The sequence below is a fragment of the Zea mays genome, chromosome 5, assembly GCF_902167145.1.
Source record: "Zea mays cultivar B73 chromosome 5, Zm-B73-REFERENCE-NAM-5.0, whole genome shotgun sequence".
In the NCBI taxonomy this organism is placed as follows: Eukaryota; Viridiplantae; Streptophyta; class Magnoliopsida; order Poales; family Poaceae; genus Zea; species Zea mays.
Window position 1 is genome coordinate 149,895,792 of NC_050100.1, and position 72,089 is coordinate 149,967,880.

General features: G+C 44.0%; 2 long non-coding RNA genes across 3 annotated transcripts; one reads left to right on the forward strand and one right to left on the reverse strand.

The window, feature by feature from the left end:
• The first annotated feature begins 680 nt into the window (after positions 1-680).
• LOC103627022 (uncharacterized) lies at positions 681-10,674 on the forward strand. Its single transcript, XR_004849584.1, has 7 exons — positions 681-752; positions 828-3,683; positions 3,765-3,986; positions 4,066-4,176; positions 9,614-9,683; positions 10,401-10,455; positions 10,583-10,674. It is a non-coding gene; the product is annotated as an uncharacterized lncRNA (long non-coding RNA).
• Positions 10,675-30,526: 19,852 nt separating this feature from the next.
• LOC103627024 (uncharacterized) lies at positions 30,527-32,830 on the reverse strand. Of its 2 annotated transcripts, none has more exons than XR_002262021.3 (3): positions 32,603-32,830; positions 31,643-31,734; positions 30,527-30,830 (listed from the first exon to the last, which is right to left on the reverse strand). It is a non-coding gene; the product is annotated as an uncharacterized lncRNA (long non-coding RNA). The 2 variants fall into 2 exon arrangements; XR_002262022.3 differs by having other exon boundaries at positions 30,527-30,937.
• Positions 32,831-72,089: the final 39,259 nt, after the last annotated feature.

A 72,089-nucleotide genomic window follows, 5' to 3' on the forward strand; every position in this document is an offset into this window, starting at 1 on the left:
AAGGATCTACATATACATTATATGGAGTGGCGTTCTGTGTAAGCTGGGGGGCGTATCTATTTCCGAATTTTGGACATAGGCTAGAATTGACCTTGGCAACTCGGACTATTGTGGACCCATTCCACTTGCCAATTCAGTCCCCGCCGTATCCAAAACATCTTATGCCATTTCATGAGGTCCTCCAACAACCTCATAAGAGGTTTATAGGTATGTGCCCGTCTTTCTATACAGAGTATAATTATACCGCACTAAACCATAAAAAATATACTCGAAATTTAATCCCTCACATATGAATGTCTCAGATGCAATAGGAATTGTTATTCATTTGGCGCCGTTAGAGCACATCGGTGGAAGGTCGTACAGAGAGGCCATACTAATGGATTCCAGGTCATTAATTTATAGCTACAATCTTTTTTAAACTGCAGACGTGTTATGTTTTATTCAAACAATACAAGCTTTATTTATAGGTGGGATATAATCGTCGTGGGTATATGGCCTGAACTGTTGCAAAGAAATGCTCTACGGTGGGTGTTAGCTAGAGAAAACAAGAGCATAATTATCGGAACTATGCTGCGTCGTAACAAGCTACACATTAAATTATATTATCCTTAAACATCTTTGTTGGAGTAAACTCAATGACCTTCTTTAGTAACTAAGTCTACTACTATATATAACAATAGGATGCTTGCAAACCTCGGACCATAGCACTGTTGAATTCGATCTAGATCATCACACCACACAACGGTTGCAGAGTGAGTGTTTCTTGCAATAATTTAGAAATTATAATTAAGTAATCATGTTATTACATATCATTTACTAAACTGCAGCAATTCGGCGCTCCATGATCCAAAATCCGAGGAGTGCTTTAATCAACAATTATCTAGAGAGGAGACAGGCTTATCTGGCAACAGTGGTTCCGGATGTGTAGTGTGATAGCTTGTTACATTATAGGATTTGAAGATATGTATCAACTAAAGATGGTCACAATTATTTGTATTTCGCCGTTTATGTATTAAAAACCGACTCTTTGCTCTGTTGAATTCGATACGTATAATGTTATCAAACCCTCGCAGTCAGAAATAAATTATGTTATCATTCCTTGTAAGATCTCAAAAACATCAATAAGAATGAGCATATTTTCAGTCTTCTAGGTAGCCACAGCTTCATCCTGAGCCATGACAATATCTGCTGGTCTGTCATGTAAAAGTTCAGACTATCACAACATACAATTTACTCATTTTTTCAATAGTATAGTAAAAATAACATAGAAATATACAATTTTGCCAGCCAAAATAATACTAAATGAACTTAAAAATAAATACCGTATTCACTCGTACAAATCTTTGACCTATGCAGCGAAATCTTATATTCCAGTTGAACACTACAGACCAGATTGGTCCTGTGCTATCTGAAATGAGATCTGAACTTTTTGTTTGATAACATTATACCCAGTGACTTACTCTAAACATATAAAGATCTGAACTTTCACTATACAGGCAAAGAGGATTTATGACAGTTCTCTGCATTTCCCCTTTTGATTTGTGATAGCAAGTTGCGAAAGTGTTTAAGGGGAAAATATTTGGGGGCAACTACTAATTGGATATTTCGTAACTCTTTTTGGAGATTGCATAACTTAATGTACAGTTTGATGAACCGAAAGATAGAAATCAGTACCATTATATGTTTTTTTCGTTGTGGTTCAAGAAATGGATGCCCTTTTTTGTTCCTTAAAAACTTCCTATCAGATGATGATCTAACTTCTCCGCTGCTATGAATACCATTACCGTGTGTCTGTGCCTATATATGTGCTTTGATTATTCAGTTTGGGTTCACTCTCAAGCCTCAAGGGATATTTTTATTTTAACAGAAATTCAAGTCAAAATGAAACTGTTCCATGATGCAATATTGAGACATAATTTTCCCTAAATCACCCAAGCCTGCCCAACATGCACGACAGGTCAAGCCATGCATTGCAGCCACCAAATGCTTTTGCCCTCGCCATGGACAATGACTGCATATGTCAGTTTCTATGTGGAACTATCCCTAAGGCTCTGCTCGATCGTGCATATGGCCTATTTTGCAATGCACTGTTCACAGAGTTGGAGCTTGAAATGGAAGATGAGTAAGGCTGCTAGAGATAGACTGCACTAATCCAATTAATCCTGTTATATTACATGAATAAATCACCATGAATATGATAACCCCAATAATGCCTTTTTTGTTTTTACTGGCAAGAATCTTCTGACAATGAAAGTCTTTTAAGCCATTGTCTGCTAATTTAAGCTAGGCACAGATTGTGCCAGTAAGCACAAAATCAACGACCTTCAGTTTATAGCTAGGACACCAATCATCAATGTGGGGGTGACTACTGTAGTTATTCAGTCACCCCAACAACCTTCATACTGTAGTATCGCAGTCAGAAAAAATGTATGCCACACAACACATGCAAATCTTTTTGGTCTACCATGTGTTGGGTGTTTCTAGCATGTCACTTGGCTGGTATGAGGCTAAAAAATAATTTGTTAGCTCCTATGAATCTGGGCACTGCTTATTATGTTTAGTGAACTCAATTTTCTATGTTCCAATCACTGCTCTTAGTTAATTTTGATACTTGCAGTCTGTAGATCTTGTTTTCTGTTGATTCACTTGTAATTAAACTGTTTGGGTCACTAGATTGGTAGGATAAAACTGAAAGCAATGAGAATGGCATGTCTTTGGGCCTGAATTTTGCACAAGATTCGACTGCTCATTTGGTTTGAATCTTTGCTTCTGAACTACATTTGTTGGTCAATGAGTTCTTTACTTTCTTTAGTACTCTCGTGGTCCTTTGACAGACTGCACTTCTGAACTACATTTTTGTCTGTCTGTGGACATGTTTGTTTGAATAGTCTGTGAACCTTGACGGACTTGAAAATTATTTAAAAAGTCCATTGCCCCTATCAGGTTTTCTTTATGGAGAACAGAGAACAAACACAAACAAATCAGATGGCAGTCAATGTGGGGTGACTATTGTAGTTATTCAGTCACCCCAACAACCTTCATACTGTAGTATCGCAGTCAGAAAAAATGTATGCCACACAACACATGCAAATATTTTGGTCTACCATGTGTTGGGTGTTTCTAGCATGTCACTTGGCTGGTATGAGGCTAAAAAATAATTTGTTAGCTCCTATGAATCTGGGCACTGCTTATTATGTTTAGTGAACTCAATTTTCTATGTTCCAATCACTGCTCTTAGTTAATTTTGATACTTGCAGTCTGTAGATCTTGTTTTCTGTTGATTCACTTGTAATTAAACTGTTTGGGTCACTAGATTGGTAGGATAAAACTGAAAGCAATGAGAATGGCATGTCTTTGGGCCTGAATTTTGCACAAGATTCAACTGCTCATTTGGTTTGAATCTTTGCTTCTAAACTACATTTGTTGGTCAATGAGTTCTTTACTTTCTTTAGTACTCTCGTGGTCCTTTGACAGACTGCACTTCTGAACTACATTTTTGTCTGTCTGTGGACATGTTTGTTTGAATAGTCTGTGAACCTTGACGGACTTGAAAATTATTTAAAAAGTCCATTGCCCCTATCAGGTTTTCTTTGTGGAGAACAGAGAACAAACACAAACAAATTAGATGGCACATAATGTTGCTCGCACACCATGTGCAGACATCTCAAACACCATTAATACAGGTAAAGCTTAGTACATGCGTGTATATTAATGAATGCAACATAGTATGTAATAGAACACTAATATACAAAGTTACATTGTAGGTGATCAAAATGGATCAAACTCGTTACGACCAATTGTTGATGCTAAGGAACGTAAGAGGCAAAGAGATAAGGAAAGATATGCCACGATGTTCGATGAACAGAAAAACGAGAAAAACAAAAAGCGTCGAGAAGCATGTCTACGGAATAAAGAGTTGAATAAGAAGCGTCCTGAAGCAATTCAACGAAACAATTGCCAAAATATGATGCCCAACACGCCAAGAGGTGATGAAATTCGTCAACTTTAGAGTAATGTTTCTGTGCATAAACCTACTACTGAAAGTAATGTGTTCATATTTTGTAGGTGGAGACGAAAAAGTAAATGTTGATCCAGATGATGAATCCGACTGGTTGCATATCAATTATACATTACAGTCAAATGACATTGATGCAATGACAGAAGTTCTAACACCAGGTACATGACTGTTCATAGGAGCTAACATGCAAAAAAATCAAGTTTCATACGGTTTAACGTAGTATGCCTTATTACAGGCAGTGTGCACGAAAATGTTGGCCACACACCTAAGCATACTAGGCAGAGGACCGCCTACTTTAGCGAGCGGTACAAAAACTTAACTCCCATCGAGAGGGAGTTTAGGCGTGAACGCCTTAGGTTGTATAATAGAACACCAAGGCGAAAAGAGGCAAAGGTAGACCACAACAGGAGACGTAGAGTTATGCAAGCCGACACTTTGAATCCCACATCCATCGCCATGGAGGACCCAACATATACCCCTGAGTTGGTACACCCTACAGCAGATGCAAAGGGATCTGATGGATCCATATTATCTGTCTGCAACTGGGTTATCCCTGAATTCGTCAACACACCTTTCTTGCCATCTCCAACCTAGACCGAGGATGTTGCTTTGCCCGATATGTCTACCAATACACTAAAGTGTAAACATCATGTTCCTCGTGGGGAAAGACAAGCTATATTAGCTCGTCGATACTAGTTATTTGAATCAGCCATATCAAGGAAGGTGGGTACTTCGATTGAGGATACTAGTGGTGACGCTGTTGAAGGGGACGATTGGACACAGCGCCATACGCCTATGAAGATCACCAACAATGGTAATTACTATCCAAGTTTATATGGATCTTGCAAGACATCGATAGTATGCAGTCTGACTAAACATGTGCTTACATCATCTTGGATCCATTTAGGTGATGACGATGAGGGTGTCATATTCGAAGACGATGATGATGAGAACGAGGGATACCTATTCGCTGCGCAATGTACTATTTTCGATTTTTATTATCCTAGCAAGGCTTATGTAAATATTCATGTCTTACTCATTGTTTTCAAAAAAAATATTAGATGAGGATACCGATGAGGATATCGATATTGATGGTACTCAAGAAGAATCTACTGCCACTCATGTTTCTGACCCGTACGACAAGGTGTACAACAACATCCCTGAAGAAACACATATGCTCAAGCTTGTTCCCAACTGCGGTTATTGCACCGCGAAGAAGTTTGAGTATGAGCCACCTGGGTTTTGTTGTCATGGTGGGAAGGTTGAGCTAGCTCCAGTGGAGACCCCTCCCCAACTCAAGAGGTTGTGGGATAGTGCAGACTCTGATGCTAGGCACTTTCGTGATAACATTAGGTTTTTCAATGGCCATTTCTCTTTCACTTCCCTATACTGTTGCCTCGATAGTATGACAACTAATGTAAGGGGTTCTGGTATATACACGTTTCGAGCACAGGGCATGATGTACCACAATATCAAATCATTTGGTAGGGAAGGTGGGGCAGAGCATAAACACCTTGAGCTTTACTTTTATGACGACGATCCCAGCCTCGAGCATCGGTACCGTAAGTGCCGTGAAGAGCATCAACAGAAAGACAAGGAGGTTATCAAACAGATAGTCGACATACTACGTGGAAACCCGTACTCCGAGCACCTTAGGACCATGGACCACGTTTGCAACCTTGATGACTATCGTATCGCGTTGAACCTTGACCAGACGTTGAACCAGAAGACATATAACACACCTCTCACTTTGGAGGTGGCCGCTGTCTAGATCGAAGGGAGCGAAGGGCGAGGCCAATTTAGCAAGGGTGTTATGCTCCATGGGAAGGACAGTTCAAGCCACTGCATCCGCTCATACCATGGATGGTACGATGCACTATCATATCCATTGTTCTTCCCTAGAGGCGAACTTGGATGGCATGCAAATATCCCAAAGGTTGGAGTATCCATGGACGAAGTGGATGCATACCGCGCGACACATAGGGCAAGTAATGCAAATGATGAAGATGCAGGTTAGTTGTTAATTTGATATTTGAGATATTTGCACATTATTAACTATGCTTTCGACATCACTCACTTTTCAATCCTTGCATATGTAGAATCTCCTAGCCATTTATGTGTGTCTGTACGTGACTACTACTGCTACAAATTCTAGATTCGTCCTGGGGTATTCAATCCAATACTTCATGGAAAGCGGCTTTTCCAGCAGTTCGCGGTCGACACGTACATAAAGATTGAGAGCTCTCGTTTAGATTTCATATGTAAGAACCAAGATCGGTTAAGGGCAGACCTATACTAGGGCTTGGTGGATAGCATTCTAGATGGAGATATTAGAGCAGAGAAGATTGGCAAGCGAACTATGCTGTCGACATCGTTTATTGGCGGTCCTCGTGACATGAGACATCGGTATATGGATGCTATGGCTCTGGTGTGCAAGTTTGGTAAACCAGACATCTTTCTTACCATGACATGTAACCCTAACTGGGATGAGATAAGGAGGGAGCTTCTCCCTGGGCAGACACCGCAAGATCGTCCAGATCTTGTAGTGTGTGTCTTTCATGCAAAGCTACAGGAGTTAAAGCATAGGCTGACTAAACAGGATATTCTTGGTAAGGTCCGAGCCTACGTCTATGTCGTGGAGTTTCAGAAGCGGGGTTTGCTGCATGCCCATTTTCTACTCATAATGCAGAGGAAGTACAAGCTCACATGCCCTGAGCAGTATGACCTTTTGATCTCAGCTAAGATCCCAAGCAACAAGTTCCCTGAACTACGAAAGATGGTTATCAAGCATATGATGCATGGCCCATGTGGGTCGCTAAACCCTAACTGCCCATGCACTAAGGGTCGTAAATCGTGCAAGAATCATTACCCTCGGCCTTTCAGTGACACAACCTTGCAAGGGAAGCATTTGTACCCTGTTTACAGACGTCGTGACGATGGTCGTACCGAAAAGGTTCGAGGGTGCGAATTGGACAATAGATGGGTTGTCCCTTACAACCCATACCTCCTTCGTCTCTTCAACTGTCACATCAATGTTGAGGCATGTGGGAGCATCAAGGCTATTAAATACCTATTCAAGTACATATACAAAGGCCATGATCGTGCTTCTGTTGTTATGAGAGATGCGAGCAAGGCAGATGATGATGTAATGAGATCAAGCAGTACAGAGATGCAAGGTGGGTGACTCCTCCAGAAGCCTTATGGAGGATATACGGCTTTAGTCAGATATCTCCACCTGTGATGCAGCTGCAACTCCATCTTCCAAACATGCACATGGTGTCGTTTCACGAGCGGCAAATGGTCGAGCGAGTCGTCAACCGTCCAGGTGTTGATAGGTCAATGCTCATAGCATATTTTGAGGCGAATAGTCTACACAAGGAGGCTCGTGGCATCCTGTATCGTGACTTCCCTGAATGGTACACTTGGCAGAGTGGTAAGGGAAAAGTATGGCAACAGAGGAAACGAGATACGGGTGGACAAGTCGGTAGAATAGTCTCTGCTCATCCGGCCGAGGGGGAGCGCTACTATCTTCGTGTTCTCCTAAACCATGTGACTGACGCCACTTCATATGTGGATCTAAGGACAGTAGATGGTGTCACGCTACCGACTTTTCGTGAGGCAGCAGAGAGAAGGGGACTGCTTGAGTCAGACAACACACTGGATGAGTGTCTCACTGAACGTGCTCTTTTCCAGATGCCATCATCGCTGCGACGGCTTTTTGCCACAATACTTGTGTACTGTGAGCCAAGCGATGTGGTTGTACTCTGGCAAACACCTAGATTCTATGTCCGAGGACTATCAACATAGGAATCCGTGCAAAACTCATGTTGAGCAGATGGTATTGATTGACATTAGGAACATGTTGCAGTCAATGGGGAAGGACATAAAGACATTCCCTCTTCCTCCTATCATGGACGCGTATGACGATGCTATTGGTATTGCTAGGGAGGTTTACGAGGAGGAAATTATCGAACCGGCAGCAAGAGATGTGGCTCTCAAAGACTGTCTTAACAAGGAACAGAGGGCCGCCTATGATAAGATTCTGTGTGCCGTTGACACTGATCAGGGCGGATTATTCTTTGTGGATGGACCTGGTGGCACCAGAAAGACTTACCTATATAGAGTGCTGCTCGCGACGCTACGCAGCCAGGGCAAGATTGCAGTGGCAACAGCTACATCTGGCGTTGCGGCTTCCATAATGCCTAAAGGAAGAACCGCCCATTCACTCTTCAAGATACCTCTCACTATTGACGATGGCGCTGTATGTAGCTTCACGAAGCAGAGTGGAACCGCAAAGTTTCTATGGAAAGCATCTCTCATTATCTGGGACAAGGCTTCTATGACTAAGAGACAAGCCGTGGAGGCACTGGACAATAGCATGCGCGATATAATGGGTCGACCCGGACTGCCATTCGGTGGTAAAACCATTGTCTTCGGTGGGGATTTCAGACAGGTCTTGCCTGTTGTTCGTAAAGGGTCAAGGGCTCAAGTGGTCGCTTCTTCGCTATGGATGTCTTACCTATGGGAGTCCATGTCCCACTTAAAGCTTGTTACCAATATGAGGGCAAAAAACGACCCTTGGTTTGTGGAGTATTTCCTGCGCGTAGGCGGTGGAACTGAGGACACAAATACTGACGGCGACATCCGTCTTCCTGACGAGGTATGTGTGCCTTATAGTGGGAGTGACAACGATCTTAACAACCTAATAGACTTCGTTTTCCCAAATCTCAACAAAAATATGTCCGATTCGACCTACATCACTTCAAGGGCGATACTGTCAACACGGAACGAATGGGTGGATATGATAAATGTTAAGATGATTGATCGTTTTCAAGGGGAGCATATGGTGTACCATTGTTTCGATAGCGCCATGGATGATCCCCATAACTACTACCCACCCGAGTTCCTAAACACACTGACGCCTAATGGGCTGCCACCACATGTTTTGAAGCTCAAGATTGGATGCCCTGTTATATTGCTTCGGAATATAGACCCTGCGAATGGACTTTGGAATGGCACCAGGTTGGTCGTTCGTGGTTTCCAAAGAAATAACATTGACGCAGAAATTGTACTGGGTCAACACGCTGGAAAACGCATTTTCCTGCCGCGTATACCTCTGTGTCCCTCCGATGAAGAGATGTTCCCTTTCCAGTTCAAAAGAAAGCAGTTTCCTGTACGGCTTAGCTTTGCAATGACGGTTAACAAAGCACAGGGTCAGACTATTCCCAATGTTGGTGTATACTTGCCCGAACCAGTGTTCTCTCATGGCCAACTATATGTTGCTCTATCTAGAGCGACAACCCGATCAAACATAAAGATACTTGCAATCCCACCCGTCGATGGGAAAAAACATCGAGGAAGGGTGTAAGAAAGAACCCCATAGTAGATTGTGGGACATATACTAAGAACATCGTCTACAAGGAGGTCCTAACAAACTAGACCTACGGTAAGTCTGTCAAAACTCAATTGTTTGTTTCAATAAAAAGACACCGACACAAGACTAACACTCAAATGTAATTGTTCTGTTTTGATGAGGAGATGTTAAGGAGCTTTATAAAATAATAGTGATTTATTTGTAACTGTTCTGTTTGATAGGTTGGGGTATTCATGCTTCACTTCTTGAGCTTGGTATATTGCTTCCAGATGCTACGATCTCCTGTGCTTGGTATGTGTGTTTTTATGCAGTTATTTAATAACACTACCGCAAGAGTAATCTAACCCATTTTAACTAAAATACTCTTGCGTGGACCTGAAGATGATAGCTAGCTGAACACTTTTTACGATAATTTTTAGATTCATCAGTAGAACTGCTCTATGATAAATCTAGATCTAGATTCAGTTTCTAAGCGGTGATAGGTTCATGTTTATGCTTGTGCATTCAAAGGATACGACAATAGAGTCTTTTCATCGACGCTAGCTGCACTGTGCCCATAGACTGATGAAACTATCCAAAGACTCAAACACCGGGGCATGTAAACACATGCAGTCTCCAATGCAACACCATGTGCTTACCGAGCACAGAGACATGGTTAGTAGCAGTTTTTTTTTGAGACAACAGAACCACAGGTGACGCGATTCTTTCGCCTACTGCGCTGTGTTCTGTCGCTCATAATGCCTAGAGAGCCCTTTTCCTGGACATACGGGCGACAGCGATTTGCCTTGCAGAGGGTCAGCTGAGAAACACCAATCATTGCACTTCGCTCACACGCTGTTACTCTGAAACTTCTGTCTGCCTTCCTGCCCATGCGCCCATCGGAACTGGGACCCTTCTATTGTTCCTGCCTTTTTATTACCTTTTTACTTGCCCTCTCTGCATGTTTATTCCTTTTACTACTGCTTCAGTCGTAGTTCAGTTCATCACTCTCCCGCTGTTCACTTTCAGACATGACACAAGCACGGATCGGAACACTTGTTGTATATGAACTCAAGAATGCCAAGTAAGCATACAAAGTCCCAACCAAGAAACTGTTATATGAACACCTTGTCATGCTTGAGTTCATATACACCTTCAGAGAGACATGTAAGTTATCGTGTATTTTAACATCCCAATCTGAACTGGAGCAGGAAACTGTCAAATGGTGTCGTCAGATCTTAAGAAACAGCCCCATGGCTATTCGCGTGCTGAAATCTGCACTCAACGCGACAGATGATGGCCATGCAAGCCTTCAGGTAAAGCCTGCCAAAATGCTAACCCTTCCATTGGAAGTTGGGACTGCTGCTGGTGAACTTCTGTCTGCATGTTGCATTACTGATGGCACTTCTGCTCTAGGAGCTTAGCGGGAATGCCACACTAATATTCTATGGCACGGAGGAGGCAAAGGAAGGGAAGAACGCGTACATGGAGAGACGACGCCCAGATTTCTCCAAGTTCCCACGCAAACCTTGAGTTTCAGCTATTTGCTGAACTGGCCAATTATTTTACTGATTTTCCCCAACTTGGATCATTATTGCTTACTCTACGTTGAGGAGACGGACGATAATCATTTTCACTCCAATCAGTTTTCATATATACACGAAAATGTATTTTGCATGAAAATTCAGATCAATGAAAAGTAAAGCTTGATGTATTTGATTCACCATTTGACCTACAAAAATATGTCCGATTGCAAAGTCCATTCGCAGGGACACAGATCTCGGTTTGCAAAGTCCACAAGTTCAGCCTTTTGCATGCGTCGGTCACTGGTTCAGCCTTATCAATTTCTTCCGCTTCTGTCAGGCTCTTTTGCATGCGTCGGTTGCTTTGGATAGGAAACTTGTGGTAGACTGGGTTCCTTCCTGTGATCTTGAAGATTCTGCAGTAGAAGTGGTCAGTTTTTTTATACCTTATCAATTGTTATTTTCCATATCTTAGAGAATTAACTGGTACTAATTGGGATACCGTAGCATTCTCAGAATCTTGATACCTACGAAAAAGCATGGGAATTGTTAAAGGTAAGCACAGAATGTCTCTGAACACTTTTGGACGGGGCAAATAAGGCATCTAGGCGGACTGAACATGGCAGGACCCCAAGTGTTCTCGTTCTGCTACCAACAAGAGATTCCAAAAATCAAAGACGCGCTATTCATGCGCTGCTGTCAGGCTCTTTTGCATGCGTCAGTTGCATTTTCCCAGATATTTGTATGCAATGTTTTGTATGCGTCGATTTGCAACAAGGCAACATATCCTATTAGCTGGAGACTGAGCTAGCTAACTGCTAAGAGAGTTTGAGTCTCCAGATGTGAACAAACTCCCTGTAACTACTTGGTTCAGTATTTTGATCGACATCAATAAGATTTTCTTCATATTGAAATTTTCCGGTGAGTGAGTCTAAACTTGTCGCAGCATAGATGCTCCCTGTAACTACTTTTGCATGCGTCGGACGTGGAGAGTTTGAGTCTCCAGGGAGTTTGTAACTATGCTGCGACAAACTTTGTATATTAGTTTAGTGACTTATTAGTGAGTCTAAACTTACTGACACAAATTAGGGTGAGACAAACTTTAGACTCACTAACCTGTATCCTATTAATGTTTTTCCGGCGAGCAGTCGCCCTCGGCTTTCCCTCCCCTCCCTCCTTGCCCTGTGCACTGCTCGGTTGTTTGGTGGCCATTAATTTGCATGCTACCAAAAAATCACGCAGCCCTCACGCTTTCCGGCTCCTCCCCTCCTCCACCGTTAGGCTTGCCGCACAGCGGCTTTACACTGTTTCGACTTCGCCTCTTCCTCCGCGTCCGCGACCGCGCGCGATAGACAAAACAACACGGGTAAGGGCCGACTGAAGTCTCGACGGCGAATCGGATTCCACTCGACTCGGATTCCAAACCGCGCACCGATAGCCATCCGTGACATTCAAATCCCTTGCCGCGTTTTACTTGGCCGCTGAGAACTGAGTCTATCGGGACACGAGCAGAGTTGCAGAGCGGCAGGGAGGTTGCTGGTCGCCCGGCTTCCAACGCCTCCGCCATCCTCGCCCCGTGCATGTGCTTCAGTAAATACTGTTGAGTTTTTTTACTTTCGCATGTGCTTCGGTTCTTGGCAGAGGTGATTAGCTGATGGTGATCGTCTACCAAACTAGGCCGCATATATCTAAAACACGCCAATGCAGAAGACCATGTGTGTACACTGAGACACGACAGGCCAATAAACATAGTATCGTTAGTCAACGAAATGACAAGGCAGAGGAGTGCTAATAGTTAAGAAAAAGCAGGGAGAAGAGCGAATGCGAATATAGGATCATGCAAAGTTTAACATATCGCAGGCTCCAATGCAAGAGTTTCTTCACATACTTACCCGATATACTAGCTGTAGCTAGGACACAACTGCTAGCTTAATCGTACAACGAGCAAAGTGGGATGCTATTTACCACTGCAGAGCTTACACACAGTTTGCAATTGCATAATAGCTGTTTGCTTGTCCACCGTCGGCACTAGCGAAACATCTGTACGGTCGTATCCTCCGTAGCAAGGCCACTTCAATCACTTACATCGAAGTAAACATCTCGACCCGTTCACCGTTCTGGGAAACAAGGGGGTCCAGGATGCCAATCCACGTGCTGTAGTCGATAGGCGATCCGCCCCCAGGCTAGAGGAAACCGTTCACAAAGAAAAACGACGCGCCAAAGACTCCCCTCGTGCACAAGCTTTTTGGAACCGTGATATCGCCAACAATGGACTTATGGAAATAGGTATCCCGAACAACGCAATTGAAATTTTAGTATTATAATCCGTTGAAATTCGGAATTGTAGTATCTGAGTCAGATTAAGCCCAGGTGTTACAGCAATCCGTTTCTTACAACAGATCCTCTCCCTCAGCGCTCCTCTCCCTGACGAGCGCGTTGCTCTCCCACCGCTGCCGAGCCGGCGCCCGTGCAGGAGCGGCGGCGCTCGTCTGCACGGCCTCGTCGTCGAGCTGCTCCTCTTCTCGAGCGCTCCTCCTGAAGCTAAATCTGTTAGCTTCGTCGAGCTCCTTGCTCTCCCCAACATGGAAATGGGCAGTTGCTAGCATGTAGAGTCTGAAATTCCAAACCTTATATCAAGGTCCTCTGAGCGCTGAACTGCCTCCTTGGCCGCGTTAACAGCTTGATTGGTCATTCCAAGAGTTGAACAGAAACGCCTCTGCAATTTTTACCAGTTTATAAGCTAGCAACTTAATAATTTTCTTGAATATTTCAGTTGCTCGGTCCTTGAAGAGTAAAGACAAAATCAAATAATTACTACATAGCAGTAATTTACCTGAATTAAGTTATGAGGTATTCAGGAAAGTGTTAAACGTGTAATCTATCTTCAAAAAAAGAAGAAATGCTACCATGTAGAACATGGACCCTACTCTCAAGGTGTGTTTGAAATGTAGGAACGAGGAATACAGGAACTGCATTTTCAGAATTGGACTGCTCGGTTCTGTCTGCTCGGTTTTCAGAAACATACATGAACTGCATTTTCAGAAACTTGCTACATCAGAAATTACTGACCAAGGACTAACTGAAGCTAACTGAACTAGGACTAGGGAAAAACTTAAGATAACTGAACTGAAGCCAACACGATTAGACTAGGACTAACTGAAGCTAACTAAAAATAACTGAAGCCAACTGAATTGGACTGAATTGGACTGAAGCAGCCATACCAAACTGAAATTGCAGATGTGCTAGAACTGGCAGCTGTCCGAAAATCTGGCAGCCATACCAAACTGGGCTTCTAAAAACACTGATATCGCCAACTGCATTTTCACTAGCACATCTGCAGCTGTAGCAAACTAGCACAACTGCCATTTGCATTTTCATCTGCATTTTCACAAGCAGACTAGCACATGTGCATTTGCATTTTCACTAGCAGACTAGCACAACTGCCATACCTGAAAATCAGTGAGACCAGCAGACTAGCACATCTGCATGCTAGCATGCTAGCAACTGCCCATTTTCACTAGCTTCGTCGGGGAGAGCAAGGATATAAGGTTTGGAATTTCAGACTCTACATGCTAGCAACTGCCCATTTCCATGTCGGGGAGAGCAAGGAGCTCGACGAAGCTAACAGATTTAGCTTCAGAAGGAGCGCTCGAGGAGAGGAGGAGCTCGACGACGAGGCCGTGCAGACGAGCGCCGTCGCTCCTGCACGGGCGCCGGCTCGGCAGCTGTGGGAGAGCAACACGCTCGTCAGGGAGAGGAGCGCTGGGGGAGAGGATCCGTTGTAAGAAACGGATTGCCGTAACACCTGGGCTTAATCTATCTCAGATACTACATTTCCGAATTTCAACGGATTATAATACTAAAATTCCAATTGCGCTGTTCGGGATACCTATTTTCAGAAGCCCAGTGTTGGCGATATCACGGTTCCAAAAAGCTCCTCGTGCACCCGTACTGAATCATAACAAGACAAGGTTCAGGAGTCGGGGCAGTTTCATCAGCAAAACGAGCAAAACTCAGGGTACTAATCCTTAGAGCTTCCAACGCTAGCATGGCGCAGAAGGGGAAAGCTAACCTTGAAAGAAACTCTCGCTGCCGAGTCTGTCTTCCCATCGCTGAAGCCCGACAGAAACTCGGATACTGATTTACCAACAGTCTGCGCAGCCATCCTCGCTATCCGTCAATGGAAAGGGCGCCATTCCGCGACAGCCCCCGCCAACCTCGCTCCCACTCCGCAACCCGTCGATGGAAGGGCGTGGATGTCCCCGTAGCCGCCCTCACCCCACGATCCTCGTCCCGCGCTCGCTATCTGTGGATGGAAAGGGCGCCATTCCAGGATGCCCCCGCGGCAACCCCCGCCATCCTCGCTCCCACTCTGCTCTCCGTAGATGGAAGGGCGTGGATGCCCCCGCAGCCGCCCCCACCCCACGGTCCTCGCCCGCGACAGCCCCGTGATGCTCGCCGCGACAGTCGCGCCCACCTCTGTCGTGCCCTCGCCCCCTCCTCCACCCCCATGATGCTCGCCGCGATAGCGCCCCCCACACAGGCACACGCAGACGCTGTTGCGTCCAAACTCTAGTCTCCTCCCTCTGTGAATCTCGTATTTCTTACTTCCACCGCGGCCGCTCCACGCCATTGGCGCTGACGCTGCTGTGCAGCACCTCGCTACCCATCGAGACCGAGGAGGAGCGCTGGTGCCCGCGCGTGATGCAGAGCCGCTGACGCCTCGAGGCCGCGCAGAAGCTACCATCGAAGTTGCCTGTGACATCAAAGACATATTACAAGGTGCCGTAAGAAACCTGCCATCCCAACGTTTTATCTCTGTCTTTCTTATCCTCCATTTAAATCGATCTCGTGTCTGGGTTCTTTTATGCATATGTTCTGGTTTAGCTACATGTTCACTTAATGTAGAATCATCTAGATTAATCGTTATCTGTATTGTTTTCTGGCGAGTTGGAGATACAAGTGAACTGTTGAAATGCCTGAATTTTAAAATAGCAGTTCGTGTTAAAACTTAACAATGTTGATGGACTATAGCTAGACATAGACAGAGGCATTGATATGTTTGCATGTTCTTGGTGATAATCTGAAGGTTCAGCACCATGAGTACACTTCACATCATCAGAAGTTCAAAACTATTTTCTGAAGGTTCGGCTTCATGTTTGCTGTGCACACCTGTGAATCAATACTACCACATCATTAGGACACAAATATAGAATAGCATAAAGTTTCATCGACTATGTTTGCAGAGTGAACAAAAAAAAGAATCAAGTTGCATAAAATTGTATAACAAAAAGATGCTACAGAACAGTACCCAAGCAAATCATTCTATGTATTAATTTGTGTCACTCACTCACCTTCAGATCGATCTCGTGTCTGGGTTCTTTTATGCATGTTCTCATGTGTGCTCTGTGTCAGCGTGGCAGCCACACCAACCCCCATCCTGATCGGCGCTAGGTTTCTGGAATACTGCCAATAGACAATTTCATTTGCTGCACCGGAGACGAACCCATCACACCCATGTATCTCCTAATACTCTATAGTACCATGAATAGTGAAGAAAAAAAAGATAATACATTATTACAAAAAAACAACTTGGTCTTGGTTCATTTTCTGACATGAAAGTAACCTATTTGTTCTCGTAAAGATTGAAGCAATCATGTGTCATTTTTTATTTTGTCCACTCTGTTAGTTCAGAGATGGCTCCGTGATTTATTTATTAATTTATTATGTATCTAACAATTTGTTATGCATGTTGGCTTACTATCCTAAATCGTCATTTATTTTTTTCCACTAACATGGCAAAGCATGGACACTAGCGTATCTTACTTTATGAATGTAGGTTTTTGTCCCGAGAATGGAATCTCTATCTGTAGGCTTGTGTCATAACAAGCCAAAAAAATCGGCGGCAACCACAATAGTTCCGAAAGGTATTATAATTTTCTTAGTTCTATATGGATCAATTTGTTTTTTATTGTAATAACTAATTTTAGTTTTATCTCACGATTGTTTGCTCTAGACTATATTTGCACGCAGGGCGATCTTGCCCTCATCGATTTTGTTAAGGAAATCCCTTGTGAACCAAGGGTAGAAGTCGTGCTTATTGATGATGCCTTTGTTGAAAGAAAGTCGATGGAATGTTTATTTCAACCGAATGCATATATAGGTGACGAGGTAATCCATGCTTAGTTTTTAAATTTGGTGACCTTGTTATGTATAGGTCTTTTTACTCACCCTGGTATTTTTAACCACAACTTACACACTTGCAGGTTATAGACTGTTATATAAATTTGATAAAAGCTCAAAAGCATCTAAAGTGCCGATCTGGAGGTCACGTTCACATAGAAAATGCTTTCCAGTTTAATTTCTTGAAGCGAGATGGGGATGTTGAAATTAAAACAGAGGAGCTATATCCAATTGAAGACATGACACAAATATGTAGTGTTGAACGAAGGGTGTTACTTTACCTAGACCATGACATGGTACATATGAGTTTACAATCTAAACAAAACAGTTAGTGTGTACATGTATTTTATTCTTATGCAAGTATTTATAACTATTTTTGTAGGTGTTTATTCCGATAAACATCCGAGAGACGCACTGGTATCTTGCCGTGATCCATGCAATATGGAGATACAAGTGCTCGATTCACTTGGTACTTCACAAGACCGTAAAGACCTCACTGACTCTGTGAGTATGCACAAATTAAACAATTATGAATTCACTATTAACTTTTCCCAATCTCTAATTTTGTTTTACAATATATAAAGATTAAAGGTCTCCAAAGACAAATTGATATGATATCTCAACGTAAGGAGTTAAAAGACCACAGGTGGCCAGACCTCCAAGTTGCTTCTTGGCCGCTCAGAGAAATAGACATGGGATATGCAAAGCAGACAGATAGGTACGCCCTAAAATATTTTTTACCAATTTCTTCATTCATACTAATCTTTATGTTTTTATTAATGTATATTGTAGCTCTTCATGTGGCCTCTTTCTTTTGAACTATATCGAATACTGGACAGGGGATGAACTGTCTCACAGTTTTACCCAGGTATATTATTACTACTACGACATATATGCACATCTACAGTCAGTGTTACATATATAATGCTAAATAATTATTTCTTATTTCTAGGATGACATGTCACACTTTAGGAAAAAAATGGCTGCTATATTACTATCTTCAGACCTGAATAAGAGAAGGGGTGTCTGTTATACAAAAATGATAAATAAGTTGACTCTGGAAGCCCATCAGATGTTGAGATATTAGAAAACCCAACAGATTCTAAGAAGAGGAAACTACTCCACGTGCTTCATGATAGCAAAGTAGTGTATGAAGATGAGGAAGGCCCTATTACTCAAGCAGACTTGAAAAAGTGGTTTGTTGATGATTGGGATAAAATAGCTCCTATAAAAGTCTCTAACGATGGGTGCACCAATGACTTTTTAATGGTTGGTCTTTCCACAAAGGACATGCCAGTGACCAAAGCCGATTCAATAGATGTTTTATGTGATTATATCATGGCAATAGAAGACGATACGACACTAGAGTAAGTGCTCATTGATTTATCTATTTATGTATATCAACTACTTAGATTCTTGGTATAGACTTTCGTCATGATACATTACAGGATGACATGGGTGCGAAGTTTCAATCCTTTTAAGATAGAAATCTCTGTCAAAGACCTGCAAAACATATTAACGATAAATCAAGATATGACTCTAAGATGTTTTGACATGGCTGTTCGGCTGCTTGCCAATAAAGAGTCACGTAGGCCTAAAGGAGTAATCATAAATAATAGAAAGCATTATATGGACATGCGTTTCTGGGTAAGTTTGTTTCCAATCATTAATGTATTAATATATAGTGTTGGGGACTTGTTCTCAAATGCTATGAATCAAGAACAAGGCAACATAAAATGTTAAATGTTAATATCCTTCGTCCTTCGAAGCATTATTTCCTTAGGGATATAATGATTTTCGGACGAAGGTTACGAAGGACATACCTTCATAAGCACGAAACATAATAATGGAGAAGGAATTGTATAAAGTATAGAAAATAACATAAACAGTTGTGTATTATTCTCAATTCATTCCCATTTTATTATAACGAGAAGATAAAAATGATATCAAATTACAAGTGTACCTTTAGCTCGTAAGAAGGTAAAAGTACAAGTGTGACACAAAAGCCAATGCCAAATCAGCGTGAACAGTACAGGGATACTGTTCACCTATTTATAGGCACGGGTCGCAGCCCATGGAAAATTACAATAATGCCCTTTACATTTATTAATAACTCTATGATAACTCTTTGAGGTCTAATCTGGTTTTTCATCTTTAAGTCGGTTTCCTTTTCCGCCGCTACCCCGAAGCTCTTCTACACACAGCTTCGGCACTGCGCCAACCTTTGTGCTTCTTCGTACCGTGGCTCTGATCCGAGTCCGAAGGTGCCTGTTAATGTACTTTACTCCAGAAACATTGTTAAATCATGTTTTTGAGGACCTTCGGAAGCCGAAGGCCCCCAACATATAGTATCTACATCTAATCCTCATGTGGACATGTATATATACTGTCCAGAGAATGGTTGGCTTTGGTAAACTTCCAAAGTACCATAAGGACCCTACAGCAGAAGAGTTAGCCAAAACACTCGATTGTTGGCCATTAATGAATTATTATATCACGGGTTGTAGATATGTAAGTATGTGTTCATTTCGAATGTATTTATAAAGGACACTTCTTTGCAATCCTAATGACTGATATTTTGCAGGTTCTTATGCCATGGAAATTCAATGGATGTCACGCCCTTTTCGTAATAGATCATGTTAAAAAGCATGTGACTTTTATCGACTTTACACCGACTCAAGATTGGTGTAAACACATGACATACAAGAGGTTTGCGGAAGAGATTATCATGGCTTCAAAGAAATATAAGATTGCTTACAGCAAGAAACGTTCTGGATGGGCGGAGGATATCTTTAAGTGGGAACATACAATTCAGACTGGTGTTCCAATTGACTTAAGAGGGTATTTTCTTCGTACCACCTTCTCAGCAGTTTAAATTTTTTCTATGATAATCATTGTATAAAACATTGTTGCCCAAACATTATATTATAGGTTTAATACCAGGTACCTCGTTCTACAAGCTATGGCCATGTGGGGGAATGACAGACGAATGAAATTTGTTGGGGTAAGTGTAGTACGTTCGTTCTATGTTCAAAACATATATTCCAGCTATCTCTTTTTACAAGATAATATGTTTTGTTCTCTTATGTCTTTGTCTGTAGGATGCAAAGATTGTTCGAAGGAACTTTGTGATTGATCTGTTAAATTATGAGGATAATTCGTGCCGATATGCCATCCCTGCAAACATACAACAGAGACTTATCGATATCGCTAAAAAGGATTAGCTGATTAGTGTGATATTGATAATGTTTTCCACATGGATTTTGCATATTATAGTGATGTTTGTCGTTCCGTATTAATGTTTCATACAAATCTTTTACTTCCGTCGCAACGCACGGGCACATATCTATAACATACAACAGAGACATGTAAGTTATCGTGTTATAATTCGGTTCCGTTGCAACGCACGGGTACCCTACTAGTGTAACTACAATAATCAATATGGGAAAAACCAATGTAAAAGGTCCATCTAAAGTAAATAACCCATGAAAAGGTTTCATTAACAGTTTAACTCCATTCATTAACAGTTTAACTCCAAATGAAGAAGTATAATTCCACAACATTTATTTTCTGATATTACTTTTCTTCTGTTAGACTACCTCAACTGCTGTAAGAAAAGTTCATCATACAATAACAAGAGTTCATCATACAATAACAAGAGAGCAATCTAGAAAGTAGATTAGTCTTGAAGGGCGTCAAAAATTTCATTCTTTGTTCCTATTTTAATTGTGTCAATTTCTCCTTTAATCATAGTTATGTACTCTTGCAGAATATCATATGCAGATAATCCATCTGGTTTTTATTTTGCAGATATAACAGCTAATAAGTATTGTACTCCCTCTGTCACAAATTATAGGTTGTTTTGTGTAATGCCCAAAAATGTAAATAATGAAGATGGAGTTGAATCACTTATATGTTTGCCTCTATTTAATATAGCATGTGAATAATCTCATTTCAGGTGATTAATTAGCTAATAACATATAAAATATATCATGCATCATGATGGAGTTGTGTGTGTGTGTGCATTTACCAAAAATATTGATCACATCAATGAGAATCATTAAGGTTCAAAATTAGAATTAAGACTTAATTTATAGGTGAGAAAGGGAAAATAATAAAGAAAATAAATACTATAAAAATACAAAAATAAATTTTATAAATGCAATTAATACTGGTATGTTCAAAGAAGATGTTTAATTGGGAAAAACAAATCCACAACAACATTTGAATTGAAATTCAAAGTTATAAATCAAAAGGGAAGGAAATAGTGGAGAAAGGAAAAATAAAAACGAAACTGTGCACCATTGGGCCGACAGACACCAATTCGGCCCACTTTCCCTTTTTCTCCACGCATGCGCACGACCCAGAAATCTTCCTGTGACCGACACGCGGGCCCGTGTGGGCAGTGGTCGCGCCCGCGCACCGTGTGACACCGCCGTGTGGGTCCTCTCTGTCGGATCTATCCTCTCCCCTCTTTGTCTCCTTTCAACAGAACGCGAAATCGCACGGGTGTATCGGTGTCGCACCGTGATCTTCGGGGAAAAACGTTGGGATTCTTGGCCATGGGGCATAAATAGCAGTGCTGCATCCCCTTCTCGGCCTCCAAGCTAATACACGGGTCTCATGGCAGACCGGGGGATCGTGGGGAAGAAGCCTGGCGCTGAGAAGAATGGCGGGCCGCCGCGGTTAATCCCAGTCCTGGCTGCCGGTTCGCCGTCGGGGCCTCCAAACTCCCTGGGGATGTTCGCCGGTTCTCTCTAGGACTTTGCGTGGCATCGGTGAGCCGGATGCGTCTGGGGCACTGATCCAGTTTGCTCATCGGGGCATGGCGGAGTGGCGGAATCGCCCCTCACCGTTGGCTGGCTAACTCGCTGCAAGGTTTATGGTAGGGACATCCTCGTTGAACTCATCCTTTCCTCTGCTTCGCGTAGCACGTTTCAGGTGTATGAATAACGGACTGATGGACCGGTTAGCTGTTCACCGGCGTGTTCTGCCACCATCGGGCTCATGGCGCCGCCGGCTGCCGCCTCTCGGGACGTTTGCACCACCGTGCGGTAGCTCGAGGTGGGTGATGCTATCGTGCCCTCGATCCGTGAATGGACGGGTATGATTCAATCCAGGGCTACCCTTTCGCGTATTCGATCTGGCCCATCGGATCGGGATCGGGCGGTTGTGGCATGGGGTGGCGTTATGAAAATCCTGGCCGTGGATCTCTGGATCGACAGTCAATAACGCGTACCTCTTCGTCGTTATAACGGATCCGCCAGATCGAAATATGACGGTTCATAATCACCCAGACAGCTTCAGCCGAGCTCACTTCTAAAAGGGACCCCGAAAAATTTGCTATTGAACCCGCCGTCCTCGGGTTCTGTTCACTGAGTCTTGGAATATTTGCGCCTTAGCCCCTGTTCTCTCTAAAAATTGATGCGCAGCCCGGGTAATGAGGAAAACCATATAAATAATATCAGAAATTGATTTTCAACACAAAAATAATTCTAGAAACTTGTGAAATTCATAGTTAATTCATTTTAACTCCAAATTGAGTCATTCTAGTTGCAATAATTTTGTATTAATATTGTTTATCACCTAGTACCTTTGTTTAACCATGAAACTTGAATTAAAATTCCTCAATTGAATTAATCTATTCTAGGTGCTAAATGATTTTAGAAATTCATAACTCAATATCCGTAGCTCCGAATTTAGTGGTTCTTGTTTCTACGATCTCGTAGCTTTGCATAGATCATTATTATACAGTTTATTCTTATGTTTGGTGTGATGTTAATTTTGTCTATACCATGCTTGTTTGTATTGCTACGACTAGCGCGAGGTCACGTGTCATCTGAAGATCATCCTAGTACCTGGAATCTCAAGTCTCAGGCAAGTTGTGCCCTTGATCACTTTTTTTACCCACTCATGTTCTAATTAATCATAATGATCTGCATAGGTTAATTTTGATGGGACCTAATAGGTTATCCTAGTTTGTCTATCTTTATGCCTTGTTTACCACTGAACTTTTTGGGTAGTACTTGCCAGTGCTATATGTGGTTTTGGGCATTGAGATACACATTATTCATGATTATACTTTTGTTATCCGTTGTTATTTACTGTTCATGTCAAGATCATTAATGTTAATTGGAACATAGAGCTTAACTTGAGAAACACGTGCCACCACAAGGGTTTATGGACGCCCTTGGCTGATTAATTAGGAAAGCTAGTGGAGGACTACCTTACACGAAAGGGGCAAGGGCAGTAGGGGAGTGGTCAGTGTAGGGAGGTCCTTGGTTGATTTTGCTACGATGGCGGTCAGGCAAGAACCCTGCATTGGAGGTTCCTATAAACTGTAGCGGGATTTCTGAAGCTAGTGGAACTTTGTAAAGGCCTCATAGTGTTACCCTGCCTCGCCTCCTCGGTAGAGGTGTACGGGAAGTCGCGATCCCTTGGCAGATGGGTAACATGACTTGTGGGTAAAGGGTACCACCTCTGCAGAGTGTAAAACTAGTATACTAGCTGAGCACACGGTCATGAGCAGCTCAGGACTCTCTGATGATTAAATTATGGAACTTAAACTCAATTTGTCATATGCATTGCATCACAGGTGAGGTTGTTACTTTTGTTCTACTACTTAATTGGGTTGGTATTTACTTATACTTAGTAATGGCCAATAAAATTTTGACCAACTTTAAAAGCAATGCTCAGCTCTAACCATCCTCTTTGGTAAGCCTTACACTTCACGTGAACTCCCACCTTTGGCGAGTTCATGCACATTATTCCCCACAACTTGTTGAGCGATGAACGTATGTGAGCTCACTCTTGCTGTCTCACACCCCCCCACAGGTCAAGAACAGGTACCGCAGGATGAGGCGCTTGGAGGATGTTGTGACGAGTTCGTGAGAGGTCTAGGCCGTCGTCTCCCAGTCAACTTCGGGTTGCTGGACCGTTGTCTCCTTATAATGTAATTATTTATTTATTTTGTATAGAACTCCTGTTGTGTAGTAAAGATGTGACATTCGATCCTGTGCCATGATTCATCATATGTGTGAGACTTGGTCCCAGCACACCTGGTGATTATGTTCGCGCCCGGGTCTTGGTGCCCCGAAACCCGGGTGTGACAGAAGTGGTATCAGAGGAATGTTGACTGTAGGACGAAACCTAGATAGAACTGGACAAAACCCTTATTTACTTACCTCTGCTACTCTGATTCTTTCTAAACTTTTCTTAATCTTTTCTCATATATTTCCGCTTACTCTGATTATTCTTACCTTTTCATTCTAAAGACAAATGTGGATTTCACACTTTGAAATCCTGAGCCTAAAGTGACCTTTAGGAATAGGAGACCTACTCATAGGAATAAAATAAAACTATTTCTATAGATATCTATGCATGAATGCTTGTTCTTATGATACTTGTATGATTTGGATCTTTGATTGAGTGTGATGAGTTGTGGAGTAATGTCCATAATTACATCTGCATATACATATAAACATAAATAGAATTCATAAGATAACTAAACAACTTAGATTATCTATTTCATATAGATCCCTCTTATCTTAAAAGATTCTCTCTTATTTTACTAGATCCATCTTATCTTATAATATTCTTTCTTATCTTAATAGATCCATCTTATCCTCAAAAGATTCTATCATATCCTAATAGATCTTAGTAACCTCAAAAGATTCCATCTTATCTTTATGGATCCATCTTATCCTAATAAGCATACTTATCCACCCTAGTTTAACAACCACGATCTAATGCAAAATTAATTAGATCTTATCTAGTCAAGCTAGTAATACCAATCTAATCTAGATCCCATCTAACCTAATCTGATCTAATCTAAAGTAAGTTACTTAATAGACCAGTTAATACTTGTGAAATAGACTAGACCCTATCCACATGTTTTAGCTTAGTTCACCCAACACTAAATAAAGAATGATAGACCAACCCAACCAATAGAGTAATGATGGATTGCATAATCTATCTGTGCCTACCAAACATCAAACAAGATTTTGACCTACATCATGTAGTCCATCTCACCCATAACTACTTCGACCATATGCCCCAACTCCGATGATATACACTAACCTCGAATCAAGGAGACCAAGACTTGAGAAGAAAAGATCAACCTCGTCAAGGAAGGAGAGAAGTCAAACTTAATCTTCTAATGCTTTACCACTCAACACAGAATTCTTTCCCACTATAAACTTTCTCACCCTAGGCTATGATTGCCCTAACCTATCTTTCACCCTACACAATAAGGTGACCATACATATATATACCCATGCTTTCATAACCACTTTCTAAATAACATGACACTTCTTAGAAGTTAAAAGCTAAACTATAAATAAAGTTTTTTTTACATCCATGTCCGTACAAATCTCGAGGACGAGATTTCTGTTAAGGGGGGTAGGATTTGTAATGCCCAAAAATGTAAATAATGAAGATGGAGTTGAATCACTTATATGTTTGCCTCTATTTAATATAGCATGTGAATAATCTCATTTCAGGTGATTAATTAGCTAATAACATATAAAATATATCATGCATCATGCTGGAGTTATGTGTGTGTGCATTTACCAAAAATATTGATCACATCAATGAGAATCATTAAGGTTCAAAATTAGAATTAAGACTTAATTTATAGGTGAGAAAGGGAAAATAATAAAGAAAATAAATACTATAAAAATACAAAATAAATTTTATAAATGCAATTAATACTGGTATGTTCAAAGAAGATGTTTAATTGGGAAAAACAAATCCACAACAACATTTGAATTGAAATTCAAAGTTATAAATCAAAAGGGAAGGAAATAGTGGAGAAAGGAAAAATAAAAACGAAACTGTGCACCATTGGGCCGACAGAAACCAATTCGACCCACTTTCCCTTTTTCTCCACGCATGCGCACGGCCCAGAAATCTTCCTGTGACCGACACGCGGGCCCGTGTGGGCAGTGGTCGCGCCCGCGCACCGTGTGACACCGCCGTGTGGGTCCTCTCTGTCGGATCTATCCTCTCCCCTCTTTGTCTCCTTTCAACAGAACGCGAAATCGCGCGGGTGTATCGGTGTCGCACCGTGATCTTCGGGGAAAACGTTGGGATTCTTGGCCATGGGGCATAAATAGCAGTGCTGCATCCCATTCTCGGCCTCCAAGCTAATACACGGGTCTCATGGCAGACCGGGGGATCGTGGGGAAGAAGCCTGGCGCTGAGAAGAATGGCGGGCCGCCGCGGTTAATCCCAGTCTTGGCTGCCGGTTCGCCGTCGGGGCCTCCAAACTCCCTGGGGATGTTCGCCGGTTCTCTCTAGGACTTTGCGTGGCATCGGTGAGCCGGATGCGTCTGGGGCACTGATCCAGTTTGCTCATCGGGGCATGGCGGAGTGGCGGAATCGCCCCTCACCGTTGGCTGGCTAACTCGCTGCAAGGTTTACGGTAGGGACATCCTCGTTGAACTCATCCTTTCCTCTGCTTCGCGTAGCACGTTTCAGGTGTATGAATAACGGACTGATGGACCGGTTAGCTGTTCACCGGCGTGTTCTGCCACCATCGGGCTCATGGCGCCGCCGGCCGCCGCCTCTCGGGACGTTTGCGCCACCGTGCGGTAGCTCGAGGTGGGTGATGCTATCGTGCCCTCGATCCGTGAATGGACGGGTATGATTCAATCCAGGGCTGCCCTTTCGCGTATTCGTTCTGGCCCATCGGATCGGGATCGGGCGGTTGTGGCATGGGGTGGCGTTATGAAAATCCTGGCCGTGGATCTCTGGATCGACGGTCAATAACGCGTACCTCTTCGTCGTTATAACGGATCCGCCAGATCGAAATCTGACGGTTCATAATCACCCAGACAGCTTCAGCCGAGCTCACTTCTAAAAGGGACCCCGAAAAATTTGCTATTGAACCCGCCGTCCTCGGGTTCTGTTCACTGAGTCTTGGAATATTTGCGCCTTAGCCCCTGTTCTCTCTAAAAATTGATGCGTAGCCCGGGTAATGAGGAAAACCATATAAATAATATCAGAAATTGATTTTCAACACAAAAATAATTCTAGAAACTTGTGAAATTCATAGTTAATTCATTTTAACTCCAAATTGAGTCATTCTAGTTGCAATAATTTTGTATTAATATTGTTTATCACCTAGTACCTTTGTTTAACCATGAAACTTGAATTAAAATTCCTCAATTGAATTAATCTATTCTAGGTGCTAAATGATTTCAGAAATTCATAACTCAATATCCGTAGCTCCGAATTTAGTGGTTCTTGTTTCTACGATCTCGTAGCTTTGCATAGATCATTATTATACAGTTTATTCTTATGTTTGGTGTGATGTTAATTTTGTCTATACCATGCTTGTTTGTATTGCTACGACTAGCGCGAGGTCACGTGTCATCTGAAGATCATCCTGGTACCTGGAATCTCAAGTCTCAGGCAAGTTGTGCCCTTGATCACTTCTTTTACCCACTCATGTTCTAATTAATCATAATGATCTGCATAGGTTAATTTTGATGGGACCTAATAGGTTATCCTAGTTTGTCTATCTTTATGCCTTGTTTACCACTGAACTTTTTGGGTAGTACTTGCGAGTGCTATATGTGGTTTTGGGCATTGAGATACACATTATTCATGATTATACTTTTGTTATCCGTTGTTATTTATTGTTCATGTCAAGATCATTAATGTTAATTGGAACATAGAGCTTAACTTGAGAAACACGTGCCACCACAAGGGTTTATGGACGCCCTTGGCTGATTAATTAGGAAAGCTAGTGGAGGACTACCTTACCCGAAAGGGGCAAGGGCAGTAGGGGAGTGGTCAGTGTAGGGAGGTCCTTGGTTGATTTTGCTGCGATGGCGGTCAGGCAAGAACCCTGCATTGGAGCTTCCTATAAACTGTAGCGGGTTTTCTGAAGCTAGTGGAACTTTATAAAGGCCTCATAGTGTTACCTTGCCTCGCCTCCTCGGTAGAGGTGTACGGGAAGTCGCGATCCCTTGGCAGATGGGTAACATGACTTGTGGGTAAAGGGTACCACCTCTGTAGAGTGTAAAACTGGTATACTAGTCGAGCTCACGGTCATGAGCAGCTCAGGACTCTCTGATGATTAAATTATGGAACTTAAACTTAATTTGTCATATGCATTGCATCACAGGTGAGGTTGTTACTTTTGTTCTACTACTTAATTGGGTTGGTATTTACTTATACTTAGTAATTGCTAATAAAATTTTGACCAACTTTAAAAGAAACGCTTAGCTCTAACCATCCTCTTTGGTAAGCCTTACACTTCACGTGAACTCCCACCTTTGGCGAGTTCATGCACATTATTCCCCACAACTTGTTGAGCGATGAACGTATGTGAGCTCACTCTTGCTGTCTCACACACCCCACAGGTCAAGAACAGGTACCGCAGGATGAGGCGCTTGGAGGATGCTGTGACGAGTTCGTGAGAGGTCTAGGCCGTCGTCTCCCAGTCAACTTCGGGTTGCTGGACCGTTGTCTCCTTATAATGTAATTATTTATTTATTTTGTATAGAACTCCTGTTATGTAGTAAAGATGTGACATTCGATCCTGTGCCATGATTCATCATATGTGTGAGACTTGGTCCCAGCACACCTGGTGATTATGTTCGCGCCCGGGTCTTGGTGCCCCGAAACCCGGGTGTGACATTTTGGGTTTTATAGGTACATAGATTTTGCTATGCACCTAGAAATACACTATGTGTAGAGTAAAACTACATATCTAGAAAAGCCAAAAACGACCTACAATTTAGAACAGAGCTAATACCTTGTAAGCTAAAAACTGAATATAGAAGACCATGTCATTAATTTGGATCAAGGCATCAAAACAAGTTGTCAGATTATAACTTAGGATATAGAGCAACACATTGAATTAATCAGAGACAACACTATTTTTGTGGTAGTACTGTACCACAAATATTTCACAGAATTCTGCATTCTATTTGACAACGCTTAATGGTAAATTACACTAAATTTTTGTGCTCTACCTTAGAACACCAAAAGCATTTCAAGTTACTCAATTCTTTACAACTAGAGTAAATAGTCTCTCTTAGCTTATAAAAATGTGTCGGACATGCACTTGATCACATTTGATTCTGCAACGAATGACTGGTAAAGTGCTACTCCCTTCCATTCCAAATTAAAAGAACGCTTTGACAACTTTTGCTATGCACTTAGATGTACACTAGGTCTAGACACATAGATAGAAAAGCCAAAACGAATAATAATTTAGAACGAAGGGAGTACTAAATAGTCTTGTGCACCTGTAGGATACCTGCACCTTATGATAGGCTTCCCTAGCTAGTTCTAGCATTCATCATTCTAGCCTTCTAGGGACTTCTAATATCGAATAAGCATATTTAAAGTGGCTACTCGCCAAGCTTCTGATCATGAATACAACTTTGCCACAGGTATAGATGCAAGATTGATTATTGATCAAATTGAAAATGGAATATACACCAGGACACAATATTTATGTAGACCACATTTCAATACCAATACTATCCATATGAAGACAGGGGCATGTCAGCAGAGAATAACATCATCCATCCACACTAGGAAGGTACAAAATATTCAGATCCCATACGAGTAAAATGTGATTCTGGGAAGTCAAGGGGGGAAAAGAGATGGGTACACAATAGGAAGGTAGGAAATATTTTTAGATCCTATACGAGAAAAATTTAATTCTGAGTAGTCAAGAGCGAAAAGAGATGGGTACCATGTTGCGTGTCCGAATTAAGAGAAGCTAACGCAGATGAGCCAAGGTCGTAGCCGGAGAGGAGAGCAGGTGGTGAATCTGGGGAGGCCAAGATCGGGAGAGAGATGATTTTGGGGAAGGAGGGGCAGAGATCGTGTTTGCCCCCTGTAGGATCGTCGCTGCTCGATCCGCAGCTCGTCCCATCACTATTGTCGTCAGTCTCCCAGAGGCCGGAGCCGCCAGCCGCACCTTATCCCAACTCCCACCCTTCCGCATAGTTTGCCGCCTCTCGTATCCGGGAGCTCAGCTCCGGAGGCAGCAATAGCCCAGGTTGAGCGCATGGAAGAGATCGAGGAAGGGGGGCCGCTGGGCGGGAGCCGAGAGATGACAGAGGCGGCAGGCGGCGTCGGTGAGTCGGTCAGAAAGGAAGACGAGCGTGCGAGGTAGGGAGCCTGCCGAGGGGCTAGACGGCTGTTTTCTCCCCCGTTTGGATGCCTAGAAATGAAACCTTTTCCAAGAAATAAATTCCAAGAAATGAATTATTTAGAATTCAATCGACTAGAAAGTTATTGAATTTCATTATTTTTGTTTGGTTGTACAAGCAATTGAATTCCTAGAATTAAATTCTAGATGTTGTTTGGATACTTTGCACATGGAATTTGAATACAAACAAGGATCTCTTGACTTTGCATCTGCTTAAAAATGAGCATGAACAATTTACAACTATCAGAAACTATTAAGTTCATAAATAATAGTTCCACAAAGGCAAGTCACACATAACATTTTCACAAAGTCATCAAGTTCGCACATAAAAGTTCTACAAAGATATCAAATCTTAAAATAGCAGTTTCACAAAGTCATCAAGTTCGCACACAACAATTTCACAAAGCCATCAAGTTCGCACACAAAAGTTTCACAAAGACAAGTTCACACAATCAATTCAACACAGAGATCTAAGTTCACATATAAGCTGTTTCACTTCCTTAGCTGCATCATAAGACACCTCTTCCTCCTTTCCATTGGGAGTGCCATCATCCCATACAGTGTCACTATCAACTTTGAGGTGGTTAATAAAAAATAAATTAAAGCAAGTGCAAACGACATCATCAATGGAAAATGGACCATCCAGGAAACCGTAGAGAGACTAAATATTGAAGAACATCCTATCAACAAAGTAAAAAAGAAATAAAGGTTCAATTGAGAAGGTACAATATAGTTAACTCAACTACAGAATTTAGAACAAAATGTGTGCATTTAACTAGCAAGAAACCGCAAGAAATTGAAACAATCTAACTTGTGCAAAATTCAGCAAACAAGATGACACAGACAAAGGAAACAGAGATAGAATCATACAACTATCAACTTTGACCACGCCTCGCTTGATAGTCAACAAACATTTCATTAGCTTTGGTGTCTCTAAAATCACCCCACTCATTAGTTGATTGAACATGCGTAATCAGACTCATTTCTCCTTGATTTTCAGCAGGAGCAGGAGAGATGAGACTATCAACTTCATGTATTAGAATATCATCCATATCTCTTTCTCTATCCCTTAAAAAATTATGCAATATGCAGCAAGAATGGATGATCCTAATCTGCATAGAGTAATATGGCTCAGTCAATACACAATGTAAAAACTAACGATTGAATTTTAATTGAATACCTACTATATTATACCTGGTTTTCTAAATACAACAACTCTCTTTTGCTTCTTTCTCTTCCTTTTAATTTCCTCCTCGTTAGTATATTGATTTGATATCTAGAACACATAATTTGTATGCAACTAGACATGCTAGTTGAAAGCAAAATGCTCTACTCATGAATAAAAACACTACTAGTAGCAGCACAAGATGAGAGAGGAGAAGTACCGATGTAGCCATGGAGATTGAAGGATTTGTTGGAGGTAGCTAGATGAAACTTGAGGCAACAAATCCCAAAACAACGAGCTGTTTTAACGCTCCTGCAAATGATATATTACTTGGTGGCAGATTTTCACACAGAAAACAAAAAAAAATATTCTTCTGTAAATTGCAAATGATATATCAGTAGGATACAATAATTATTGCTTATCTTTAATTATTGCTTTAATGCTCACACAACATTGCGCTTCCTTTAATTATTGCTTCCCTTTAATTTCATTGAAGAGGAAGAGAAAAAATGATGTAATCATGCATGTACCATTCAATTATTTTATTATAGTTTATAATAAAACATTTTTTTGGTGTGTGTGGTGATGGCTGTGATCTTTTGAACGTTGCTACAGCGTATACAGGAAATGAGACCATCCGATTAATATTCATAAATGATGTAGTTAAGTATTAGTGAAACCGTACACAACAGGAGCATCCAAAAGGCCGTGACAAAATCAACTAGCTTTTCAGTTTGTTTAGAGCTTATGATAAGAATTTTGTACTGCTAAACAACTAGCTTTTCAATTTGTTTCTATAAACTTTTCACTTCATTGTCTTTTCAGTTTGTTTCGTAAACAGGAAATGAGACCATTCGACTAATGCCAAAAGGTTGTGACTAGTTAACCCACTAGATCTAGTTCCTCGCCCCAAAATATAAGGTACATCACAAATTAGGCACTTGAAGACAGATCTGTCAGCATATGTAGAGATTAGGCAATTGAAGACATGAGCAGTAATTAAAATATAAGGTACATCACAAATTCCACGACCAGAGGAATCTGACCCAGAAGCACGAGGCGGCGGGCGCTGTGCAGAAGCTCCTCACTCGGCACCGCGCAGACGTGCAGCAGCTACGGAAGACATGGGGAAGAGGGCGAGGAAGACAGGAGATGGATGAGAGGGAGAGAGATGACTCACTTGAGCTGCTTTTCCGATGAGGGCGAGGAAGACAGGAGACGAGAGATGGATGAGGGCGACGATCTTCGGTGGAGACAGGAAACCCTAGTTGCCTTTCTAGCCTTTTCCGATGGTGGAGGGTCTGAATTGAGAGGAGGCCACATTTGCAGGGATTGAAATTAGATTGAAATGGTCAATTCAATTCCACAGACAGCCAAACAGACCAATTCTTGGAAAATGATTCAATTCAGGCCAATTCTTGGGAGCCAAACAACCCATTGAAATTTGGCTAGGTACCACTAAAAGATCACATTTTGGGAATATACAATTAAAAGATCCAATTTTTACAGTGTACATGAAAAGGTTGAATTTCTTTGACGGCTAGCATTTTTTACGAAGACTGCAATAACATAGACAAATATATACCCATAACTTTTGTAACATAGTAGCATGAATTCTAAAAAAACAACTTAGAGCTTGTTCGGTTTGATGCTAATCCATATGTATTTAGTGAGATTGAGTCGGTTTAAATCCATAGTAAGTCAAAATCCACCTCAACACATCTCAATCCCCTTCAACCTATATGGAATGGAAATAACCGAGTAAAAGCCTTAATCAATTGATGGTATGATATCTTGAATAACTTGAGAATATTGTCAAGCCATCAAAACAAACATAACTCAAATCAAACATAGGAAAATTCGAGAAAAAGCAAATCGAGAATTTTTAGAATAGAGCAAGTTAGAAAGGATTCTAGTGCATTCCAGAAGTTTGACCATAGAAAGATGAACCACTATTCAAATAGATCAGAAAATTCAAACTTGAACTGTGGTTTTCTTAAAGAATCAGGGAAATGTGGTACTACCTATCCAAATCCCCTGAGTGTTTGTGATGAGGACATCACTTCTATACATACAATGAATGGACCGATAACACGATCTCGTGCACGACGGCTAAATCTCCAGGTACGTTCTACCCTAGTCAATTGTGTTTCTGAGCTTACGCTTGGGGCCATGGATGTTTTGATGATTAGGTACCTTGGAGAGGACCAGCAAGGACTTGGGAAAGGCCAAGGTGTTGAGGAGTTGAAGCAAGGACGACCACAACAGGAAGGAGATCAAGTCCGACTCGGCTGCGACTCCATCTCAGGTTCTAGGACCAGTCTGCACTAAAATGGACGCCCAGGATGCATCCGGACTCCGATTGCGACAGACTTGATATGGTTGGAAAGATAAGGAGATTATCTAACCAACCCAACTGATTTCACCCTAAAATTCGTCCGGAGTCAACGGGAATCGTCGAAACAAGTCAGCGTTCAGATTCTGTTTTGGTGCTGTGACACCGCCTGTTGGGCTGTTGGGCCGTGTATCGCGTCGGAGCCCATTAGGGGCGAGTCCAGGGGTCACGCACGCCCTAATACTCTATTTATTCAGCAGCCACCGCCACATTAGGTTTGGGTTTTGCTTAGATCAATTCTGTCATTGAACAGTGTCGCCGTCATCGGTTTGTGAGACCCCATCCCGTAATCAATACAATTTTGGTTACGTTTCTTTACTGTTCTTGCTTGTGTTCTTGATTGCGCTTGTTGGGATAAGCCTTCGTGGCGAGGTCATTCGTGTGTCACGGGTGATAACCAACGGAGCCGTGGTGTAGTGATTGCGAGGAACCGTTCGCTCGGAGCCTTGGACCATCAACGTTGAGATCTCCACTCAATCAAGTTATTGTATCTCACGGAAGATCGGGCCACGTCTACTATCAATTTGTATCAGATTTCCAGGTTGCCCATGAGGTATAATCCTACCTTTAGATTAGTTTTGTTTCGTCCCATAGTCCACAAAAAAGCCAAAAAAATATAATTACGATCAGTTTATTCCGACCTAAAACCATCACCTTAGCCTTTGCACAATTCAGTTTTAGAGTCCACAGTTCTGAGTTCGTGTTCTAGGTTGAGTTTGGTTGCTGGTTTAGATTTGTTTTGGTTCAGATTGATTCTGTCCATCCGCTTCCATCCTACAAAACCGACCCTATCTACAAAACAGATCCTATCTCTAAAACCAACCCTATCCACAAAACAGATCCTATCTCTAAAACCGACCATATCCACAAAACAGATCATGTATCTAAACCAACCATATCCACAAAACAAATCTTATCTCTAAAACCGACCCTATCCACAAAATAGATCCTATCTCTAAAACCGACCCTATCCACAAAACAGATCCTGTATCTAAACCAACCATATCTATAAAACAAATCCTATCTCTAAAACCGACCCTGTGCTCCATAGCCGCCGCTACGGTTCCTGCCGATTTGTGCCTTTGAAAACCATAACTTGAGGTACCTTCCATAAAACGAGCATAACTTTTCGCTCGGTGCTCCGTTTGAGCTCAATTTTTTACAGCAGATTCCTGACTCCATTCTAGGGTGACCCAAACAAGCCTTGTTTGGTTTGGTCAAAAAATTCAAAAAAAATCGGGAAGATAATTAAAAAAATTGTTTAAGTGTTTCAGGAATTTCAGAGATCCTTTGTGATTTTCTCTAGGTCACAATACAACTCTGTTTCAAGTGAAATTTTGTGTGCTTCCATCCTTTGTGTTTTTAGATCAGTGGTAAAAAATTCAGAATATGTCGAGCTCTTTTGCTAGTACTCCTTTGCAAACACGCCTTTGATTTCTAATAGTGCTGAAAAATCTGCTCTATTTACAGAACTGCCATTTCTACTAGATACTTGTACCTCCTTTCTTGTGCTTTGTCCAACTGTTCTATTACATTTTCTAGGCCAACAACTAGGACGAGTACTTGGAACACTTATTCAGCATTGCTATCTGTTACTGACTTGTGTGCCACATATATATATTTAGTCAGCCTTCCCAGAACTCCAGCTTTCTCTCGAGCAGAACAGGTACTCCTTTGCAATCACACCCACGCTCGTTGGACAGTCACACCGGTCACCGTTTGCCACCTGTAGTGCTGGTAAGAACATTGTAAGAGCGGGGTAAGACGCTTCATAATTTGTATTCCACCACCTCCACCACCACCCTAAGAGATAGTTGTAGGGTTCACATTGTTTGTTGCATTTTTGTCTCTGTTTTGTGCTAACAATGACAGGACCAAAGAATCAAATGGACAAGGACAAGGGGCCTAAGCTTAACGACAATGAGTGTGTCTCTCAGATGGAATTGAAGGAGATGATGCACGCGATGACTGAAGCTTTTAAAAAATACCAGGACTCTACGGCGACATCCTATGAGCAGCTTGATCGACGAGTTGCTGAACTTGTTACACGCATGGACGTACTGGAGGCTCGTCCCCCACCACCAACTCCAGCCCCATCTCACTCTCCTGTAGAGGACGACGGCGATGTTTATGCACCGCTACCACAACGCCTCGCACGTAATCGACAAGGTATGGGTGGTAATGGTAGACGTCGTCTTCATAATCCTAAACCAGACCATGATCCATTTGCTAAGATTAAGTTCTCTATTCCACCGTTCATGGGTTCTTATGATGATGAAGCTTACTTAGACTGGGAGATGACGGTAGAACAAAAATTTAATTCCCATCTTGTTCCTGAGCAGCATAGGGTTAGACAAGCCACTAGTGAATTTAGAGATTTTGCTATCATTTGGTGGAATGAACTTATTAACACACGTGCTACACCACAAACATGGAATGCGTTAAAAGAGGAGATGCGAGCTCGCTTTGTTCCCCCTTCTTATAGACGTGATCTTCGAAAAAAATTGCAACGCTTAGATCAGGGAGACATGTCGGTACAGGAATACTACCAAGAGCTTCAGAAAGGTATGCTACGATGTGGGGTAGTTGAGGATCCGAAGGATCAAATGGTTAGGTTTTATGGGGGATTGAGGCGGGAGATTCAGGATATTGTTGATTATAAAGAATATCATTCTATACAATGCTTGTTCCATCTTTCTATGTTAGCAGAAAAAGAATTACAGGGTCGTCAACAACGGAGGAGCAGCACTTTCGCTCCACGCCAGCCACCGGCGCCAGCCAAGGCGTCATCATCTTCGGGTGTACGGACATCCACATCTTCCGCTCTGCCTTCGGGTGTTGCAACAAAACCTGCTACAACCACCTCTTCCATAGGTCGCTCCTCCAACATCAAGTGCCACCGCTGTTAGGGACTTGGCTATATTCAGCAAGATTGCCCCAACAAACGGGCATACATTGCTACTGGTGATGGTGGGTATGTTAGTGCTTCTGATGTTGAAGATGAAGATACTGTTGGAGCTAACATTGCAGAGACTTATGATGGTGATGAAGAGGTTCTTGGTACAACAGCGACCGAGACCTATAAGGCCTTGATTGTGCAACGAGCTTTGAGTGCCACGGCTAGTGACGACGACAACAGACAGGGCCACAACCTCTTCAACATGTTCCTCATCGTCAAGGACTGCCGTGTGCATACCATCATTGACGGTGGTAGCTGCAACAACTTGGTGAACGTTGAGGTGGTCAAGAAGCTTGGCTTGACCACACAAGAGCATTCCCACCCTTATCACATTCAATGGTTTAACAACAGCGGTAAGTTTCAGGTAACAAAAACATTAAGGGTACATTTTTCTATTGGCTCTTACCATGACTTTGCTGTTTTCGATGTGGTGAATATGGATGCTTGCTCTCTTTTACTGGGACGTCCTCGGGAGTTTGATACTGATGCTATTCACCATGGTAGATCTAATAAATATACTTTCATGCATAAGGGAAAGAAAATTGTGTTGCTTCCTATGACTCCCACTGAAATTGTCCACTTTGAACATGAGAAAAAGACTAATGCTAAGCAAAATGGTGTTTTGAACTTTGAAAATCAGCAACCTATTAAGTTAAAAACTCCTACTTTGCTAGCCACTAAATCTGATCTTGATGAGTTACATGCCTCTGTTGGACTTTGCTATGCCTTAATGTGCAAAAATGTTTTCTATTCCATTGATGATACGTCTATTGTTTTGCCACCGGCTATTGCTAACCTTTTGCAAGAGTATATGGAAGTGTTTCCCTCTGAGAAACCCCTGAATTACCACCTGAGTTGCCTCTAGATTTTAGGGTTAGTTCCACCTTTAACATTTCAGATTTGAAGCCATATATAGGTGATGAAGATGAGATCGAGTCGAGGACGACTCCAATTCAAGAAGGGGAGGATGATGAGGACATCACTTCTATACATACAATGAATGGACCGATAACACAATCTCGTGCACGACGACTAAATCTCCAGGTACGTTCTACCCTAGTCAATTGTGTTTCAGAGCTTACGCTTGGGGCCATGGATGTTTTGATGATTAGGTACCTTGGAGAGGACCAGCAAGGACTTGGGAAAGGCCAAGGTGTTGAGGAGGAGAAGCAAGGACGGCCACAGCAGGAAGGAGATCAAGTCCGACTCGGCTGCGACTCCATGTCGGGTTCTAGGACCAGTCTGCACTAAAATGGACGCCCAGGATGCATCCGGACTTCGATTGCAACGGACTTGATATGGTTAGAAAGATAAGGAGATTATCTAACCAAGCCAACTGGTTCCACCCTAAAATACGTCCGGAGTCAACGGGAATGGTCGAAAAAATTCAGCGTTCAGATTCTGTTTTGGTGCTGCGACACTGTCTGTTGGGCCGTTGGGCCGTGTATCGCGTCGGAGCCCATTAGGGGCGAGTCCAGAGGTCACGCACGCCCTAATACTCTATTTATTCAGCAGCCACCGCCACATTAGGTTTGGGTTTTGCTTAGATCAATTCTATCATTGAACAGTGTCGCCGTCATCAGTTTGTGAGACCCCATCCCGTAATCAATACAATTTTGGTTGTGTTTCTTTACTGTTCTTGCTTGTATTCTTGATTGCGCTTGTAGGGAGAAGCCTTCGTGGCAAGGTCATTCGTGTGTCACGGGTGATAACCAACGGAGCCGTGGTGTAGTGATTACGAGGAACCGTTCGCTCGGAGCCTTGGATCATCAACGTCGAGATCTCCACTCAATCAAGTTATCGTATCTCACGAAAGATCGGGCCGCATCTACTATCAGTTTTCAAGTCTCTATCCAACCCAAAACTACTCCTAAACTCATATTTCAATAATACATTAAAAAATCAATCAAAAGAGCTTGGAAGAGGAAAATCAAGAAAAAACCAAATCAATCGAACTTGGATAGGGATAAAACATAGAGGTCACGACATAGTTAAAGCCACACTAACTTACAGCACCTAGAGGGGGTGAATAGGTGACCCTGCAAAATTATCACTAAAACACAAACTTGATCTAGTAAAAGAGTTAATGCAATATAAATCAAGTTTGAGACAAGAAGAGAGAAAAATTATCTTCACTTGATTGCTCTTCCAAGATGTGAATTATACTAAGAGCAATATCACAGGTGAATAGAGAAATTAGGAAGAGAGAAAATCGCAAGAAAGTAAAAGACAAGTGAGACAGACGATTTTTATCCTACGGTTCGGCCAAGCCTACGTCCACGTTGTGGTGCCCTCTTTTGGACAAGGGTTGCACTCAATCCCTCTCAAGTGACCACGTAGACCAAAACTTGAGTGACATGTTCTTCTTTAGTTCCCGTTTGCAAGGAATCTCTACAAGTTGGAGTCTCTTGCAACCTTACAAAAGATCAACCTTATAAATCAGAGTAAAATATGGAGTGAGTACAAGCACAAGAGATCAAAACCAGCAACTCAATACAAAAGATAGAAACAAAAGCACACAATACACAAAATATGAAGAACAACACTAAGACGACGCTCGAATCTCGCTAGAATCGCACAATTGAGTTGTGGAAGAGTGTCGGAGTGTTGAGAGTCTCTTGAGACGCTTGTGTACTGAATGGAGGCGCCTAGGGGCTGCTTTTATAACCCCAAGTGGCCTAGGAGTGGTTGCCTCCTTCCCTGTAAAACTGCCAAAATTATGCTCACTACGGGGATCGAACCGTGTACACTAACGGTCACTCGGGGATTCTGATTGGTGCTTTCCATAACGGCTTGACACCAGATCGATCCGGTGCGCCACTGGACTGTCTGCCACATCAGCTAGTCGTTAGCCACCGTGCGAAGTCTAAACTAGTTGTTGGAGAAGCGGTCCAATGTACACTGAAGGGTTTGGCTTGGTCACACGGACCTGGTCCGGTGCACCACCGGACCAATCTGGTGCGAACCCGACCAAACCAAGTTTTGCTCTTTTGAGCCTATCTTCTCCAAATCTTTTTGGCTGTCTTTGGGGGTCTCCCTACAACTTAGACAAACATTATTAATACCTAATCCAATTGACTAAGTGATGTGAAACTTACCTCTTTCTTAGATTTTCTCTAGGATTTGCAATATGCCCAAAAGCAAGTCTAAAATGCACTTTTCTTGCAGAAATGAGTTAGTAGCCAAACAAAAGTGCTAGAAACATAGAATAAGATATGTGCAACTTAGTCAAACACTCAAACCTCATGTTTATGTTGTTTTACCCAAAGTTGCACTTTTAGCCTCTAGATTTTCCTATTTGGACTTAGTTCCATCAATTTGCCTCCAAGTGAACATGTGATCATACTCATATCAAACTAGTTAGTCTAATATGGTGTGTTGGACACTTAATCACCAAAACAGGTAGAAATGGCCCTATGACACATTTTCCTTTCACTAACCCAAAATCACAAGTACATAAATGCAACAATACAAAGCATCTATGGATCTCCTATCAAATAAGAAAATAGAGAGTAAAACCTACTTGTTAGAGATATGACTGGTTGGTGCAGCACTTCCTCCTTATTTATAGAGGGGTTTTTCACATTCCTAAACTACCCCTAGATACATAGAGCTTATCCAATCAACCTGGGACAAAATGAGCCAACTCATAATATGATGATCTGATGGCCACACTCCCTTCACAAAGTTGGTTTGCCTTGACACACTCTCCATGATGGCTCTACGTGTCGTCTTCGATTCCCTCTAGAATCTCAATATCAGGTTTTGAGGCCAAATTCGTGAACTTTTGCTAGACGATTTTGAGGCTCAACCACCAAATTTTTGTAGGTAGCACACTCCATACGCGTCCCCCACGTCCTGGGCATGTATCCCGCTAGTCCTCAGACACATTGGAAACATGATTCGCACGACATGTCCTCGCACATGCTGATGTACCTAGGTGTTATCCATTGCTACCAGTCACCCAACTTCTTCAGCCTCTCAGTAAAGACCTAGTGCTCATCTTTCACCGATCTTGATCCATAAACACAAACCCATATGACCTTTCACCTTCACCATTGACACTAGCTCTGGGCTCCACACCTATGCATCAGAAGCTAAGAGACATGTTGCACACACACTCATGTCCTAGTTAGTCCACACGACTCAACCAAGAAGTTACTCTGTTGACAATCACTCATCACAAACTCAAGCATCTCAACCTTGTGGTTGCAATCTATCACTTAATGTGTGCATTGTCAACACCACTGCACAAACACAAAGATCAACAAAAAAGGAAGAAGGAAGAGCTCACTCAAATGACCAAAGGCCGGACAAAAGCCAAACCAAAGACATTGAAAATGAGCAAAGCTTGTTTCCTTAAGACATTAGCAACGACTCAACGCAACCAAACAAAAATGGCTAGCCCTCAAGAAGAGGTAGAAAAAGGCTCAACACCACTATACAATGATAAGAGCAAAAGATGAAAAGCACCAAAAACTCTAAAAGCAAAAACAGTCCCTCTAGAACGAGGCAAAGGCTCAACATGAATAGCAAAAGCATCCATCTCCTCCTAACAAAAACATCTCCTCCTGAACTCCCCCTGAAGAAGTGCACAAAACTTCACAGATGAATGCACTCTCAACAAGACGCTTGTGTATGTGTATAATTCTCCCCCTTGTTGATAAATGCACTCAACAAGCACCGCCCATATGCACAAAAGCTACAACTTCCCCTCAAAAGGAGTCCCCTTGTGATATGCATGAGAGTAGAAAAGAATCTAGAAAATTCAAGAGCTTCAGAAGTATAGTAGTCATAATGTAAAGATGTTCTAAGGGATGTTGTGCTATATGTGCAGCAATATATGCATGTGTTAGCAGATGCTCAAACTGATCATATGCACAATATTGTAAAGTACAAGCATTTGAATCAGTTTTAAGCATTTTCAAAGCAGGTAATCATCACTAAAATAGCACTTAAATTGTAACCAGGAAATCAACCAAGTGCTAAAAACATACAAGGTGAACTACCCCATAAAATGGTCACTCATCATGCCAGAGACAAAACTAAACTTGTACTGCATCAAATTATCAGAATTTACAACATGACACAAGTTTTGGTCAAAGCATATGAGTACGGGAGGTTGTACGAATTGTCAAGTCTAAATATTTAATTGGGTGCGGTCTATGCAAAACTGCAATCAAAACCTGAAGGCACTGGTTCCAATCATACTATGACTAGAATCATGCACCTACCCTTTGGAATAAATAAAGAGAGGCAATAGTACTCTAGTTGTAACAACTATATTCAACAACCCAACACAAGGCAATCCAACATATAAGATATAGAGTACTATGCTATTTAGTGGTTTGAATATGGCTAAATCGTTGTCTCACAATCACCATCAAGCTTGACTTTTCTTGCAAGACCACAAAAACTTACCCTAGGTAACTCCATAGTAAGATTCCATTCATCATACTTTGTTAGTTAGCATGATAAATATGGGCTATTGTGGAAAACACATGAAAGCTTGATGGACCTCAAATTATGAAGACATTCATGGCAGGATCAACCTTCATATTTGTTTTTGGGTTTGCAAGGTGGACGACTAAAAAATTCCACAATCGCCTCATGGAGACTATAGTGGATCAAGCATCTCCAGCTTGTCGCTAGAACATGATGGAGGATCTCGTTGAGATTTTTGACATTTTTTCAATTTCTAGTCTGAGCCAGACAAGTAAATAACTCGAATAGATCGAGTTTGACTTCAACATGACCAAACATTCTTAGTTGCCTTCTATGTCATCGTATAACTGCGGTACAAGCTTAGTCCAATTGCCAGTCGAGTTCAAAATATTGCCCCTTACCTATCAAACTATAGTCTCAAGACTCACCCTGTGCACTCTCACAATAGAGGAGGGAGACGAAGAAGTCTGGTTGATAGGCGTTCAACAAGGTGACTACATGGGAAAATCAGAAGAATGCGCAAGTAGCCAGACCCCTGACCGGTGTATGATCTTACCTTTTGACATGGCGATAAGGACTAAGCCAAACCCAGTCTGGTCATTAGACACCGACAAACTCAAAGTTGGTGTGCTCAACGTTGACGCGCTTGAAGCTGGTGCTTGCGGTGTGGCCGTGCGGGTGGTGTGGAGGAGGAGGCCACTAGCTAGTGGTGTGGGGGCAAGGAAGAGGTGGCTATCAGTAGTGCTGGGGCATGGATCATAGAGGAGTAGACAGTTGGTGGTGCTAAGGATGAGGAAGAGGTGCACCATTGATAGTGCAGGCATATATGGCATAGAGGAGGCGAGTTCGCCTCGCACGTCATGACCACAAAGTACAGTGGAATGAGGTCCAATCGTTCAGTCTTTAGCAGGCCATGCTGCTAGGCACAAGGCCAACATCGGGCTCTCACTAAGGGCGCGATTGGTTGCCTGCATGAACCCTCGACCAAGTCCAACTCAGCCACCTACTTTGCTGTTTGGCTGCCCATATCTCCCACTGAGTCAGGCTGACTTGGTGCAAATAGTGTCCATGAGCTAGGCTGAGCAGGAACGGCCATTTTGGCTGTACGGACTCAGGCAGGCTGGACACAGAAACCGAGACCTAATTTTAATTAGTTTTCTTGTTATATCTCTTGATTAATGCATCTAATTAAGAAACCAATTTTACTTTTGTGTTCATGATAATTTTATGAACAAAAATTGATCTCACTTTCTATATGAAATATTTATTTTATTTTATTTTGCTTCTTTCTCACTCAGCCAACCAATCAAAAATTGTACTGGACTTGGTTGAACAGAGCAACGAAACCAATCACACAAGCCTGGTCCATTGCACACATTCCCAACTCAGCCTCGTTCCAAATCCCATGCAGGCTCATTTAATAAATGAAACCAATCACACCCTAAATTGCAGTAGAGACCGAGCCGCCTAAGTACAATTTAGAGCATCTCTCAGAGAAACTGTAACACAACCCCAAAAGCATTTATCATGGAAAAACGTTTTTTGAGCCCTCCAACTCTTATCTTCTCCCCTAAAAGCTTCACATCCTGAATCTGTGGCCCTTCCCCCTCATATTTTCGCGTTGTCTAATACTCCCTCAATTGTCCCAGCACGTGGCGCATTTACACGCTATATTTGGCCACATGTTTCGCGTCGCTGAATCCTCACGCGCTCTTGTCGGTAGAGGCGCAGTAAATAAAGAAGCTAAATGAAAAGCGACATGAACTCCTGCCCATTAGTATCCCTTGGCTCACTTAGGGTTTATTCGGTTACGTCAAGCCAGAAGACGATTGGAGGGGATTAAATCCCCTCTTAGTAAAAAAATGACTAAGAGCTTGTTTGGGTGCTCTAGTATTCACCGCACTAAACATGGGTTGAGGGGGATTAGGGTGTAAATTAAACTAATTCACACTCAATCCCCCTCAAATCATGTGTATTGTGATGAATACTAGAGTACCCAAACATAACCTAGAGGGGATTTAATCCTCTCTAACCCTCTTATGGATTGGCGTAACCGAACAAACCCTTAGGTTGTTTCAAAACATTTAGAGTTAAGTTATTTATAGTCTGTTGCGGGTTTAGAATTTTTAGGGATTTTTTTACAACACCCCTAAACTGAAGTTTTGGAGAACAATTTTTTAGCAATATTTTGGATTTGCTCTTATGTATCAAGTCGGATTGGTCTTGCCCCGTAAAACACCATGTCACATACCGTGCTGCTCCCATACCAAAATAACAGACTTTATGCTGCAGGCTGTATGTATATCTATATCTATAATATTACAAGATTTTAATAGTTATGTACTAAAGGCCTAGTTAGCGTGGTAGTAAGGAGTTGCCACATGAGGCACACGTTTTATACTTTGTTAAAACATGTGCATGCGATTAGTTACTTCTCATAAGGTGGATCGCCTCAAGAATTCGATATTCAATGTACTTTTGTAACCATCAGGGTGATAGGGCTCTAAATTTTACATTACAAAATTCAAGAATCAAATCGAATTAGGATCAGACCATATTTTTATCTAATTTTGAACTAAAATTAATTAAGGGCTTAAATAAATTATGAAGATCAATTTGGATCACGATCCATTACCACCCTATTGAGCACTAGATTTGGTACATGGGCATGACTACACAGTTCGGCTATGTGGCTCGGATGGTACACGCCCCGCACGATCCACATATATAGTCTGGACGGTCCATGATTAGATAAACTCAGTTGAGAATCTTCGTGCTTGCATATCCGGCTAATCACGTGGGAATTTGTTGGGACATTCCCCTATATATACGAAGGGGTATGACCGATTGGCCCACAACACAATCGATCTAAATCAATCTATTCATCAGTTCCTTTACATTTCTTGCCCTAGGAGTAATAGTAATTAGTCTTCCTCATCCTCAATCTTCACCTCTCCTCGACTTTACGTTGTCTAGACCCTAAGATCTTTTCTTCCTAATGGGGTCCCTCCTAGGAGGTGATATCCAGGTGCTGAAAGAGACCCCGAAGCCCTCTATGCACACGTGGATGGTCTATCGCACTATCGAGGATGGTTCACGCGCCCGCAGAGAAGACCGGAGCTCCTCCACGCAGTCGCGGGTGGTTTGGCCGCCTAGCGCTAACGGTCCATGCTCCCACAGAGAGGACCCCAAGGTCCCATGCGCCTTGCTCTGGCCTTAGGGTTCGTTTGGTGATTGGCTCTAAAGCGAGCCAACACACTTTTTGGTGACTCCACTGGGACATGTAAGATCAAATCTACCAGATCAGAACAATTATATTAGATCTATTAGATCGGCCCCAAATGGCCAGTTCCAAAGATCACACCAAAGTTTCCCTAAGCAACACCATGAAGTTGACTCTAGAGAGTCTATCGATTTAAGATCAACATCGATTTGAAGATTACATAAAACAACGACAAGCCTAAGAATGCGAGGAGGCAAAGGAAAAATATCTAGTACACTTAAAGGTGCACTGACATCAAAGGATCATCCAACAAGGAAAGTACAAGATGACATCTCTTGTACCTGCTACACGTGCTCCTAATGTAAGTAAACCCGTGAACATCTAATCACTTAGTCATTATATAGATGAGCAGCGGGATCAATTAAAACAATACATGGGGGTATGGAAGAGTCCTTTAGAAAATTGACACACGCATATGAAAAATTCTCCGTTTCTAATTTTCCATTGCACGAGATTGATGCTAAGGATGTCACACATAATTTATCAGCTACAAATGGGCATTTACAAACCCAGCCATTTTATGGTATATGCCGATGAACTCATACACCAGACAACCACAACCTCCTCCATCAATTTGGAATAAACCTACTGTCCTGCCCACGGCCAGATCGTCCGGGCCTGAGCTCGGACTATCCACGCCTCTGGTCGATGGCCCCATCCTTTACGGTGGACAACCCAAAATCATGCCAGGATCCCTATACTCTTTGCAAGGCTTAACTGACACGCTCAAACCGTCTGGTTACACACGCACCATTCGAGTATCCCGAACCATCCGCATTTCATACCAGTCCATCCGAATTTAACACCGGACAGTCTGCGTTCCACATCGGACCATCCAGAGTGTTAGACTACCCGTCTAGGGTTTGTGTTATTCCCCTTGTAATGACCGTCATATCCCCAGTGTATTGGGCCTGGCCCAGTTACTTACTCTATTAATATCACTCCCAACCCTGTTTAGGGTATGGGTTCAGTTTCCAACATGGTATCATCAGTCTAGGTTTAGGTTTTCTGTTTCCTGTCCTACAGCCGCCGGGGGGCTCCCTCTCCCCTGCAGCCGCCGGCCCCAGCCGCCGGCTCCTCTCCCTCCTCTCCCCTGCAACAGCCGCCGCCGGCACCTCTCCCTCCTCTCCCCTGCACAGCCGCCGGCTCCTCCCTCTACCTCCCCGGCGCGCCGCCCGCCCCTACTTCCCGCTGCTCCTGCGCGGCCGCCGCCAGGAACGCCGCCGAGCTGCCGCGCCCGTCCGCGCCGAGCTGCCGCGCCAGTCCGCGCCGTGCTGGGCATCGCGCCCATTCCGCGCTGAGCTGCCGCGCCCGTCCGCGCCGTGCTGCGTGCGTCGCCCCGACGTCCGCGCCCGTGCCCTGCTGCGAGCGCCGCCCCGACGTCCGCGTCCTGCTGCGTGCGCCGCCCCGACGTCCGTGCCGAGCAGCCGTGCACCCGCCGCCAGAGCCCCGTCTCCGGCTTTTCGACGCCCTCTGGCGGCCAGCAGGGCTACGCACCACCCCGACCATGCCCTACTCCCCACGCCGGTGCCGCTGCCCGCTATCGTCGCCATGGACGACACCGCCACCGTCACCACCGGCCCCACCACCCCTGCTGCGATCAGCAGCGAGCTCGCCCATGGAGGGGCCCCCTACATCGCCGGCCTCGGGCCGCTCCACGCCGCTCCCCCGCTGCCTCTGCGCCGTGGCTCCCCGTCGGGGTTTCCCGCTCTCGCTTCACCCACCTGGAGCCCCATCGTCGCACCCTCCGCACTCCCCGCCGCCGACTTTCCGCTCGTGGACACCCTCGCCACGATCCAGGCCGCAGTGACGGCTTCACGAGAGCGCGAGTGTGTCGCTTCCCTCGCCCTGGAGAGAGAGCGTGCCCTGGGCGCCGCTCTGACCACCCAGATGGCCACCACGCAGCGCCTCCTCGGGCGCCCACCGACCGCCCCTGCGGAACCCCTAGAGGACCCCCTCGCCTCCGACCTCGACGCTGACCTCATCGCTGCTCTCCACGCTCAGGCCGAAGGTCTGCACAACATCCGGGCCCTCGTGTCCATGGTGTTGGATCCGGCGTCTCCCCACTACCCCCGCTGGCGAGGATAGGTCCTTCTCACGCTGCGGCGGTTCGTCCTCGACGATCACGTCCTCGTCGACCACGACGCTCCAGCGCCTCGCTCCTGGTGCCTCATGGACAACGTTGTCCTCTCGTGGCTCCATGGCACCATCACCGTTGAGCTGCAGGACATCATCCGCGATCAGGCGGACACTGCACGCCAGGCGTGGCTCGCTCTCGAGGACCAGTTCCTCGGGAATCGGGATGCGCGGGCGCTCCACCTCGATGCCCAGTTCCACCTGTTCTCTCAGGGGGACCTCTCCGTGGGAGAATACTGCCGCCAGATGAAGGGTCTGGCTGACTCTCTCCGCGATCTTGGCGAGCCAGTTGCCGATCGTACCCTGGTGCTGAACCTCCTGCGTGGCCTCAGCCCCCGCTACGGCCACCTGAAGGCTCTCATCAAGAGGAGCGTGCCCTTCCCCACCTTCCACGCCGTGCGGAACGAGCTTCTCCTCGAGGAGCTCACCATGGCGAATGAGGCATCCACTCCTGCCTCAGCCCTCTATAGCGCTCCTACCAGTGGTCAGCCGCCTTCAGGGGGCCAGGCCACCCGTCCTCCGTCGACCGGGGCTCCCACCCGCCCTCCACCTGCCGTCCCGGCGGCCCCTCGTCCGACTTCCACGACCGACGGGGGTCGTCGCTCCCGCAAGGGCAGCCGTGGGAGCGGCGGCTCCTTTCATGGTGGTCCCTCCGGCCGGGGTGGTGGCCACGCGTGGCCGTCATTCTACAACCCCTGGACCGGGACCATTGCCATGTGGCCGGGCCAGGCACCGAGTACCTCCTGTCCTCCGGCGCCAGCCCTCCTGACTGCACCTCACTACGGCGCACCTCCTTACGGTGTCCCCGTCGTGCCCCAGGCTCCGCCCGCGCTCCTGCCTCCGGGGACCCACACCTCGACGCCTTGGTCCCCACCGGCCAGTGGTTGGGACAGCGCCTCCCTCGCTGCTGCATTCAGCACCATGGCGATGACCCCACCCCCCTCCGACTAGGTGATCGACTCCGGTGCCTCGTACCACACCACTCCCACGGAAGGCACGCTCTCTCGCTCTCATTCCCCCCTCCCCTCTCACCCATCCTCGATCGTCGTTGGAAACGGTTCCACTCTGCCAGTCACCTCAGTAGGTGCCTCGGTTCTCCCTGGGCCGTTTTACCTCAACGATGTTCTCGTAGCTCCCCACATCACTCACAACCTTCTTTCTGTTCATCGATTCACCACTGACAACTCCTGTTCCATTGAGTTTGACCCCTCTGGTTTTTCTGTGAAGGATCTGGCCACCAGGACCCTTCTCGCCCGCTGTGACAGCTCGGGGCCACTCTACACGCTCCAGCCCTCCACCGCCGGCGTGTCTCCACCTCCTGCCCTGGTCTCCACAACCTCCTCCACCACATGGCCTCGACGTCTCGGCCACCCTGGACCCGACGTCATGACCAAGATTACCAGTAGTCTAGATCCTTCATGTAGTAGGGGACATTTTGAGGGTCTCTGTCATGCTTGTCAGTTAGGCCGACATACTCGTCTCCCATTTACTACTTCTTCTTCTTGGGCTGAGCAGGCTTTTGACCTGGTTCACTGTGATCTTTGGACCTCCCCTGTACTCAGTCTTTCTGGCTATAAATACTATTTGGTGATTTTGGATGATTTTTCCCATTTTCTCTGGACCTTCCCGCTTCGGTTGAAGTCGGACACATTCACCACCCTCACACACTTCTTCACCTGGGTATCCACTCAGTTTCGTCGCCTGGTCCGTGCTCTGCAGTGTGACAATGGCCGCGAGTTCGATAACAACGCCTCTCGCTCTTTCTTCCTCACTCATGGCGTCCAGTTGCGTCTCTCGTGCCCCTACACCTCTGCACAGAACGGCCGAGCCGAACGCATGATCCTCACCACCACTAATATGCTCCGCTGCCTCCTCTTCCAGGCGTCTCTCCCTGCCAGCTACTGGGCAGAGGCCCTGCACACTGCCACCCACCTCCTGAACCGTCTTCCCTCGAAGGCGGTACGCCACCCTACCCCTCACTTCGCCCTATACGGCACAACCCCTTCCTATGACCACCTTCGCGTGTTCGGCTGTGCCTGCTACCCTAACACTTCCGCCACTGCTCCACATAAGCTTTCTCCTCGCTCCACCCGCTGTCTATTCCTTGGCTACTCCCCTGACCACAAGGGGTACCGGTGTCTGGACCTCACCTCCCACCGCATCATCATCTCTCGTCATGTCATCTTTGACGAAGATGTGTTTCCCCTTGCTGGCTCCACCCCACCCACCGATCTTGACTCCCTCCTCGAGTCCGATCCGATTCCTCCCCCACCTTCGGCTCCCCGTCTTGCGTCGTTACCTGCTCCTCGTGCGGCCACTACAACCTCTTCCGCGCCACGCGCGGCCCCGTCGACCCCGCCTGCGCCACGCGCGGCCCCATCGACCCCGCCTGCGCCACGCGCGGCCCCGTCGATCCTGCCTGCGCCACGCGCGGCCCCGTCGACCCCGCCTGCGCCACGCGCGGCCCCGTCGATCCTGCCTGCGCCACGCGCGGCCCCGTCGACCCCGCCTGCGCCACGCGCGGCCCCGTCGACCCCGCCTGCGCCACGCGCGGCCCCGTTGACTCCGGCTCGATTCGCCAACCCCGCCCTCGTCTACCATCGCCGCGGCCACGCCACTACCTTGGCGCCCCCCGACTCGGGCCCGTCGACGAGCGCGGCCCGATTCGCCGACCCCGCCGTCGTCTATCACCGCCGCGAGCCGGCCCCACCAGCCGCTCCCGATGTTTCGGCGGTTCACTCCGAGTCATCCGTTTACCACCCGGTCGCCATCCACCGCGACCCTGGGCACGTCCACCCGATGGTGACTCGGCGCGCTGCTGGCGTTCTTCGCCCCGTCGACCGGCTGATCCTGGCAACTACTACGTCCAGCACCCCCCCCCCCCCCCCCCGACACTTCCCCGGTGCCCTCCTCCGTTCACACTGCCCTCGCCGACCCACATTGGCGTCGGGCTATGGAGGAGGAGTACGCGACCCTCTTGGCCAACCACACCTGGGACCTAGTGCCGTGTCCACCAGGCACCAATGTGGTCACCGGCAAGTGGCTATTTCGCCACAAGCTGACCTCGGATGGCTCCCTCGACCGCTACAAGGCCCGTTGGGTCCTTCGGGGCTTCACACAGCGCCCCGGAGTGGACTACGACAAGACCTTCAGCCCCATCGTCAAGTTCGCCACTGTTCGCGCCGTCCTCTCCCTCGCCCTCTCCCGCGACTGGGCGATTCATCAGCTCGATGTCAAGAATGCCTTCCTCCATGGCACTCTGACAGAGACTGTCTACTGCAGCCAGCCCACTGACTTCGTTGACGCCGACCGTCCGGATCTGGTCTGCCGGCTGAACCGGTCCCTGTACGGCCTCAAGCAGGCGCCACGGGCTTGGTACAGTCGCTTTGCCTCCTACCTGGCCTCCATCAGCTTCGTTGAGGCCAAGTCGGACACGTCCCTGTTCATCTACCGGCGCGGCGACGACAACGTCTACCTCCTGCTCTACGTCGACGACATTGTGCTCACGGCATCCACCGCCGACCTTCTACACCGCACGATCGTCGCCCTTCAGCGGGAGTTCGCGATGAAGGACCTAGGGCCCCTCCACCACTTCCTCGGCATCACCGCCGAGCGTCGGCCCCAGGGTCTCTTCCTCCACCAGCGCCAGTACGCCATCGACATCCTGGAGCGGGCTGGCATGTCTGACTGCAAGCCCTGCTCCACGCCTGTCGACACTCAGGCGAAGCTCTCTGAGGACGATGGGCCTCCGGTCGCCGACGCGACGTCCTACCGGAGCCTGACCGGCGCACTCCAGTACCTCACCTTCTCCAGGCCCGATATCGCATATGTCGTCCAGCAGGTGTGCCTGCATATGCACACTCCGCGGGAGCCCCATCTCACCGCGCTCAAGCGCATTCTGCGCTACCTCCGTGGCTCCCTCGACTACAGCCTCCTCCTCCGACCGTCCCCGACGTCGGAGTTCGTGGTCTACACCGACGCTGACTGGGCTGGCTGTCCCGACACGCGCCGGTCCACCTCCGGTTACGCCGTGTTCCTGGGCGCCAACCTAGTCTCTTGGGCCGCTAAGCGTCAGCGCGTCGTCTCTCGCTCCAGCGCTGAGGCCGAGTACCGTGTCGTGGCCAATGGCGTGGCCGAGGCCTCCTTGCTGCGCCAGCTCCTCCACGAGCTCCACAGTCCCCTCCAGCGTGCCACCCTCGTCTACTACGACAACGTCAGCGCGGTCTACCTCTCCACCAACCCCGTGCAGCATCAGCGCACGAAGCATGTGGAGATCGACCTGCACTTCATCCGCGAGCGTGTCGCTGCCGGTGACGTCCGTGTTCTCAGCGTCCCCACCACGCTTCAGTTCGCCGACATCTTCACCAAGGGGTTACCGTCGAGTGTCTTTTTAGACTTTCGATCCAGTCTCAACATCTGTACAGGATAGAGTTGTGACTGCGGGGGGGTGTTAGACTACCCGTGTAGGGTTTGTGTTATTCCCCTTGTAATGACCGTCATACCCCTAGTGTATTGGGCCTGGCCCAGTTACTTACTCTATTAATATCACTCCCAACCCTGTTTAGGGTATGGGTTCAGTTTCCAACACAGAGATGAGTACACAGAATAGGATGCGGATTATTACCCACAATTCTTTCACCCGCCACAACAACACTTACCCCTCTCTACGGCTCATCAGGGTTGCAGTATGGCTCTGCCCTCATATGGGAATGAACACTTTTTGGTCTCCAGGAGGGCGAAAAGAATTAATACACAATATGGAGCGACTAAGGTAGTATGAGCATGCCACAAAATCACATACCTCATCATCCATGGGCAAGAGGTCGGCATATGTAGCCTGGCCACCCACACCTTCAGGCCCAAGGGCTAGGGGGCTACCACCCGTCACTATTGATACAATGAGAGAGGAAATAGCTTAAGCAGTTCGAGATAAAACTTGGAGTTAGCATGACCAACATTTCTAGCACAATTAGGAGAATTGACCGATAGAGAAGCTTTTCACATTCACTTGTTTTCATTATCCCTAACCGGTACTGCATTTGCATGCTATGCCGCCTTGCCACCTAACTCTATCTATTCATGGGGAGATCTAGAGCATAAATTTCATGGACATTTTTCTCTCTAGAGAATATGAGTTAGAGTAAGTCGATTTAGTAGCACTGTGACAAGGGCACAATGAGCCATTTAATGATTGTATCCAGAGGTTTAGGGACACTAAAAACCGATGCTTCTAGATCCATATAGCATATAAGCAATTTGCAAGATTAGCTTTTAATGGGACACAGTCATATCTAAAAGAAAAATTAAAGGGCGTCCAATTTTTTACATTAACTAATTGCATCAACAAGCTTTAGCTTGTGAAAGACGAAGCAAAGATACACCTAAAGCAACTCGTCATAATGTTCATATAGTCGAGTGTGACCAAAGTAGCTCTAATGACGAGCCACATGAAGTGTATGCTGTTGTGCTAGTTTGGCCAAACAAGGCCAAACCATCGGCCTGCTCCTCTTTACATCCGATTCAAAAGAATATGTAAGGGGAGGTTAAATTTACTTTTAATGTTGCTAAATGTGATAAGATATTTGATGGATTATTAAAAAGTGGCAACATTAAAATGACTCATACTATTCCACCTACTGATGAATTAAAAAGGCAAGCTTATTTTAAGTGGCATAATTTTTTTTTCTCATGCCACTAATGATTGTAATGTATTCTATCGATAGGTACAATCGACCATAAATGAGGGCCGATTGAGCTTCCAAGGAAACAGGTTGATAGGCAACCTTTCCCTGTCAACATGATAGATTTAAATGATAAAAAGGTCTTGATTCGACCAGGCGTGGTCGATAAAGACAAAGAGAAGAGCATCATTATCGGCAACTCTCAGGCCCTCGATGAGAACAAAAGGATTCTTTCCAAAGAGATTATGGCCAAGAAGACTGTAGATGGAGGTGAAACTTTAAAGATCACCATCATGACTGACAACACTGGGGGCATATGCATGTAGGTAGCCAAGCGAAGTTCCCTATTTTATGCATCGTTGACAGTCCGGCTCCCTGACGGACTGTCTGGTGACAACCAAAGACAGCAGTGACCACACACCTTCAAACCCCAATGACCTGAAATAGGTTCACGAAAGCAAAATATAGTTAAGGCACCTTGTCGGCTGATTAAAGCTGACCCTACTTTTAATCAACTTCTTTCTAAATATGTTAATAAAAAGGTCATTCCCCATGACCGGCTAGCAAAGCAACCTCATTCGCTTACCCAAGAGAGACATGTGAAAGAAAATGATCCATTTCAAGGGATAAGGCTGAATAAATAAACCGGAATGTTGTCCAGTTAGTATCAAATCCACAACCGGTACCAACGACATCATGGACACCTCCACCTAATTATGCACGCTTGTGTCCACCAGTCTATCCACCTCCCTATACATTTTCATACCCAACTCCACCATATTTGCCTAACCAGATGTGGGGAGCACATATGTTTCACACATAATATACTTATGGGATGCCACATGCATGAGGGCATCCTAAACTTCAGTATTTGACCAATTGAGTGCTCCTCAATCTGGTCCCCAAGCACAAGATCAGCAAGGATGCTGGAATCCTCGGCCACAAAGACTAATTCGGTAGGGGGACATAGGGAGAAAACTTCCCTAATATCAACGCCTATACCCGAGTCATCGGTTTTCAGCTCTAAAAATTGGAAAGAATAACAACTTATAATGTTATTAAGGTGGGCACTACGGATGTCTTTATTAATGATAACAATGAAGGGCCAATGGCCAAGGAAAAAGAAGTTGTATAGTTAGTAATGATAAAGCCAATAGCAACTACTTAACCCAAAATATTCTATGCCCTGATGGTGCCCATCGGGTCTAACACACTCTCAAAAGCACAAGCTTCAGCGCTTAAGAGCAACAGAAAATAGAGAGAAAGAGGCAGAAAAGGTGTTCAACGCGACACATCCTCTGTACCCAGAAAAACAGTGGAGAACTAAGGCCACTAAAATTAACATAAAAGAACAAGCATCCATGAAAAATACAAGACAAGACGTTAGATATGCTGGCTCCTTGTAACACCCCGGGATCCACAAACACCCAGAATGCTACTAAACTACACATCTAACATTCATATATAAAATTTTGACAACATCTCCTTTGAAAATTGCATAAACGGGGAAACAACAAATTATAAATAGATATCATGATAAAAAACATAATAGACATTAATAATCTGTTAGCAATGGGAAGACAACCATAACGACATGAACTAAATTAACCAGTGCGCACAACTAGTTAGAAACAAACATCCTTTGACAAGAAGTTTCTAATTAAATCATGACTGCGCCTAAGCAGCGTTATTATGAGAGTGAAGGTGGATGTGCTGCTACTTCCCACTCCCCTTGATGAGCAACAAGCACTTGCATTGAGTAATGCAAGAGTGAGATGAAACATCTCGGCAAGCGAATTTTTTTGATGAGATATTTAAACCACAAATTGAATTAATCAACATTTTAAAAGAATAACAGTTAAGATCAGAAATACTTGTAGATATAGAACTCAGTAGTCCCAATATAACTGATACCATCTCATTTCCTCGAACAACCACAATAGGTTGTATGACACTTCCCTGCGTCAACAATACCTGCAAATATCACTTCAATGTATGCGTAGGAATGCAATGTGTAGGTCCTCTGTCTTCATACTTCTGAGGGTATAAAACCACATCATCTGCAAATATCACTTCAATGAATTCATATGAATGCAATGCATATGTCCTCTGCCTTCATACCTCTAAGGGTATGAAGCCGCATTGTACCCCTCCTCGAGCAACGTACAATGCTAAGTTGTACCGGTACGGTCGGACCATAGGTCACGACCCATCTTCAGATGCAAGTGAATCATGCAATTTATATGGCATGCTGCATTTATCAATATACTTCACTTCCTTCACATACAATACAAACCTCAAATAATACTTCATTTACCTTCAGATACAATATAAACCTCAAATAATACTCCATTTACCTTCAGGGGTGTGAATTAATCTCATGAGTCATACTCGAATCATAATCATCATCAATATATGATTGAGAATCAGTATAATGCAAGCAAGTAAAGCATCACCATAGAGTCCAATTATGAAAGAATCCAATAATTCTGAATATTAGAGTGTAGGCGATAGAAATAACAGGCCAGAACGGAAGCAACCACCGCTACATTCACTTGCCTTCATCGAAGAAGAAAAATGTACTAGGCACGATTTGGAGTGTAGCCACCTGCCAGCAGGCATAAAACTTAGTACAAATATTTCACAAACATTTGCCAACAATCAACAAATTGCTCCTACACTTGTAACCAAGACCTGGTGGAAAGCCTCCCACCCTGAACCACATGTCATACAACAGCAGCGCTGTTTGTTAATTTTGTATCTTTAAAATTATAACAGTATTGATATCAAACAAACACTCTAGGAGTATCTACACAAAATACTCTACAACTTTGGTATTCAATGGATAATTAAATTCTGCCATCTATAAGTTCTAAAACATCTGACAAGATAACTGACTGAATCTGTTTCAGACAGCAGCATAGTTAACTTCAAAATTCGATATCTCACAAACTACTCAACCAAAAATCATGAAGTTCTGCTGGAAGCAAGAACTTTTATCCCTCTACAAAAGTCTCCATAGTTGGAAGAGCCAATTCGGCAATTTACCTAATGAAATCTACCAGTGAACAGACCCGCTCATTTTTGTCAGGCAAACAGGAACAGCCACAGTAAAACAAACATAACTGGAGTTTCATAATTCATGTGAATTCACTCTTTAACAATCTGGAAAACTTATGAAATTATCTACAACTTTTCTTACAAACCCAAGGTTTAATTCTGTTGATAAAATTGCCTAAATCTTAAGAGAACAGATTCTGCACAGAATTATGAGACTGAAAAACTGCTATAATCAAACTACAATAACTCTCTGATCTGATGTCCGATTGAGATGTTCTTCGCGGCCACAGAAAGATCTACAAATTGTCTACAACTCATATACAGAATTTTTGTTTTTTGAGGCCACTAAGACCACGGAAAACTGGCATGAACAGAAACTATCGAATCTGCCATTCTGCAGAAACTAAATTCGAGATCACAACCTAACCCCACATCTAATCCAACCTCTAATCCTTTAATACCCATGATCCACAACCTCCAAAAGCACATAATTACAGGGAGGAACAAGGATCCCATCCTTACCTAGGGTTTTCCCAAGGAAATCTGCAAGAAGAGATGGGGTAAAACATCTCCTTGATCCTCTCTTCCTCTTCAATTCAACGTGCTCCTCCTCTTCTCGATCCTTGCTGCATGGGGGAAGATCTAGGGAGGAGGAAGCAATGGAGAGCGGTTGCCATGGGAGGAGAGGGGCAGCCAGCCAAGGGGAAGGGAGAGGGGCGGCCAAGTGTGGGAGGGGAAAGGGGGGGGGGGGGGTGGCGGCCAAGAAGGGGCAAAAGGGGAAAAGGCCACCACTAGGGTTTCTTTGCGCGAGAAAAGAAACGACGCCACAAATGACTCTAACTTAGCATCCAATGGCCCACAACCCTTTTCCCACATCCACGCACCGAAGATCAACCTTTAGCAACATTTTTTTGGGATATTACACTCCTGTAGTTACCACAGAAGCTTCTAAAGATGCACCAATCACCATTGATGAAACCGATGATAACGACGATCTACTAGGAGAGGAGATGGTGCACTATGAGGCATCATCTGAAACCCTAGGTATGGAAGTTAATATTATTACCTTTTCAATTGATTATGAAATTATCGGCAATCAATAACCTGTGATGCCCAATTTGACTTTGGCCCTAAGGATGCAGCCTTCTCCAAGACTAAGGAATCGGTCAACCATCTAAAGTCGTTCTTTATGCACGGCTGAAAGTCGCCTAGAGGGGGGGTGAATAGGCAAATCTGAAATTTATAAACTTTAAGCACCACTACAAGCCGAGGTTAGCGTTAGAAATATATCCGAGTCCGAAAGAGAGGGCGAAAACAAATCAACCAAAGAAATAGAGTGAATGACACGGTGATTTGTTTTACCGAGGTTCGGTTCTTGCAAACCTACTCCCCGTTGAGGTGGTCACAAAGACCGGGTCTCTTTCAACCCTTTCCCTCTCTCAAACGATCACTTAGACCGAGTGAGCTTTCTTCTTAATCAAACGGGTCACTTAGACCCCTGTTGAGGGCCTTCGTCTTCCGAAGGTCCTCAAAAACATGATTTAACAATGTTTCCGGAGTTGTAATACATGAACAGGTACGTTCGGATTCGAATCAGAACCACAGTAGGAGAAGCACAAAGGATACGAAGGTTGATGCAGCGCCGAAGCTACGCGCAAGGGAGCTTCGGCATGACGGCAGGAAAAAAACCGACTTAAAAGGGAAAAGGCTATTTGGACCTCGATGGATCACTATAGAGTCATTAGCAAATGTAAAGGGCATGGGTGTAATTTTACATGGGCTGCGTCCTGTGCCTATAAATAGATAAACAGTGCTCCTGTACTGTTCACGCTGACTTGGCATTTGCTTTTGCATCACGCTCGTACCTTTACTGTCTATCAAGCCGAAGGTACTAAATGTAATTCAATATTTTTTTTATTTTCTCATGATAATATAATGAAGATGAGTTGATAATGCTATATGACTGTTTATGTTATCTTTCGTATTTTACACACTTCCTTCTATTACCTTCATACCTTCGATGTTCGAAGGTATGTCCCTCATGACCTTCGTCTGAAGATCATTATATCCTAAGGAAAATAATGTTTCGAAGGACGAAGGGCGTTAATATTTAACATTTTATGTTGCCTTGTTCTTGATTCATAGTATTTGAGAACAAGTCTCCAACATTGGCGCCCACCTCCTGTGAATCCTTTTCGACCACCTTCGGCAAGCACTGACCTTCGTCATGCCACCGAAGAAAGCTTCAGTGACAGGGGCTGTCGCTCTGCAGCCACTGGACCCAAACCAGGAGACCCTTTCTCTTCGAGAGGCCCGAAGCCAGAAGAGGAAGGTCACTAGTTCAACACTCCAGGAGGAGGAGTTGGACCAAGAAATCAGAAACATGGAGATGCTTCATCAACAAGTACAAAGGAAGAAGGAGAAGATGGCTCGACTAGCCGATCTTCAAAGGCAGATTGACGAAGCCACTAAAGAAGTACGTCATCTTGCCCAAGACGAACAAGGGCGAAGGCCTCAACATAGGGAGCTTCACCAAGAAGGCTTCTTCAATGAGGATGGATGGTATGATGATTTTAATCATGATTCCTTTACTTTTGACGATGCTTCTCCTTTGGCAGTAGAACTGTAGGCTATCCCATGGCCTCCATCATACAAGCCACCTCAGCTTCCCATGTATGATGGACATTCAGATCCGAAGCAGTTTTTGATGAGTTATGAAGCAACTATATCTTCATACGGAGGCAATGCAGCTGTCATGGCCAAGTCCTTCGTCATGGCAGTTAAGAATGTGGCCTAAATGTGGTATTCTTCTCTTCGGCCAGGAACTATTACTTCATGGCAGAAGCTCAAGGATATGCTGGTAACAAGTTTCTAGGGCTTTCAGACGAAGCCAGTCACAACTCAGGCTTTATTTCAATGCACGCAAGATCATGAGGAGTATCTTCAAGCATACGTCCGAAGGTTCTTGCGCCTGAGAGCACAAGCGCCTACAGTGCCCAATGAAATTGTCATTGAGGCCATGATTAAGGGGCTTCGTCTAGGACCTACTGCTCAGTATTTTGCTAGAAAGCCTCCACAGACTTTGGAGAAGTTGCTTCAAAAGATGGATGAATACATCCGGGCTGACAATGACTTTCGTCAAAGAAGGGAGGAAGCCTACAAGTTCTCTGAGATGACCAGGGGCTTCGGAGGAAGAATCTAGCCAAGGCATGTCAGGTCAATCCATTCCACTCAGAGTGATGATAGAGGAAGTCAACAATAGAGGCCACAATATTCCTCGCAAGCTTCGGGGCAGCAACAAAGCTCTTTCCGGCCGCTAGCTCCAAGAGGCAGAGGCGCCAGGGGCTTCGGAGGAAGGTTTGGGGATCAGCCTAGAAAAATTTATTGCTTATTCTGTGGTGAGGACAAGGGCCATACTACAAGGATGTGCCATGTCATCATTCAGAAACAAAAGGAAATAGCAGAAGCCGCAGCTCAGCAGAACCAGCCGAAGCAGGTCATGCATATTGCTTCGTATCACTCACCCTACATACCAGAGTATGTGGGTAACCATACTGCAGCGTCTGTTGCTTCGGCTAGTCAGCCACAGGCATCCTGGCCACAGCCCCCACCTCTGCCACCACTACAACCTGTATATTCACAAGGCCAGCAACCAGAAGGGAGTCAATAGACCCATCAGCAGCGAGATTTCAGGGAGGAGTCCGAAGCTCGCACAGTCAACAGTACTGTGGCAGAATCGAAGCATATCTATTGAGAGATATCCTACCCCTGAAACAGTTTTTACATTCATTGTCATTTCCTCTTTTACTAAGGAACAATTATTGAAAACCTAGTTTTCTTGTCATTTTCAAGTTCTTGTAATAGCTTCGTTGTTGCCATAAGTGAAATATATCTTCTCCACAGACTCACGAAGTCTAAAAAGTCGCTGAAGCACAAAAGTCGTTCCTAAGGGAACGCGCGGCTAAAAATCACATTACAAGTATCTCCGAAGCTACAAAAAGTCGTTCTACGGAACGCAGCGTAAGTTTGCCGAAGATACAAAAAGTCGTTCCTAAGGGAGCGCAGTGTAAGTTTTCTGCTCAAAAGTCGTTCCAAAGGGAATGCAGAGCCAAATACCGCCAAAATATAAGGCGAAGCGCGAAAAGTCAACGCGAATATCACCGAAATAGAAGGCGAAGAAGTTCAAAAGACGTTCCTAAGGGAATGCAGAACTTACAGCGAAAAGTCAACGCTGATACACCGAAAAATAAGCGGCAAAGAGATTGTGTATTCCACTATGGGGGTGTGAGCGTGTGTGTCTTCGGCATAAATATCATTTTGCATAACACAAAATCATCACATCATTTCGCATAGCATAACATCATACATCATATTGCATCAATGGCACAAGAAGGGGATACAATGTTGACCTTCGGAGAATGCTTCGAAAAAGTGAAATTGTGCTAAGGCACAAAATAAGTTTTGAAGAAATACAGCTTCATTAGCTCTGATGTGGAGGAAAAAAATCTATTGCTGACGAAGCATTAATGTTTTTACGATGATTGGGGGATTTTTTACGAAGCATAAAAGCTCTTCTTTACGAAGCATGAAAAGAAGGGAAGGTGTTTTTTCGCCGAAGGCTCAAAAACGGTATGTACAAAAAAGTTTCATGCATCGCAAAGAAATGAATTACAAAACCATTCATATATTACATTCAAAACCTCTGAGCACCGAATATTACAAGCATAGTCCAGCAAATGTTACATTAATATTCTAGCAATGTTTTTACAAATAGCTAGTCTTCTTCTCTCAGGACTTTCTCTGCAGCTTCGATTAATAATTTGGTGACAACTTCGTCCATAATAGTTTCGGCCATGCTAATAATTTCTGTTGATTCCTTTGCCTCTGGGTTGGCCAGTGACTCGAAGGGCTCTGGGGGAGGAGATAGTTCAGCTGCGGTAGAAAACGTAAATCAGTTCGAAGTCACAAAAATAAGCAACAAAGTTAAAAACCATTAAGTAATACCTATTCGTTTCTCAAGCTCCGCAGCCTTTTCAGCTGCTTTTATTGACTCTCGAGTGTCATGAATATCTTTTTCATTTTTCTTTATTATTTCATGGGCCATTCCTCGGCCGCCATTTTCCCATATGTCAGTGAAAATTTTTCCACCTATTAAGCTTGCTTCGGCCGAGGGGTCCTTCGTATCATCAATGCAGAGGGCAGCTTTGGCCTGAGCCAAGGTTTTAACATGCTCACAACCTGACTTCTCCAAAATAGCTGCAATTCCCCTCGCACCAGAGAAGGCACAGACGTCCCCATGGTCACTCAAGATTTCCTCAAAAGCTTCGGCTTCGCTGCTGATCCACTCAATTGGGCTCTCAGGATCGCCTCTTATGAAGTTGTCTTCACTCGAGTACGAGCCCACGTTGGCGAAGCTAGTTTTATCTTGTTGACGCATTCTATAGATTTTTCAAAACATCTTTCTTTTGATGAGCGAAGCTCTGCAACTGTTTTTTCAAAATAATTTTTCCAGTATTCACTGGCATCTCGGTCAGCTTCGGTAATAGCGCATTTCAATTTGGCTTCGGCCAGTTGTTTTTGGAGGTTTTCAATCTCGTTTCTTTGGATTTCAGATTGGGTCTTGTAGTTAGCTTCATCCCCCTTTACTTTGTCCACCAATGTAAGTAGAATTTTGTCTTTTTCCAAAGCTTCGTTCCTCAGCTTAATAACCTCTGTTCGAAGGTTATTGAGAGTAATAGTGCAACTCTCGTCTTCGACATTCTTTTGCGCCCTTAAGGCGTTGCTAAGTATTAAACCCTATATGAAAAGAATGAACGGGTTAATATAAGAACAAAAGAATAATTCAAAATTCATAAACTTCCAAATATACAATTTTTGTACCTTCAGACTGTTATATGCAAGGCTATCCGCAAGATCGTCCTTCGTCATGGCGCAGAGGCCAGCTTCAAGCTTCGGGAATCCCATACTTCTGGCCATCTCCCGGCAGATGGATAATTCTTTGTTGTCTGGGAGGCAATACAAGAAGTCATCTTCATCTGTGCCATTGAACACTAAGGCCCCTTTTGGGTACTTCAGTTCTCGGGCGTAGTGTTTAGCTTCAAAAAAATTTTCTTCAGATAATCTTTTTCCCGAAGCATGTCGAATAATATAATTAAGAGCTTCGGAAGGCGCTTCGGGAGTAGGAGTGGTAGCTTTTTCAGGCAGAATCTGTTCTATAGCTTCTTCTTCCGCTGCCTTTTCTCCGGTTTCCAAGGATTTCTCCTTGGCGGGCTCTGAAGGCCAAGCTTTAGCGTCGGCCTGGCTCATTGTAGCTTCGGCTTCAGTCAGCTTTGTATCGATTTCAATTTGCGCTTTCGAAGCCTTGGCAATTATCCCTGGAGTAGAGCTTGAAGCTTTTATTGTCTCCAGCACATCTAGTACACTAGCCATCCTTTTTCTCTTGGGGTTGCTGCTAGACCTTTTTGTGTCTTCGACACCTCCACTCCTGCCGAAGGGCTTAGAACTTCTAATGTTTTTGCCCCTTCGATTCTCGATTCTTCAATTTTGTCAATCTTCGGCATTGCAGCCGGTTCTTCAATCCTCTGCGTAAGAGCAGGTCCTTTGGCTTCAATAGCTGAAGAAGTCTCACCGCCAAATTCAGGCACTGTGGCCGGTGAGTAAGGACCTTCAATTTTTTCCTCTTCGGTGCGGACTTGCTTGGAGCAGCCAAAGCAGCAGCCTTCCCAGAAGTTGCACCCTTTCTTTTTTGCCCCCGCGGCGGGTAGCAATAATCAGGATACACAAATCCAATAGCATCAAAAACTCTATTTAGCCTTTTCTTTTTTCGGCTCCCAAAGGCCACAGATAGTGCATTATCTTCAGACTTGGAGTATGCTCCAAGTAGTTCATCACTGGTATTTTCAACACACTTCAGCCAGTCATCGTCTGGTTCGATAAATTGGTCTCCAAACCTGAAGGTATATTTCAATCCAACTAAACCACCTTCGCTAGGGTTGCTGATGGTCTCCTTTGGCATTTCCCAGCTGTCTATCAGTGGCCATATCATGTAGGCCACATGTTCTTGGACTAAGTCCCTTGTCCCAATAAAAGAATAGAATGTGCTGAAGGCCCTTTGGCATGCTTCGTCTGCCTCATCAATCTCTACCTTCGGTTTTCGGAGCCCGAAGCGGGACCAAATGGGGCGCATGATGATCTCTTTAATATCTTCTCTCGCCTTCAAATCATTTTTTAAATAGAACCACTATTCCATCTAGGCCCGGGCCACCTCTTCCGAAAAGTTGGCACTAGGTAGCTTGAGCCAGAACGAGCAACGAAGCTGTAGCAACCAAAATTGTTATGGTACTGTTCTTTACCCCAGGGTTTCGTTTCATAGCACAGTTCATGCATACTGCAAAAGCATTTTGCACTTGGCTCTAGACCTTGACTTCTCACAGCCCAGACGAAGATCCCCATTCTGATAATAGCTTCGGGAGTGATCTGGTGAAGGAAAATCTGATATGTCTTCAAAACTTCAACAACAAATCTGCTCAACGGGAACCGAAGAAGAAGCTTCGGTAGATCACAACTTCGTTTTCTTCGGGAGCAGGAACAGCCCTATATGCGTCAGCCCTCACAATAGACATATCTTGAAAGTACCTTCCTCTCATATTATCAAGATGACTCTGTTTGATAGTTGACTTCCCAAAGACTGCATGACTTGGTCGCCAAGGATGATCTTCAGATTCTTCGCCCCCACTCTTCACATCATAGTTGTCGCTATCATCAGTATCTTCAGACAAGCCTTCTAATATCTCTTTAGTTCTCTTTTCTATGTTTGTTTTTGCAATTGACTCAATAAATCCAACAGTCTTTTCCTCAAGGAGCTTCTCCTCCTCGCTCAGCTTTGTCTCAGCAGCACCTTTTTTGTCTTTAGATAGCTTTTCTTTGGAAATGGTGAAAACGTGTCCTTAAAGCCAAAGCTTAGAAAGTCTAAGAAACCAAGCAAGCGTTGGTAGGCAAGAGCTAAAAAATTGAGCAAGCAAAGCAGGCGGCAGAATAGCGTATCAAATGTGCTCGGGGTGGGTTCTTATTTATACTCCTAGTGCGCTCCAAGTTGGAGGGCCCCGTCTATCATTAACTATTGCTATTCTAGCAAAGGGAAGGTGTTTTTTTGGACCTTCGGCTTAGGGCCTTCGTCCATATCGCAATTTGAATTCGTTATTCTAACAAATTAACCTTGCGAGGGGCTACTGTTGGGGGGCCTTCGTCTTCCGAAGGTCCTCAAAAACATGATTTAACAATGTTTCCGGAGTTGTAATACATGAACAGGTACCTTCGGATTCGAATAAGAACCACAGTAGGAGAAGCACAAAGGATACGAAGGTTGATGCAGCGCTGAAGCTACGCGCAAGGGAGCTTCGGCATGACAATAGGAAAGGAAACCGACTTAAAAGGGAAAAGGCTATTTGGACCTCGATGGATCACTATAGAGTCATTAGCAAATGTAAAGGGCATGGGTGTAATTTTACATGGGCTGCGTCCTGTGTCTATAAATAGATGAACAGTGCTCCCGTACTGTTCACGCTGACTTGGCATTTGCTTTTGCATCACACTCGTACCTTTGCTGTCTATCAAGCCAAAGGTACTAAATGTCATTCAATATTGTTTTTATTTTCTAATGATAATATAATGAAGATGAGTTGATAATGCTATATGACTGTTTATGTTATCTTGCGTATTTTACACACTTCCTTCTATTACCTTCATACCTTCGATGTTCGAAGGTATGTCCCTCATGACCTTCGTCTGAAGATCATTATATCCTAAGGAAAATAATGTTTCGAAGGACGAAGTGCGTTAATATTTAACAATTTATGTTGCCTTGTTCTTGATTCATAGTATTTGAGAACAAGTCTCCAACAACCCCTACAAGGACCACCACAACTTGGTGTCTCTTGCTTTGATTACAAGTGTCTTGAGAATAAGAATGGGAAGAGAAGAAAGAACGATTGCAAAAGCCAAGCAACAAGAGCGACAAATAACACACGGATCACTCTCTCTCAAGTCGCTAAGCACTAATGATCACTTGTCTCAATTGTGGAACTTGGAGAGATTGGAGGCTTTGATTGTGTCTTGGAATGGATTGCTAGCTCTTGTATTGAATGTTGAAGGTTGCAATGCTTGGGTCAAGTGAATGGAGGTGGTTGGGGTTGTATTTATAGCCACCAACCACTTCCTAGTCGTTGCTTCAATTCTGCCAACCGCGGACGGTCCGCGCCCTGGTCCGGACAGTCCGCCCCCTGCACATCAATGGCTGAAAACACAACGGACAGCAGTAACGGCTATATCAACAGCTATTTTGCATTTAATGCGTCATCAGATGTCAGATAAAGGCAGTCGCGGATGGTCCGGTCGTGCACCCCGGACGGTCCACGAGGACATTTTAATTCATTTTACCAAACCCGTCACCTTCGGGTTTTTCGGTTCCTTACCTACCGGACGGTCCGCGCCTAAGGCCAGACGGTCCGCGCGTGGTATCGGACTGTCCTTGCTTTCCCTCCGGACGGTCCATAGTGTAGACATGGGTTTTTGCATTGGTTCTGTCCGAGGGTCATCCTGGTGTCGCGGACGGTCCGCCGCAAGGGCCCGGACGGTCCACGCTTAGTCTGTTTTTCCAAAAAGCTTCTCCTGTCCGGAATAATCTACGTTATTCCGAACAGTCGATTGTAGATGAACCTTTGGCACCTGTAGAACATATAATCTAGAGCAAACTAGTTAGTCCATTTATTTGTGTTGGGCAATTCAACCACCAAAATTAATTAGGAAAAGGTTTTAGCCTATTTCCCTTTCAATCTCCCCCTTTTTGGTGATTGATGCCAACACAAACCAAAGAAAATATATAAGTGCAGAATTGAACTAGTTTGCATAAGGTAAGTGCAAAGGTTACTTGGAATTAAACCAATTTACATTTCATAAGATATGCATGGAGCTTTCTTCTATTTTAACATTTTGGACCACGCTTGCACCACATGTTTTGTTTTTGCAAAATCTTTTGGAAATTCTTTTCAAAGTCTTTTTGCAAATAGTCAAAGGTAAATGAATAAGATTTTGAGAAGCATTTTCAAGATTTGAAATTTTCCCCCCTGTTTCAAATGCTTTTCCTTTGACTAAACAAAACTCCCCCTCAATGAAATTCTCCTCTTAGTGTTCAAGAGGGTTTTCGATATTAATTTTGAAAGGGGTCATACCAATTTGAAATTATATCAAAAATAAGATACCAATTGAAAAACTTTTTAATACAAATTGAAAGACTACATTTTTTGAAATTGGTGGTGGTGCGGTCCGTTTGCTTTGGGCTAATACTTTCTCCCCCTTTGGCATGAATCACCAAAAACGGATACTTTGTGAGTGAAATATAAGCCCTTTTAATTTCTCTCCCCCATTGGCAAATAATATATGAGTGAAGATTATACCAAAGTGGAGAGCGGTGCGGAGTGACGGCAAAGGATGAATAATTCGATGGAGTGGAGTGGAAGCCTTGTCTTCGCCGAAGACTCCATTTCCCTTTCAATCTATGACTTAGCATGAAATACACTTGAAAACCACATTAGTCATAGAACATGAAAGAGAGATGATCAAAGGTATAAATGAGTTATGTGTGCAAAACATCAATCAAAATTCCTAGAATCAAGAATATTTAGCTCATGCCTAAGTTTGGTAAAAGTTTTCTCATCTAATGGCTTGGTAAAGATATCGGCTAATTGTTCTTTGGTGCTAACATAAGCAATCTCGATATCCCCCCTTTGTTGGTGATCCCTCAAAAAGTGATACTGAGTGGCTATGTGCTTAGTGCGGCTGTGCTCAACGGGATTATCCGCCATGTGGATTGCACTCTCATTATCACATAGGAGAGGAACTTTAGTTAATTTGTAACCATATTCCCTAAGGGTTTGCCTCATCCAAAGCAATTGCGCGCAACAATGACCTGCGGCAATGTACTCGGCTTCAGCGGTAGAAAGAGCTACAGAATTTTGTTTCTTTGAAGCCCAAGACACTAGGGATCTTCCCAAGAACTGACGAGTCCCTGATGTGCTCTTTCTATCAATTTTACACCCTGCCCAATCAGCATCTGAATATCCAATTAAATCAAAAGTGGATCCCCTGGGGTACCAAAGGCCAAACTTAGGAGTATAAACTAAAAATCTCAAGATTTGTTTTACGGCCCTAAGGTGAACTTGCTTAGGATCGGCTTGGAATCTTGCACACATGCATACGGAAAGCATAATATCCGGTCGAGATGCACATAAATAGAGTAAAGATCCTATCATTGACCGGTATACCTTTTGATCTACGGATTTACCTCCCGTGTCGAGGTTGAGATGCCCATTGGTTCCCATGGGTGTCTTGATGGGCTTGGCATCCTTCATTCCAAACTTGGTGAGTATGTCTTGAGTGTACTTCGTTTGGCTAATGAAGGTGCCCTCTTGGAGTTGCTTGACTTGAAATCCCAAGAAATACTTCAACTCCCCCATCATACACATCTCGAATTTTTGGATCATAATCCTACTAAACTCTTCACAAGTAGATTTGTTAGTAGACCCAAATATGATATCATCAACATAAATTTGGCATACAAACAAAGCATTTGCAATAGTTTTAGTAAAGAGAGTAGGATTGGCTTTTCCGACTTTGAAGCCATTAGTGATAAGAAAATCTCTTAGGCATTCATACCATGCTCTTGGGGCTTGCTTGAGCCCATAAAGCGCCTTAGAGAGTTTATAAACATGGTTAGGATACTCACTATCTTCGAATCCGGGAGGTTGCTCAACATAGACCTCTTCCTTGATTGGTCCATTGAGGAAGGCACTTTTCACGTCCATTTGGTAAAGCTTAAAGCCATGGTAAGTAGCATAGGCAAGTAATATATGAATTGACTCAAGCCTAGCTATGGGTGCATAGGTTTCACCGAAATCCAAACCTTCGACTTGTGAATATCCCTTGGCTACAAGTCGGGCTTTGTTCCTTGTCAGCACACCATGCTCATCTTGCTTGTTGCGGAAGACCCACTTGGTTCCTACAACATTTTGATTAGGATGTGGAACAAGATGCCATACCTCATTCCTCGTGAAGTTGTTGAGTTCCTCTTGCATTGCCAACACCCAATCCGAATCCCTTAATGCGTCTTCCACCCTGTATGGCTCAATAGAAGACACAAAGGAGTAATGTTCACAAAAATGAGCAACACGAGATCGAGTGGTTACCCCCTTTTGAATATCGCCGAGGATGGTGTTCACAGGGTGATCTCGTTGTATTGCTTGGTGGACTCTTGGGTGTGGCGGTCTTGGACCCTCATCATCTTCCTTGTCTTGATCATTAGCATCTCCCCCTTGATCATTGTCCCCTTCTTGAGGTGGCTCATCTTCTTGATCTTCATTTTCATCCTCTTGAGCTTGATCCTCATCTTGAGTTGGTGGAGATGCTTGTATGGAGGAAGATGGTTGATCTTGTGCTTGTGGAAGCTCTTCGGATTCCTTAGGACACACATCCCCAATGGACATGTTTCTTAGCGCGACGCACGGAGCTTCTTCATCATCTAGCTCATCAAGATCAACTTGCTCTACTTGAGAGCCATTAGTCTCATCAAACACAATGTCACAAGAAACTTCAACTAGTCCAGTGGTCTTGTTAAAGACTCTATATGCCCTTGTGTTTGAATCATAACCAAGTAAAAAGCCTTCTACAGCCTTAGGAGCAAATTTAGATTTTCTACCTCTTTTAACAAGAATAAAGCATTTGCTACCAAAGACTCTAAAATATGAAACATTGGGCTTTTTACCGGTGAGGAGTTCGTATGATGTCTTCTTGAGGATTCAGTGAAGGTAGAGACGATTGATGGCATAGCAAGCGGTGTTGATTGCTTTCGCCCAAAACCGGTCCGAAGTCTTGTATTCATCAAGCATGGTCCTCGCCATGTCAAGTAGAGTTCTATTCTTCCTCTCCACTACACCATTTTGTTGAGGAGTGTAGGGAGAAGAGAACTCATGCTTGATGCCCTCCTCCTCAAGGAAGCCTTCTATTTGTGAGTTCTTGAACTCCGTCTCGTTGTCGCTTCTAATCTTTTTGATCCTTAAGCCGAACTCATTTTGAGCCCGTCTCAAGAATCCCTTTAAGGTCTCTTGGGTTTGAGATTTATCTTGCAAAAAGAACACCCAAGTGAAGCGAGAATAATCATCCACAATAACTAGACATTACTTACTCCCGCCGATGCTTATGAAAGCTATCAGGCCAAATAGGTCCATGTGGAGTAGTTCAAGCGGCCTGTCGGTCGTCATGATGTTCTTGTGTGGATGATGAACACCAACTTGCTTTCCTGCTTGACATGTGCTACAAATCCTGTCTTTCTCAAAATGAACATTTGTTAGTCCCAAAATGTGCCCTCCCTTTAGAAGCTTATGAAGATTCTTCATCCCAACATGGGCTAGTCGGCGATGCCAGAGCCAACCCATGTTAGTCTTAGCAATTAAGCAAGTGTCAAGTTCAGCTCTGTTAAAATCAACTAAGTATAGCTGACCCTCTAACACTCCCTTAAATGCTACTGAATCATCACTTCTTCTAAAGACAATAACACCTAAATCTGTAAAAAGACAGTTGTAGCCCATTTTGCATAATTGAGAAACAAAAAGCAAATTGTAATCTAAAGAATCTACAAGAAAAACATTGGAAATGGAATGATCAGGTGATATAGCAATTTTACCAAGTCCTTTGACCAAACCTTGATTTCCATCCCCGAATGTGATAGCTCTTTGGGGATCATTGTTTTTCTCATAGGAGGAGAACATCCTTTTCTCCCCAGTCATGTGGTTTGTGCACCCGCTATCATTGATCCAACTTGAGCCCCCGGATGCATAAACCTACAAAACAAATTTAGGCCTTGTTCTTAGGTACCCAAACGGTCTTGGGTCCTTTCACATTAGAAACAAGCACCTTGGGTACCCAAACACAAGTCTTTGACCCCTTGTGTTTGCCCCCAACATATTTGACAACTACTTTGCCTGATTTGTTAGTGAGCACATAAGAAGCATCAAAAGTCTTAAATGAAATGTTAGGCTCATTTGATGCAATAGGAGTTCTCTTCTTAGGCAATTTAGCATGTGTTGATTGCCTAGAGCTAGATGCCTCACTCTTATACATAAAAGCATGATGAGAGCCAGAGTGAGACTTCCTAGAATGAATTCTCCTAATTTTGTGTTCGGGATAACCGGCAGGGTATAAAATGTAACCCTCATTATCCTGAACCATGGGAGCCTTGCCCTTAACAAAGTTAGACAATCTCTTAGGGGCATTAAGCTTGACATTGTCTCCCTGTTGGAAGCCAATGCCATCCTTAATGCCTGGGCGTCTCCCACTATAGAGCATGCTTGTAGCAAATTTAAATTTTTCATTTTCTAAGTCATACTCATTAATTTTAGCACTAAGTTGAGCTATGTGATCATTTTGTTGTTTAATTAAAGCTAGGTGATCATGAATAGCATCAACATTAATGTCTCTACATCTAGTACAAATTGTAACATGCTCAATGGTAGATGTAGAAGGTTTGCAAACATTTAATTCATCAATCTTAGCATGTAACATGACACTTTCATTTCTAAGATTGGAAACAATATCATTGCAAACACTTAAATTCTTAGCCTTAGCAATTAACTTATCATTCTCAGTTCTAAGGATAGAAATTGATTCATTTAATTTGTCAATCTTAGCAAGTAAACTAGCATTGTCATTTTTAAGATTGGCAAAAGAATCATCACAAACATTTAACTTCTCAACCTTAGCAATTAAATCAGCATTATCATTTCTAAGGTTGGATATAATATCATGGCAAGTACTTAGCTCACTAGTTAATTTTTCACATTTTTATACTTCCTGAGCATAAGCATTTTTAACCTTAAGATGCTTCTTATTTTCTTTAACTAGGAAGTCCTCTTGGGTATCCAAAAGTTCATCCTTCTCATGAATAGCTCCTATCAATTCATTTAATTTTTCTTTTTGTTGCATGTTTAGGTTGGCAAAAAGAGCAAGCAAGTTATCCTCATCATCACTAGAGTTCTCCTCATCACTAGATGTTGCATATTTAGTGGAGGCTCTAGATTTTACCTTCTTTTTGCCGTCCCTTGCCATGAGGCACTTGTGGCCGACGTTGGGGAAGAGGAGACCCTTGTTGACGGTGATGTTTGCGGCGTCCTCGTCGGAAGAAGAGTCGGTGGAGCTCTCATCGGAGTCCCACTCCCGGCAAACATGGGCATCGCTGCCCTTCTTCTTGTAATACTTCTTCTTCTCCTTCCTTCTTCCCTTCTTGTCGTCGCCCCTATCACTGTCACTAGAAATAGGACATTTTGCTATAAAGTGACCGGGCTTACCACACTTGTAGCAAAACTTTTTGGAACGGGGCTTGTAATCTCTCCCCTTCCTTTGCTTGAGGATTTGGCGAAAGCTTTTGATGATTAAAGTCATCTCCTCATTATCGAGCTTCGAGGCGTCGATGGAGAGCCTACTTGATGTAGACTCTTCTTTCTTCTCCTCCGTTGCTTTGAAGGCAACGGGTTGCACCTCGGGTGTGGAGGTGGCGCCTCGCTCGATGATTTGTTTTGAGCCTTTGATAATCAATTCAAAGCTCACAAATTTTCTTATTACTTCCTCGGGAGACATTAGTTTATACTTAGGATCACCACGAAT